The sequence below is a fragment of the Nelumbo lutea genome, chromosome 3 (genome assembly GCF_056320005.1).
Source record: "Nelumbo lutea isolate HS-2025 chromosome 3, American lotus-T2T, whole genome shotgun sequence".
Lineage (NCBI taxonomy): Eukaryota > Viridiplantae > Streptophyta > Magnoliopsida > Proteales > Nelumbonaceae > Nelumbo > Nelumbo lutea.
In genome coordinates, this window is record NC_142686.1 from 30,696,061 (window position 1) to 30,756,004 (window position 59,944).

The 59,944-nt window shown below is 38.1% G+C and overlaps 1 protein-coding gene and 1 pseudogene across 3 annotated transcripts; both read right to left on the reverse strand.

The window, feature by feature from the left end:
* Nucleotides 1–2,892: 2,892 nt before the first annotated feature.
* LOC148863995 (vacuolar iron transporter 1-like) lies at nt 2,893–8,261 on the reverse strand (annotated as a pseudogene). Its single transcript, XR_016109333.1, has 4 exons — nt 7,973–8,261; nt 5,138–5,223; nt 4,841–4,955; nt 2,893–3,507 (listed from the first exon to the last, which is right to left on the reverse strand). The product of XR_016109333.1 is annotated as a vacuolar iron transporter 1-like (transcript).
* A 3,732-nt stretch (nt 8,262–11,993) lies between these two features.
* On the reverse strand, nt 11,994–47,061 carry LOC148863996 (Zn-dependent exopeptidases superfamily protein). 2 transcript variants are annotated; one of them, XM_088976766.1, is made up of 13 exons: nt 46,796–47,061; nt 46,623–46,699; nt 46,074–46,151; nt 45,744–45,815; nt 45,553–45,626; nt 27,914–28,046; nt 27,727–27,798; nt 21,439–21,558; nt 19,870–19,941; nt 16,424–16,564; nt 13,786–13,870; nt 13,233–13,671; nt 11,994–12,596 (listed from the first exon to the last, which is right to left on the reverse strand). In XM_088976766.1, exons 1-13 carry the CDS (start codon nt 46,812–46,814, stop codon nt 12,332–12,334), a joined length of 1,647 nt encoding a protein of 548 aa, XP_088832892.1. In that variant the 5' UTR covers nt 46,815–47,061; the 3' UTR covers nt 11,994–12,331. The 2 variants fall into 2 exon arrangements, with proteins under 2 accessions (XP_088832892.1, XP_088832893.1); XM_088976767.1 differs by lacking the exons at nt 45,553–45,626; nt 45,744–45,815; nt 46,074–46,151; nt 46,623–46,699; nt 46,796–47,061 and adding an exon at nt 45,260–45,399 and having other exon boundaries at nt 27,914–28,051.
* Nucleotides 47,062–59,944: the final 12,883 nt, after the last annotated feature.

The window sequence follows — 59,944 nt, forward strand, 5'->3', positions numbered from 1 at the left end:
GTTATAATTCACCATTTGAATTAAGAAATCCAAGGGTTTTGATTTGAATTTAATCACTAGAACCCCCCCCCCCTTTTTTTTTTGCAAAAATCCTACCGTTGTTTATGATTTGTACAGTTCATGTGATTCAAATCAATTCAATGAAGAAATAACTCCATATTTTGTCTTTTTTTTTTGTTTCTATTTAATTTTGCTAATGCAGGCCTGTTTTAAAACCCTTTTTAAAAACTGATTTATTTAAGACATTGAAGACCGAATATCAAGTTTATTTAATTTCCATCAGATGTGCCTTAAATAGCAATTGTACATGGGTTATTTGACTTTCAAGTTAAAATTCATCTACATACATCCTAGCTAGGTATCGATTAAAAGGAAGGTAAATAATTTTCAGGAATGTAAATAATCTTACATTTTACGATATGATTGTGATTTTCATAACATTACTTGAAAGTAATAGGCAATAGGGCTGTTCACGGGTCGGGTTGGGTCGGTTTATTGGCGTTTTTTCAACCGACCCGACCTGGTCAGTTTACCTAGAAATGAAACCGAAATTGACCCAATACTAAGTAAAACTGACCTGGCCGGTTTGAATCACTTTGGGTCGGTTTGTGAATGATTCTCCCGGTGTGAATGGTAAAGATTCAAGTCTAAGAAGCGAAGGTTGGATGCCTAGAAATTAAAAATGATTTGATGGATTAAAGCTGAAATAAATAAATAAATATATATATATATATATATATATATATATATATATATATATATCCACAAATATATCAGATATATATAATATATCTAAGTCGATTTGGTTTCGGTTTTCACACACGAAAACCGAAATCAAACCGAACCATCGGTTTATATTTTTCTGTAATCCAAAACCGACCGGTGCTGAAGAAAAACCAACCAACTCAAATTGGATCGGACCAGGTTGATCGATTTGGGTCTTGTTATAAACAGCCCTAATAGGCAATGGCCGAAGGGATTCACCTGACCCAAATTCAAAATTTGCATATAGTGTGATCAACCAAATTTGATCCAGTTCCATGAATCAAACAATGTATATTTTTCTGCTATATGCAGCCATGGATAACATATTTAGAATGTTTCTGATTTCTGAATAATATAGGATCTGAATTAAGCAATCGTTTTCATCATCATCATTATCTAAGCCCTATCTCAACTAATTATATTTATTGAATCAAACAATCAACCTAATTATATTTGTCAAACTAGAAATTTTAGATGCCCACAATATGACAGATAACCTTTTTTTTTTATCCTTTTCTTTAATTTTATAGGTATTAGAGGGCCGACTATTTTAAAGTTTTAAATTAAAAAAAAAAAAAAAGACTTCCCTATCGATGTATCCAACATATATATAGATGCACCAATACTGATACAATACGATGCACAAATTACCAACTGTTTCTGCTTTATGATGGCTTACTCTGTATATACCATCTGAAAAACTTGGTATAATATGCTTATAACACATTAAGAGTCCTCCAAGAATTTTACTGTATCAATGATTATGTTAAAGCTGAAATTTGGAATTGAATCATCACCATATGTTGCCATTATTCCTTTCAAATAAAGTAGTCCCTAAATGATGTGGACACTATATCCAACTTGGACCCCTAATTGGATAAACCTTATTCTCTTCTGCTTACAAAACAAGAAAATCCATATTCTCTTCAAATTCCTCTTATAAGGATTGTTCATATATCCCAAATTCCTCTTATTTTTGTCTTCTTAGCCACTGAAATGTAAAACTGTCAATGGTACAGCAGTCCTGAACCCATTATTATTAATTGGTTCTTATGACAGACCCAGGACTGCCCCATTTATTAATCAAGACAATCATGTCAGACCCAATTATACCTGATTATACTTAAAATCTATATTTACCTATAATAATTGTAACTTAAATTTTTATTTTTGATAATATAAGGGTTGGGTTGCTTCAGTGGGCGACCTGAGTGATCGGGGTTCAAATCTTGAAAACAGCCTCTTATTGTGTACATCTATTCCTCCCCAGACCCCCCATTAGCGGGTGCACTTTTCCACCCTTTCTTTGTAACCTTAATAAAATTGATTATGTTGATAAAACAAGTGTTTCTAACCAAAATTATCTTATATACAATCTATGAAATTTACTCTTTTAGACATAAAATATAACAACAATTACAAGAAAACCAGAGACATTTGTGTATTATTGATGACCTAATCAGTTTGGTCTAAATGGTTTGGAATAGCAAGAACCAATCCTAACCCAATTATTAATTGGGACAAAACCACAGAACCAGAACTGACATAATCAGTTCATGTTCAGTCTATTAATTAGACCCTACCCACTGACAGCCTTACTGAAATGGGCTTCCGCAACAGTAACATATACTAGATAGGTGAAATTCTTTTTGTGAGAGAACTCTCTTAGTGGTAAACATTGCAATTTCCGACTGCTAAGCTTTTTTCATCCGCTTCATAATCTTGTCTGAAATACTGTACTTGTTGGGCATCCTTGGACTAGTTCCAGTTCATAGATCCAACTTTCAAGTAGGGAAAAAGAAAGTAACCAACTTTAGCATAGCCCATCTATCGGGGTAGTTTAGATCAACCAACTGAATTAGCTCTGTGTGCGGCTCCAATTGGAACTTGTTCAATCCTCATAATTGTGACAGATTGCAGGCCTCCACTTAGTAAGCCGTTCAATTTTCACAGTGAGTCGAGGCTGGATAAGGTTAAGCCAGTCGTAATAAACATGTGAGCTCCACACCTGTATTTCACCATGCAATCCGAATTCCAAAAGAGGTATGTACATCATGAAGAACAATGTTACCATAATGTACACTCAGTGCAAAGACTAAGAGTTAGAAGAAATTCCGCACAACTGGATGATCACAACTACAGTTTTTCAATTTCAGACTTGGATTTAATCCTTTACAGAGCCCAAAAATAAGTTACAAGGTTAATGGATAAAGGCTGGTTGAACTGTCTTCATAGCCTAATACAACAGAACCCTTTTGTGAACGGTGATGTTTATGCAGGGATCCATTACTGTAAAAGTAGACATTAGGACTGGGCATTGGATCAAGACACTTCATTTCATTCACTTATTGGTTGTTATGAAACTACATTGAATAACCAAACAATCAGACTAGTAATAGGATCCAAACATTCAGGCAGAGAGAGGGTGATAGAGACTTAGTTTTTCATGCTTGCACAACCTTAGCCATGCCAAAAGCAGCAGCAGAGGCAATGGCTCCAATCACAGCTGTCTCCAAAGCACTTCGGAAGGGCTTATTGCCTGTGAAATAGCCCTTCCCATAACCAAAGATAATCAGTGCAATTATTGTAACGACCACAGACATCACGACTGCCTTCTGTGCAACTCGAATGAACATGTAAGGGATGAGGGGGACCAGGCCACCCAATGCATAGGCAATGGCAATCGTGAGTGCACTCTCCCATGCTCTTCTTGGCTCTGGCTTCTCCAATCCAAGCTCAAACCTGCATTAATGGATTTTGTTTAGTTTGATTTTTGAAACTAACCATAGCATATGCCTTCTTAATCAAGAATTTAATTTAAGACTAGCAATGCTAATTTCCCAAAAGGGGTTGTGCTTCAGTAAGGGGTTCCTTGCATGAGGTATGCTCTTTTACTAGCCAATTAGGAACAGGGTTAGTTACAGTCCTTTAGAACACTTCTGGTGTTCCAAGGAGCACAAGATAGTTGTTTTCTTGTTCCTGGGACATCAGAAGCATTCTTTGAAGTTTTAAGAAATGGTGCCTGAGATTCCAATCTGACAATAAATAAGTGGCTCCTTATGCAAGGAACCCTTCCTAAATCAGGGTTCAAAAAATTACAAATATGTAGCTGTATTTCATTTAAATTTTCCACCAAGGTTGGATAACTTGGATTGTTCAAACTGATTAGTATCAATTACTATTTATCAAACAAATAAAGGATTCAGTAAAATATGATAGCACAAAGAATGAAAAAAAATATATCATCCACAAAAGTACTCACATTCCCATAAATCACAGAAACACCAAATAAATCATCACAGAAAAGTGATGAGGTGGAGTCCTCTCAATGCTATAGACCATATGGATAAAAGTCAACAAGATAAATTATAACCATACATGATCCCTGAATTATTTCTGTATTGCAAATAATAGTCTCCTTAAGAGTTCCATTAAGTCCAGTTTTTTGAATTAGAAATAATATATTGGATATTCTAATCAGCTTTTTCCTGTTACTAGTGTTTTGGAATGAAACCTGGTCATTGTTGGGTCCTAACCCTCCATACATGTACAAGTGTACAATACAGAAGCTCATGGTTCAAAACAGCCCCTAATTGCACTTATGACCTAAAAAATTAATTAAAAATATAGTGAATCTTCATATTTTCCAAAAATAGGTTAGATGCTGAACCATTCAAATATACAGAAAATCATAGGAATCTTTCATTGGAAAGCATATAATCCATGAATAATATGGGAGTGCTTTATTTTGTAATATCTAATAATATAAATATGATTAAATATATATATATATATATGAAACATATTTATAATAGATTAATCATACATTTACACGTAAAGAATGAAAAAAAAATTATTCCTTATTTTTTTAAAAGATCACAGATTAAACACGTTCGTTTTTAACTGATCTTTTTTTACCATACCACATATGTATGACAGAATTATTTATTGTATTTTCATTCTTTAAACTGAGTTATATGGAAAATTTTTTCTCTTATTCTACTTATGCCAAATGTTGGTCCTAGATCCAAACATATTCTGAAATGTGTTTTGTATATAAACAAAGCCAACTTACTTCATCATGAAATCAAGCCATGCTTGGGGCTTCTTCCGAAGGGCATTCACCACTGGTGCATATTCATCTGGCTCAAGTCCATAATTTGCTAGTATGTCTGCAACCTCTGTGGCTTCTGTGTGGAAAATAAATAGACAGTCATATGCCATATAACTTTTAAATTTAGTAGGAAATAATAAAGATGATACAAAAGGTCAAATGCTTTTTTATCATATCTAGCTAGACAATGAGACCACTTGATCAAAAGTTCAAATAGTTTGGGCTTATGTGGATGGAAAAAAACAAAGTCGTAAGGACCTCTATCAGGGACAGTGATGATCTCATCTTTTTCTCTCTGTAGTTCTCTGGCATAGTGATCAGCTTCAGTTTTGGCAGCAAGGAACCTGTAAGAAAAATACCCAAAAAAAACTATAGGAATGCAAAGTAAAAAAGTTCCATATTTTGCATATTTGACTTTTATCATAGAATTCCAAGAGGTTCATTTACCAAACTAATATCCACTTTCTTTCTTGAATTACCAAAGGTGGCATACTTGATGCAAAGGAGAGGCATTGGCATAGAATTAAATCAAACATAAGTAAAAATGTAATTGAAAGAAAGTAAGATAAAGATAATATATACTATTTTGGTTATGATCAATGACCCGAACTGGCATACATCCTAATGGGAGAAGATAGTAATCATCTGATTGGTGGCAATGCAAAGGTAATGAAAAATATAGTAGAATGAGTAAGCTACATAATCAGGATTTTGGAAATCTTACTATGTTCGTAAGGCTCAGTGTGGAAGGAGTACAAATACAAATATGTAGAGTTCAAAACCTTGTATTTTGTTTTATTTTGTATATATTTGCACTGTACAAATTTGTATTTGTACTCCTTCCAAACTGAGCCTAAGTAAAGATGATTAGAAAGAGAACACATTAGATCAAGAAGCAACTGTCCAAGAGAAATACATTATGTGAGCCAAAATAAATCCTATATACATCTCAAACATAAAAAAAGAACACAGAGAAAGCCCATCATTTACCAACAAAAATGAGTTTCTAAGAATGCTTTAATGATTTCCACATGGGAAGCCACTCACCACTCAATGCATGGGTTGGAATTGAAGTCACAAATATTAGGTATGTTTACTGATCAATGTTGCTCTCCCTGGAGGAACAATTGAAAAAATTACTAGGCTCTGTTTGCGGTGCAAATCTGAACCGAATACAAACTTTGCACCTCGTTCAGTTTTGCATCTATTTGTTTGTATTTATTATTTGCAGTCCTATCTGAAATTGATGCAGAATTTTTTAGCAGTACAAATTCTGCGTCTCAGAAATTGATGCAAAATTTTTACCACCTACCCATTACCTAAATTCTTTCTCATATAAAGTGAGAACCACATCATCTTCTTGGTTCCTATCCCACTGCCAGATAAATAACTCTCACCCTACCTCTATTATCTTTCATATAAGATGGGAACTACATCATTTTTCTTCCCATCTTACTTTGCAGAAGCAAAAAAGACAGTCAAATCTGAGGCCAAAGTAAACCAGAATTTACACTTAATCTATTTGCACTCCCATAGATTTACACGAGTGCAAACGAAAACAGAACCACAAACAAATTGAGCCTTAGCTTTTAAAAGTTACACAGATCAACTCAAAAGCATAAGGTCAATTTTGTTGAATTACTTCAAAATAATTTGGGTTCTACTCTAATCTGGAAATGGAGATGATCATGGGCCAGGCCAAATTGGGCCTAAGCTAGAAACTTTGAAAGAGATAAAGGGCCATAGGTCCAGCCGAGGCCCGGCATCTTGAATCACCGGGCCTCCCTCCTAGGCCTGGCTGAATCCTACTTTAACTGGAGTAACTTCATATCATGCTAAATTATACTGGTTGAGTGGCACGTGCAAGAGAGAAGAGGAAGATGAGTTCCCACTTCCCACCTTATATTTGTTGGACAGTGTATGCAGTCCCGTCACAACTTTCAATATTCACATGTTGGTCTGGACGTGAAGCCAGACAAGTAAATATTATAAATTGGGTTCTGATTTGGGCAAATTTCACTTCATTTCTGTGCTTACCGCTGGAACCCTTAACTGGGTCCTTTTAACTTAGAAGGTGACGCCAAATTGTAAATACTAGCCATGTGTCAATTGGCTGCTGGCTGGAGTCAAGGGTTCCACTACCACTTACACTCTACACTGGTTGAGAAGAAAGAACGAGTGACCAAACATGGGCTAGCTTTGCCTTTTCCTCTCCAGTCGACAAGAGCCATGTGTCATCCACGAGCCCTTCATTAAAATATTACATTTCCAAAGTAAAAGACAATGGAATTCCAACCCTTAATGTCTCACGCATGTGCCGGTCCACTATGTCTCAATTTTTCTTTTTCTTTTTTTGAATTTTGGTAAGAGTGCAAAAGGCAAAAATGTAAATTTGGTTTGATTTTGCATTATATTTGGTTGTGATTTGTGAATGACTGAATGGTGATGGATATAAACATCAATTTCAAGATTACAACTTTTTTTTTTTTAATATTGATCAATTTGATCATGGGCCGGACCAGAATTTCCGGCCTAAAATATAAAAGTATCATATACATATTTATTTGGGGCTTGCCTTGGCTGGGCCCAAGTCCAGAAACATGATAATGACATCATGCATGATTGCATGAATAGAAGATGTGGAACAGTGGAAGTGGAAGGAATCCACAGTTTCCGATGACTTGACTTTTTATTTCCTGTGAAGTGTGAATTCCACTTCGTCTCCAGCGCGTTGCACAGTTGTTGTGCATCTTTGGAATTGATTGCTATCTAGCATTCCTTTTTTGCTCCGTCATTTGAATATGGAGCTAGGGCGGTGGAATGCTAGCAGCCATCTCCGAAGAGCTGCTGCTGCTGCTTACGACCTACTCTTTTTTTGGAAGGAATGTATGATATAAAGCTTTTATCTGAATGAAGTAATTAGCTTTCACTGACAAAAAAAGTTTATGCAACTCTTCGAAACTTCGCCTTTGGGACCCATGAAAAATCTTAGTAGCAGACGAATTCGGGCATGTGTTTAAGTATTTCATGGGTCCTACAGCTTTCGCCTTTGTTTATTAGCATATTCATCGGAGAAAAGAGGAAGAAAAATACCCGCCGAGTCCCATGGAAATGGCGCCGGCGGCGACTTCAGCGAGGCCGGCGGTGAGGATGACGGAGGATGAGACATTGGCACCAGAGAGACCGGCGGCCAGCGCGAAGGGTACGGTGAGCATCGGATATGCCGATGATTGCATCTCTCACGATCTCTCCTGCCGTAGAATGCTTCTCCACATGGCGTTGTAGAAGATTCTCCGATTCTGCGCTTCTCCCCTCTGCCATGATTAAGCAATCAATGAAAAGAAAAGAAAAAACTGAGACTTCAGAACCGACGGAAGAACGAGAAAAGTCTTTACACAATAGCAGGGGCAAGATGTGTGTATTAATGATATTTATAGCGGGATTCAGGACTCATGGTGCCCGCAGTTTCTCCCATACCGAAAGGCCAAAGCAAATTGTATTATTAAATTGGGATGGGTTCGACTATGATACCAAAAAAATAACTTACCAATAAATTAGAATCATAGACGTGGGTGTTTGGCACCAGATCGTTTCACAAGCGTTTAGTTTTTGGTTTCATCGGTAAAGATGCAAGCTATTGGGTGTTTAAAGTGATTTGACTTATTGATAACTGTATGATATCTTAGAAAAAGAAGTCTGCTTTTTCAAATTTTAATGTGGCATGTCATATTATATTCAAGATTTTAAGGCGATTCAAGAAACCCCTTCTTTTCCAAATCCTAGAGCTAATCATTGCAAAAATATTTTTTTAAATAGATTATCAAATGTGATTTTATTATCGATTCTGTTTAATTACTGATGTGGCATGAACAACACATCAGCAAAAACAGAATGCTTGTGAAATGCTTCAATGCCAAACACCCACTAAGTAGGTATTTAGCATAAATACCGTTTTTCCAAAAAATGGTGTCATAGCAGTTTCACGTCTGAAATCTGTTTTTTTTTTTTTTTTGGAAAACGCCAGATGTTTGTTTAAATGTCTAGTTGTTTCTCAAAAAACATTTTCTGGACCATGTCTTGAAAATCAAAAAAGGCATAATCTTAGAAAACACCCTTTTTACCATCTTCTCATTTTTTTAGTTCAAATCAACCCCCCACAAGATTGCCCCCCACACCACATTCCCCGGTGTATTGTGAACATCTCCCAATGATGACATCATCATTTCTAGTATTACTATGTAGAGATATTCTTAAAACACGAGAGAGATGTGCTGTGGGTGGAGGGGGGGGGGGGCAATCTTGTGGGGGGCTGATTTGATCTCCATTTTTTTTTATTGTTGCTAGCAACAATATGCTGACATATCATAGAAAAACACCTATATGGCAGTAATAGCAACGGTACCAAATAAAAAAACCTGAAAAATGTTTTTTTTTTTTTTTGCAGAAAACAGCATTTCTATGCAGTCGTTTTCTAAGAAAATACCTCTTAAAAACAGCATTAATTCCAAACACTGCCTAAGTCCAACAATTTGTCGTTTATATTGTATGAAATATTTTAAAATCCCAAAATTGCTATTCCTTTTCCATTTTTCCTTTTTCCTTCTCAGATTTAGATAAACTATGCATTGAAGCAACACAGAGATCTATGCATCAACCTTTATTTTCTTCCTTAGTGCTAAATTAAACTGACATAATGGTTATACAGTTCTGCCCCCTTTACATCACTACCTCTGAAGTTCAGGGTACCTATCTCTAATCTATCTCATAAGGTATAAACTATTTTCCAGGAAAGTCCTTACTCATAAACCCCACTCCACCAACACAGGTGCAAGAGGGATTCACTCCCAAGTCTCCACTATAAACCTACAACCAGTAAGAATACTAATAGACCTTACCAACCAGCCAACCCATAACCCCTACCCAAACATAGGTGCAGGCGGGATTTGCCCTCAAGTCTCCACTACAAACCTACATCCCGTAAGAGTACTAAGAAACCTTACCAATAAGCCCATTGGCACCTTGCACGCAGTTCTTTATTTTATTATTATTTTTTGAGAAAAGCATGCAGTTCTTTATTTGAGTTAGCCAAATATGCACACATTTAGCATAACTTGCCACGTGCACTAGAGGGTCCTAGTGCCCTTTATTTAAATTTAGTAGGTGTTTGGCACAGGAGCATTTCAAGAGTTCCATTTTTTTTACTGGCATGCCATTCATGCCACATCAGCAAATAAACAAAATTGGTAAGAAAATCATACTTTAGTAGTCTATTTTTCAAAAGAAAAAAATGATTTTGCAATGATTAGTTCTGGGATTCAAGAAAGGAGGGGTTTTTTTAATTGTTAAATTGATGATTCTTGAATTGTCTTGGTGATCTTGAATCACTAAGCTGACATGAAAATAAGGTTCTAAATATCAAAATGCCCGATAGGGGCATATTGGGCAATATCGATGGTGTTTTTTTTTTTATTTTTTTTATATATTTTTTTCAAAACCGGTTCAGGGGGCGGTTTAAAGCTCCACCCCCTGAACTGGTCAGAACCCCGACATGACTTTTTTGAAAAAACTGACTTCTTTTTGGTGACATGGCACGTTCAAATTTTAAAAGTCTGACTTGTTTTTGTCGTTATAAATTTACTATAATAATAAGGATAAGCCAAATCACTTTAAACACCCTGCATTTAGATTTTTTTTTGTACTTGAAAAAAAATGAAATGAAACACTTGTAAATAGAGACCCACTTATGAAATGAAACACTGTGATACCAAACACCCAGTAAATGGGCTGCAACTAGTTTGAACGGCGGAAAGGAGCGCTTTTTTTTTTGGTAAAAGTGGGAAGATGTGAGTACGATATAATGCATATGTCCAATAATGCCTAAAATCGGGAAAATTTTGGATGTTGCATCTTGCATGGAACGTTACCCCATATTTACAGTGCAAATACATAAAAAACAATACAAAATACAAGGTTTTTGCACCCTACACATTTGTATTTATACTCCTCCCAAACTGAGCCAAAAGAGTATTGAGGATTACTCTTTTACCCCACATCACATCCATGGAACGTATCATATTCAGAAAGCTTTCAAACAGCCACAGTATATAATCTGGTCCGGTCGGTTGGGCCTGCCCAAGTTGTTCTTCTGAAATCTAAAGAAAAATGAACCTGAGAGTGTTCTTTTTTTGGATTTTGAGAGGGAGGAAAATTGGTCAATGGAATTTTGGTTCCCAATGACCAAGAATCTCATGTTCTTTTTTCAGAATGATAGTTTATTTTCCTGAGGTTAAGTGATACCCTTCTTCTAGGTGGATAAATAATTTTCCCACCTAGGGGGAAAGTTACCAACACTTGAATGGGATAAAATGCCTCTTTTAATATGGATTTTTATGGAATAAATAGTCATTGCCTTATTTACATGAGAAATAAAAAAACATGGATAAATGCACTTACCTGGGTAAATGTTTTGCAGGAAATACTTAACCAGATAACTGCATTTACATGGATAAATAGCTTACCGAAAAGGAGCGAATTGAGACCTAAAAGTATTAAAAGGCAGTCAAAATATACCAAACTTTTGAAATTGAACAGCAGCGTTCTGCTCCTGATTCGATACCGTATCAGTTATCTTCACCAGGTCTCAAATCTGAACCGTTCAGTCCAAAGACGCATCTCTCCTGCCTCCTAGAATGAACACCAATGGACTTGTGAACTCGTTACCGTAAACAAGCCGACCATCATGACCTATCGAAGGGGAGGTGGGGGCTGGTTATTATTTCAACGGTGTCGACCGAAGAAAAACCAGAATTTGACAAATCCAGGCCTAGATGTGGAGAAAAAGGTAGCTTTTCTGGGTCAATCTACAAATTTGTAAAGCCAACTTAAACTAAACATATCCAGGCCTGGATGCCATGCACCAAAAGCAGCTCTAGGTCAATCTTCATGAACTGCAAGTAAAACAGACTTAACCAGATGATAAAAAACGAAAGAATTTGCAGAAGAGCCAAGTCCGCCTCTTGAAGACAGCAGTCCAGCCTCCAAATCAGTTTACCAGCTCCTGTGATTATCATTCTACTTGCCAAACCAGTTCAGGATAACTTGCCATGGACTAGAATTTAGGGGAAATAACTTTTGCCTGGAGGTCATCTCTTAATACAGAGACGTATGGGAGATGTCTTGGCATTTTTTTTTCTCAACAGTAATCAAAGATTATCTTCTAGACCTATCTGACAATTGTAATAAAATATCTATTTCAGCTAACAATCAGATATCCAAAACCTTGAAATGCCAAAGGCACAACTCCAATAAAAAATAGTTGTGCTCTGAATTCGTGCAGTCAATATCGCACATTTTGATTTATAGACAGTAAAGCTGCTGATACCAATTCTTTTCTCCTCCCGAACTGTAAATAAGTTTGTGGGTTCCTATATTTTTCCCAAGAAATGTTTTCCCTCAGTCCCGCTTCTGGACCTTTGTTATGATGGCTTGGGTAACTAAGATAGCAAGATAAGCCAAAATTGTGACAGCCATCCCTCCAAAAAGCACCCAACGATCATAAGCTGCAGTCTGCACTTTGTATACACGCAGGCCAATTACATTCCAAAAGCTTTCTGTCCATACAGGATCCACTATCCCCATAACATCGGAGGAATTTGGTGGCAGCACATTCCAAAGTCCAGATTCAAATTTTAGCCGGGTTGAATATGCTGGAATGTACCTGAAACGACCAACGTGATGTTATGATGATAATACAAACTTGGTAGATAAATTTACCAAGCCAACACATGGATGCAATTAAATTTCAAAATATTCTCACTTTCCCCAAGACACAATCACATTGGTGCAATGCTAAGAGCATTGGGTTCAAATCTGAGTGGTCACTTTGTGCAAAAAAAAATGTCAAGGGATAGGTCCATGACCAGTCAACCTGTTCCAAAACTACTAATAGCCAGGACCAACAATGGATAATGGCCCTTTGTCCCTGAGACATCATGAGAATGATGATGCTGTCCAACCAAAGCCAAAGCACTACAAGAATTCATGGTACTCACTGGATGTAGCTGAGAGCAGTCTGCCTATGGCAAGAAGGAAAAATTTGCAAGTATAGATGCCAAGAGTTAAATTAACATTTTGATGCATTCCAATGCAATAATGCACTAGATATCAGTATAACTTCTCCAGAAAACTTGGAATTTTGGTTTTCAGTATATATTATGCATGCAGACTAGCAGGAGACTGATACTTTGGTTCTAGTTATTTTGCTGATACAACTTTTAATAATAAGTGGGACATACACTTGTATGCTATTTATTAGCTGACAGGGTATTTAGATTTCTTTAAACAGTAAAATTACCTAGTTGTAGAGATGACACAAGAACCCTTTCCATCTCGTTCCGCTTTGATGCATACTTCACCTGTTTTGCTGCAATCTCGTGAGCAAGAAAAGCCAGTGTTCTCACGTGGAGTGGAGGTTCTCTCAGCCAGGAAATTCCATAGGAACCTGGATACATCACCCACATACTCCAGATATGGTGTGGAGGAAGGCTCACCAACGAGAACACCAACATAGTGGTTTGGGCAGGTACTAATAGGTGAAATATAGTCTTTCACAAGGCCACAAGACAACCCTGGTTCACAGGTCAAAAGGCATCCTAGCAGCTCCTCAACCAAAGAGGAGTTAGCATTGATAGAACTCAAATCTGAGATACTTGGTTCTTTATCACTTGAAAGAATGTAGAGAGTACGGGCAACAAGAGATGCCACAGATATTATTGCCGAGGAGTTGACATTTGCTGCATTTAAATAAAATGTGTTGAACAAGAAAAATAACTATTTAGGAGAAAACTGCAAGTGTAACATGTAAAAACGAATTTAACATATGCTTAATGGGGAAAAAATAGACATACATATATCATCGAGGTGGCTGTGGTAGAACTTGTTGACAAAGGCAGTATCAAAGTCTTCCAAGACAACCCCAGAAGTGGAAGCATTCTGTGGAGAGAGAAACATTAAACTTTGTATTCATAATTTATTTGGTTCAAGGTCTAACAACATACTCTATGGAAACCTGCCCCTTCAAATTAGTGAGCAAACCCAACTTACATATTCTAGCAAGAACCGATTCAGTCATAATCGGATTCAATGGGATCAAAGATCGACTAGTTGACCAACCGACTGCATCACTAACTAGTCAGTTGATATCTTAAACTATGTTGAAGTTCGGCCTGCCCTAGAAGTCTGTTTTGTTTGTTAGCTGAAAAGTAAAGTAAACAGCAAGAAGGAAGAGAGGAAAGAAGAAGGAAGAAAGAGGAAGGAGAAGAGAAAAGGTCTGGTTCGAAAATAGGAAAAAAGTCAACCCTTGTTTCGGCCAGACCTGTTATTATATTATTAATGTAATTGGAAAAGACATAAGTGCCCTTATTTAAGTAAGAGGCACTCGAACTAACATAATAGTACACATCAGCACTCTCAACAGGTACAAAGACCGAAATACCCCTTCACAAACAAACTATTTGAGTATGTTTGCATTTTGTTATATTCATGCTGTTGCTTTAAATGTCTGTGATGGAACATGATTAGATGATGGCATATAAAATAGAAAAGGCATAAAATAAAAGAAGGCAGTGGAGGTTCTTTTAAGTTTTCCCCCAATCAGTGGTGTGTTGATAAGGACCAAGGAGTTAACACAAAAAAGGGCACATTGACAAGTTAAGGTCACTTTAGAAAATAAAATGCTGTGATTCCTTATCCCAGCCTATCCAGCCTAACTTTTCCTTGTTTGCAAAACAAAGTCAATAAACTAAATGTTCAATGTCATCCTTTTTATGAATAGTTGTAGTCTATGTTGACTTATCTACGAGACTGCTTCAATATCTTACAATTAGAACATATCTTTTTTCGTCAACTGGTTGGCACCTAGGTACCACCAACTAGAGAGGCCAAAACAACTAGTTAGCACTTCACTGCATTGATTTCACTGATTTAATTAAAGCATCTGTCACAAATGCAATCTAAATATCCCCCAAATCCAATTGAGACAATTCCTCCTATTGTTACAATGTTAGCGAACTCAGTATGGCAAACAAAATCATTGTTCTCCTATTTCAGGGTATTATTGATGTAATTTAGTTTCTGCCCTTCTGGAATTAAAAGCAACATGAAGGCATTCATATGAAAAGTAGAAAAGCAGATGAGTTAAATGATTTTTCAATTTTCTTTTTTATCTTATATTTAACAACATGTATATGGCTCATCCATTCATTTGGTACAGTAGGGTATTACAGTGTATAGAAAAATATGGCAAGTTGCCCTTATAACATGGACTGCTTATTATATCTTTTTACTATACATGTGATGAAACAATTTAGTTAAAATACTGATAAAAAAACAATTTAGTTAAAATTGATTCATTACTCAGACACAGCAGAAATTTCTTTAATAAAGTACAAAAGACCACTTGTATTTAAAACTCTTGGAGAAATGCCTTTATGTCATGATTCATGCTCTCCTATGGACTATGGTTCTGTAAGTTCTTTGTCTAGTGAGTCATACTTTAATAATCCCAAATAAAACAAGGGACAACTCTCCTATTGCGTTTTGAGGCCTTGCATGCACCAACCTATTTCCATGCAAAGTAAACTTCATATTCTTGTCTGTGTTAAAAACAGAACCTCAGTTACAAGCCAAAAGGAATGGATCAGTGCAACATTTGACATGACAATGTCCCCTTCAAAAGGAAATCCATGACAAACAAATAGCATGTTTAAAAGAATAATTAATAGAAGCTTTTCACTAAGCTTGAAAAATCAAACCAAACTGAGCTGAAGAGAAAGATATGTTGGACCAAAATACATCAGGACCAAGATCTGTTATAACCAGAGAATCCAACTGCTAAATGCAACATGAATAATACCTATTTGAAATTATAAATAGCAATTCAAATTTCAAATGTTTGCCTTCATTTCTCTCCCTACTTTTTTAGGCCATTTTATGAGTTTAGCACAGGGCTGTCCCAAATTTCATTTTGCTGTCCATTCTGATTTTTAAAACAACAGTTTTTCTTTAAGTCCTGTTTCAGTAAATAAAACTCCAAAAAGGAGCAATCATGTCATTCTGAAAGAGGCTTCTGTCAGCTTGGTAACAGAGACAAGAGGTGATAATCTACTCAACTGAATAAAATGTGAGCATATACTTCTGTAAATGATTTACGAAGAAATGCATGAATTTACCTAGAGGATCATTTCCCCTGGGCAGTCAAGGCAAATATGGTACTTTGAGAAGGTTTTCACTCACATGAATGGGCATATGCCCCATGATTAAAGCACCCCCTAACATTTTGGTCCCTTATTAGATAGCACCCATTCCTCAGAATCATCAAAGCTTATCGAAATTGAATGTGATATCTCAATAAAGTAACAAACCAGCATGGCAGCATTTTTTTTTTTATGAGCAGTATAGATAATTTGAAGTCTTTCATTATGCTACTGGATGAAAATATAGATTTTCAAAGGGAAAGGTATAGAATTTTAAGTGCACCGTTCTAACCTTTCTCAGGAATGCCATCAATGACGATGGAGGTATCCCAGGATTTGAACTATTTGCTGTTGTGATCTTAATGCTCTCTGATCCAAGTGAATCTCCAGCACGCCTAAAAGCACTCAGTGCTTCGTTTACTGCAGGTGAACTCTACAATGAGAACCACTTGAATATTAGACAAAATAGACAGTTATATCAACACTTATTATGGATACAAAGTATTGTTTAGATATTATAAAACCATTCACCTTCAATCATGTCAAAAAATTTATAAAGTTCTATTATTCTAAACACAACCACAATTGAAACCTAAAAACTGGGAGAGGAATGACATAATGCTCATTTTCTTGTTTCATCACACTTATTAATTATCCTCAATGTAGCTCAGTGTTTTTAGATGCTGAGGTGTGAAGTGAGATGTTTTCCTTACCTAAGCCTAAGGTCTGCTGCATGATCTTCAAAGGCCTGGAGTGCCAGCCTCGCAACTAACAAGCATGCATACTATTAACAAATAAATAAATAAATGAAGTCTTTTTTATTGTATAATTTCATCAAAGTAATATCCTCCTATACTTGATTTAAATATAGATAACTTTTTTTGATAAATAAGTTAAATATAGATAACTTCATTTATGTAATTTACACTTTTCTATTACATAATAATTATTTCACTTATTTTTAATATATTTTGGACTCCACATAATTTAAATGTGAGTAAATGAATAGTATTCAATTATAATTTATGTTTCATAAAATTCCAATTTTGACTCTTCAGCTCCTGCATCAATCATCCAAGCCTTATTCCAATTATATGGGGTCAGCTTCATGAGTCCTGTTTCGTCATTCCATTCTGTTTAATTCCACCTCCACTGTTAATTATGAGCGCTTAAATCATTTCTTACTACTTCAACCCATGTCTCCCTTATGGCCTACCCCTAGCCATTATAGCCCCTTCAACTAGCAACAAATCACTTCTTATAGGGGTTCTCAACAAAAACCGAAAAACTGAAAAACCGAACCGAACCTAGGAAACCCAACTGAAAAATCCGGTTAACTGAACTGACCAGTATATGTTAAGTCCTTAAGTTTGCAGGACTGGGAGCAGGTTATTAAGATAATCCCAGACACAGCTTAAAAAAATAATAATAAAGAAGAAAAAGGGCTTTCTTATAAGCCCAGTCAGTCCTATTGGTGGGCTGAAACATTTTAATAAAGAAAGGGGCCTACAGTCTAGTTTAGTGAACAACAGGCCCCAAGTTAATTGGGCTTGTTTGTAATGTAATAAGCATTTAATGGGCCTACAGTAGAGCCCATTTAATGGAACAGCAGGCCCTAAAAGAATAAATCCATATTAATTAATTTCTTGTGAGGTATCCCACTTATTTATAAGGGGATGCCACTTGTCCTATTCTAACAAGAGAGTTATTTTCCCCCCTCTAACCACTTTAAGTGGGGGGGGACACATGTCATCCTAGGGGAGAGAGTTTTCTTCTCCCTCCTTAACCCACTTTAAGTGGGGGGGACACTTGTCACCTTAGGAAGGAAGAGTTTTTTTTCCCTCAACCCATTTTAAGTGGGGTGACACTTGGCATTCTAAGAAGAGAGGAGTGAGGAGTTACTTAACCACCTCCCTCCTCTATATAAACCCCTCTCCTACAAGGAGAAGGGGCTAATGCCTTTTTATTGGCTAATTCTATTCAGTTGATAGAATTTACAGCAACAAGAGACAAACCAAAGGAGAAAGAAGAGAAGATTGTGGTGTGGAAAGAAAAGGAAGAAGAAGAGAAAGAAGAAGGTAGGGATTGCAGTATTCCTCCTCCACCTCTTCATTATAATGCTCCTACAAACTTCCTCTATTAGACTTGTGTCTTTCCCTATACTCCTTTCACACACTTTCCTTCTTTGTTGTTATTATTTTCTTTTTTTTTTTTTTCTTCTCCTTGTCTCATTTTAATCATATGTGAGGGAGACAACCATCTACAGCCTTGTTCATGAAACTTGGTTGATTATGGTTCCCCACAACCTATTAACCTATGTGTGAGGGGAAAAACCATCTACAACCTTGTTCATGAAACTTGGTTAATTATGGTTCCTCACACCATGATAAATGTGCATAACCACAATTTAAAGGCCATTTGTAGCCTTATTGATGAAATATGACTTTTTATGATACCTATTTACTTGTTATGTATAAAAAGTTTATTTATTTATTTGCTGGTTTTCTCTCAAACAAAGAGGGAATATATACCAGAATTTTCAAAGGAAAATTTTGTAAAAAAATGATACTTAGTTTAGTCTCTATTCATTGGTACTTCTGAATCAGAATCAAAAGGTTTTCTCTGCCCCTAGTAGAGATGTAATTAAGGGAATATCTACGTGATTTCCTGAATGGGGCTTACCCAAATAACAAGAAAAAAACACAGTTATTAGTCTAATTGGGTGAATCATGTTATGTGAGAAATTATACTAAAAAAAATTCCACTAACAGTATATATATTTGTATATTATATAAACTTATATGTATTATATATAAAAATATAAATATATTATATTTTTAATTATCTATCTATAATATATTCAATAATTATATATTATATGTATTTATAGTATTTATATTGTATATTTATATATTTTTATAATATATATTGAAAATATAAAAAACCAAGAAACCAAAGAACCGAACTGGTCAAAAACAAACCAATCAACCTGTTAACCAATTAGTTTTGGTTCAGTTTCAGTTCATGGTTTTTCAAAAACCAGTGGTACCGGTTCAGTTTCAAAAAATATCTCATGGTTCAGTTAATGAATTGTGAGCACCCCTACTTATGGATGTTGTTGATGGTCTTCCATGCATGTAACCAAACCATCCAAGTCTACTTTCTCTCATTTTATCACCTATTGGAGCTACTCCTAAGTTCCTTCAACTGACTTCATTCCTAAGCCTATCCTTCCTAGTATTTCCACTCATCTCTGTACAGCATAGCCAGTCTTACAACTGTTATATAGATTTTTCCTTTTAATGTAAGTGATATTCACCTATCACACAAGAATCTGGATGCACCCCTCTATTTTGCCCAGCCTGCTCTAATTCTATGGGTGATATCCTCCTCAATCTCCCCCATGTAATGAATTATCTAAGGTACCAAAACAGGTCATATTGGGTTATCTTTTGTTCTGCAGTCCTAAATGTACCCTGATTTTGCCCATCCTGCTCTAATTCTACTAGCAAGGTCACACCAAGCTTAAATGTCTCACAGGAGAAAAAAGATGTGCTTGTCAATGAAGAAAAAAGTTATAATGTTTAAAAAATTACTCATCAGTACACAATAATGAATCAAAAAAGTAAGACTATAATATCCAGAACTGATTTCAACAATAATGACAATGTTGCAGCAGGAATGAAGCTATTGTATAGAGAAAGGACATGGCTTTCTAAGAAAAAACCAGTTTCTCACCCCTGTTGCATGAGTGAAAAAGGATTTGACTCCTTGACTGAAACCTTTGCCCACAGATCCAATTTCCAAGACCTAATCAATGTTATCCAGCATGCTGTTGTCAGTATATAACATAATTTTCATTATGGAATAGAACAATTTCTACATAAGTTGGTATATGACAGAATCAACGTAATGGACAAGTAATTTAGTGCATTTTTTATACTCTTTGATAGTCAAACAAAGTTATGACCCAAGTGTCAAGGCACTAGGAGTTTAGACACGTGATATAACATTTTACTTCTAGGTGATGCCATATGACATGGCACTGTGCAAAAGCCACGCAATGCGTGATATTAGTGAAATGCATCTAGCCTCACCATCTTGCCTCTAAAGAATGCAGGATAAGGTGAAAAGTAAATATTCAACTCCCTTTGCATGGATAAGGCATTTCATTAATAGTAAATCAAAAAATGTAAATCACTGTAGCTAGGAGTAGCTTTAAACTAGCCAGCAACCAAAACCTACTACTAATAGTTTTCAAGTCATCATCTAGATGACAATCTTTAGTGGGGTATTTGGGGTGTCTATGCTGAACACTTTGACATTCATTTAAAGTAAGCTAGGAGTAGCTCCAATAGGTGATAAAATGAGAGAAGGTAGACTTAAATGGTTTGGTTACATGCACATATCACCTACAGCACCCATAAGAAAAGGTATCAGTAAAATGTTATGTTTAATTGATCAAAAAAAAATGTTATGTCTATGTTCTCTCACTCCAAGCATCATCCTCACATTGGATGGATAATAAATACTCCTAATTATGCATTTAGTTTGGCATGTGCTGCTGAATTTGGACCATGCCCTGCATCTAATTTTCATCAATGTCTTCAACTGGATACTTGAATTCATCCAAACTGTTCTTTTTTTGTCAATCCAAGGGCTTGTTAATGTTTGTACTCTTCAGATTGCTCAATAGTATAGCACTAAAACCATTTAGCAAGTCCACTTAATGGAAAAGGTGTGTGTTTGAAGTACGAAAAGAAGATTTAGCTTCTTGCATGCATATACATATACATATACATACAAACATACATGTGTGCATGTACAAAAGTTGTGGTTAGATGGTTAGCTATATTGTTTTCATACAAAAGACTGAGGATTAAGTCTTGTAAACTATATTTTTGTAAATAAAATATACATATTATCTCAAGCTATGTATTAACAATAAAAAGCACAACCAGTAATATGGCACACCGGGAATGTGCTATTGCTTCTATTGAGGGTTATAGGTTCTTAAAAGCACTGTTTGTAGCTAAGATACAGCAATGAACAGGGCAGGTTGTTGAAAACCATCTGAATGGCTAAAAAACAGATGGTTTTCAATGATTTGTTGGATCAAAGACAGGACATCTGATTCTTCTTAAGTTAGAAAACCAAAGGCTTAAAAAAACTAGAAATGTCACTGGATCCTGGTTTGGAATGTCCAACTGCCCAGCGTAATCCAAGTCCGACATTGCTAAGATGTAAATCTTCAAATATACATATAACCTTATCAAAAGGGCAACTTCACCAATAAAAGAAGCTTACCATCTCGATTAATGTGCTGTTAAGTCCATTAACTGCATCTGTTTGCATGTCTAATTCAGCTAGAAATCTCCGGCTACCAAGGTAACCCCAGGCTTCTCCAGTGAAAACCAGAAAAACAAGCTGTAAAAAAGAAATCAGTGTCAGTAGCAGAACAACCAAATTAATGCAAGATAAAAAAAAAATAAAAAAACTACAAGCTATGCCACAATCATAAAATACTAGATCCAGAACCAGGACATATATCCTTACATTTTTAGCAACAAAGAAGCAAGCATAATGTCATCTTACACCACCATGCACCACATCATCTTATGCATCACACTAACAAAGCCTATGTGTATGAACCATGCACATTTGTATCTGAACTGAAACACATTTGTATTTGCACTCCTCCCAAACAGAGCATTAATCTCTTTTTCTTTCCCAATTGCATTACTTCAAGTAGCTAATGTGATGTCAAACATCTTGCATTCCTAATTCTATGAGTGAACCAGAATGGAGTTGAACCCCATTTTTGTTAATGTTGTGCATCCATTCTTCTTAATACAAGACATACTTAAAAGATAAGGAACTAGGTTCAAAATTATAAAACCTCTTGACAATAAATCCGATTGAAATATGAGGAAGTAGAGAAGAGAAGGAAAGAAGAGAGAAAGGAGAAGGAAGAAAGGAAGAAAAAGTTTGGAGCAATAGAACAGTGCTGGTGGAGCCAGCTTTTATTATATTATATAGGCCAGCAGAAATAAGAAGGGAAAAGACCCTTGTGCCCCTGCTGTAAGTGAGTACAATAACAGAAACAAAAAATGCTTTAACTAGCCAAACAGGCCCTAACACAAATAACTAAATTATTTCAACACTCCCCCTCAAGTTGGAGCATAGATGTCAATCATGCCCAACTTGTCACACAAATCACTGTGTCGCACATGATGAAGACCTTTGGTGAAGATATCGGCAAGTTGTTCTTCTAACCTGACATATGGAGTACACACTTCTCCATTTACAAGTTTCTCTCTAATAAAATGCTTGTCCACTTTAATGTGTTCCGTCCTATCATGCATAACTGGAATAGCAGCAATATTGATGGCAGCTTTATTGTCACAGTAGAGTGACATAGGATTGCTCACTGCAAAATCCAGTTCACCTAATAGATTTCTTATTCACATGATTTCAGCAACCCCATGAGACATTGCTCTATATTCTGCTTCAGCACTAGATCTAGCCACCACACTTTGTTTTTTACTTCTCCATGTGACCAGGTTTCCTCCTACAAAGGCACAATACCCACTGGTAGACTTTCGGTCATCGACTGCTCCTGCCCAATCAGCATCAGTATATACTTCCACCTTTAAGTGACCATGTTTCTTGAACAACAAACCAGCTCTGGGAAACTTCTTGAGGTATCTAAGGATCCTCTCTGCAGCTCCAAAGTGAGTTGTCCTAGGCTTGTACATGAACTGACTAAGGACACCCACTGCATAAGTAATATCAGGCCTGGTCATAGACAAAACAAGAGTCTCCCTACGAGTCTCTAGAACTTCTTCACATCTTTCAAAAACTCTCCCTGACTGTCTCCCAGCTAATGATTAGATTCAATTGGTGAGTCAATTGGTTTACCCCCAACTTGCTTGTATCTTCTAGTAGATCTAGTACATATTTCCGTTGGGAAATAAAGATGCCCTTGTGAGAGCGGACAACTTCAATTCCAAGGAAATAACGTAAAGGGCCTAGATCTTTCACCTCAAATTGAGTGGCTAAGAATTTTTTTAGTCTCCGTATTTCAGCCTCCCAATCTCCTGTGATCACTATGTCATCCACATACACAATAAGAGCTGCAATTTTCCCTTCACCTCTTTTCACAAATAGAGTGTGATCTGACTAGCATTGTTTGAACCCCATCTGTTGAACTGTTAAATGGAACTTACTAAACCAAGCCCGAGGTGATTATTTCAACCCATAAAAGGATTTGTTTAACCTGCACACATTTTGTTCACTGCCTTTGGCACAGAAACTTGGAGGTTGGGTCATGTACACTTCCTCTTCCAAGTCACCATTCAAGAAAGCATTTTTGATGTCTAAATGGTGAAGTTCCCAGTCAAGATTTGCTGCCAATGAAAGGACCCTGATAGAGTTCATCTTGGCTACTGGAGCAAAAGTCTCGGAATAGTCCACTCCATATACCTGTGTAAAACCTCTTGCTACCAGTCTAGCCTTGTGCCTTTCAATAGTTCCATCAGCCTTGTGTTTCATTGTGAACACCCACTTGCAACCCACTGGTTCCTTCCCTTCAGGAAGGCCCACCAACTCCCAAGTATCATTTTTGTGTAATGTATCAATTTCTTCCTGCATTGCATCTGTCCATTCAGGTTTAGATAAAGCTTCTGCCACATTCTTAGGAATGGGGACACTGTCCACAGAAGAGAAGAATGCACGGAATGAAGGTTAAACGTGATCATAGGACACAAAATTAGAGATAGGATGATTAGTGGTACAAGATCTAACACCCTTTCTCTTAGCAATAGGAATATCAAGATCATTGATGACAGGTGAATCAACATTGAGAGGAACAGGCATATCAATAGGAGCAAAAGTACCTAGCTGATGAGACGGATCTGCCTCTAGTGAATCCGATGATGCTGGTTGCATAGTGTTAGGTTCCACGGCTCTTGAACTCTGTTGGCTTTTATGGCGACGATGAAAAACCCGGAATGGAGGAGGATTGGGTAAAGGAGGTAGTTGAGTTTGAGCCGCATGTTTCTCTTCAACCTTACTCTCCCCCTGAGGAGAAACCGAGAAGAAAGGTCGATTCTCAAAGAATGATACATCAATGGAGACATGGTACTTGCGAGAGGTAGGATCATAGAAGCGATACCTCTTTTCGGATAACAGGTAACCAAGGAAAACACAAGGAATAGCCCGAGGATCAAGCTTACCTCAAGTAGGGGACAAGTTATGGATAAAGCAACGACACCCAAAAACATGCATCGGAATGGTGGACAACGGAGTTGTAGGAAACAAAAGCTGATGTGGCCTTATACTCTAGTAACCAAGATAGCATACGGTTGATGATGTATGTAGCACACAAAACTGCACCCATCCAAAAACGTTTTGGCACATTCATATGAATTAATAAGCCACGAGCTACTTCGAGAAGGTGACGGTTCTTTCGTTTAGCAACACCATTTTGTTGGGATGTCCTGGCACAAGAGATTCGCTGAAGGGACCCACTCGAAGCAAAAAACTTCGTGAGATCACTATGGAAGTATTCCTTCACATTGTCCAACTAGAAGATATGGATTTCAATTTGGAACTAAGTGAACACCATGCGTTGAAAGTCTTTCATAATTTTTGGCACTTCATCTCAAGATCACATAAGGTAAACCCAAGTGTATCTAGAGTAATCATCAATCAAGGTAATGAAGTACTTATATCCAGCCTTAGTGGGTAGAGTAACAGGGCCCCAAACATTAGAATAAACAATATGAAGTGGAAATTCAGATCATTTATTTCTCAAAGGTAAAGAACTTCTATAATGTTTACTCAATTGACATGTCTGACACTGTAATTGACTCACTGACAAGGACTCAAACAACTTTGGGAACATAACTTTGAATGACTCGAAAGAAAGATGACCTAGACAACTATGCCATAAATAGGCTTGACTCTCACTTGACAAACTCATGGACACTGTAGCCACAAGACCAGCTTTATTCTCCAACACGTAGAGACCATCCACCATGCTTCCTATACCAATCGTCTTCCCCGAGGCCAAATCCTGAAACACACATGAAGATGAAAAAAAAAGTGATTGAACAGTTCAATGAGTGAGTTATACTACTAATGGACAGCAAATTTATAGGTAATTTTGGAACATGCAGTACATTAGAAAGGGTAAGGCCGATTGGGAGAGGTATGGTACCTTGGCCAGCTATGGTAGAGAAAGAACCATCAGCTAGTCTCACCTTATCTCTCCCAGAGAGAATGTTATATGTCTTAAATAAATTTGACTTACCGGTCATGTGATTTGAGGCTCCGGAGTCAATAACCCAAGGAGAATCAGTGGTATGAGAGGACACATGGAAGGCAGTGGCAGTGTTACCTGATGTAGACGCGAAAGAGGTAGGGGGAGTAGGACCAGAATCCATCTGGCGGAGAGTCCTACCATACAATTCCAAATGGTCACGAATGGAGTTGATAATTTCTTCCTTAGGGTCAGAACTGGGATGCCTCTCCTGAGTTACCAATGGACTAGTCTCTATCGACGCCATATTAGCTAAGTTATACTTTTTCTGATTTTGCTGGCTTGGTTTCTTGCCCTGATCAGGTGTTGACTTCTTACCCAAATCCTGTGCCCATTTAGGTTTTCCATGGAGATCCCAACATGTATCTCTCGTGTGTCGTGCCTTCTGGCAGTGAGTGCACCAAAGTTTACTCTTATCATATGTTCTCTTCTGAGAGTCACCTTTCTTAAAAGCACCTCCGACATTTGTATTTGAATTTCCCCGGACAGCTAGGGCAACTGACTCCCCCTCTACACAATTCATCACACTTCTTCTACTCTCTTCTGACTGCACTAAGGCATACACCTCCTGAACTGATGGCAAGTCTTTACTACCCAAGATCTGCACCCTGATGGACTCATATGAAGGATTCAGCCCTAAGAGGAAGGCGAAGACCCATTGTTGAGATACAAGTGACTTATACGCCTTTGCATCTTCATCACACTTCCAATTCACATTCTGGTAGTGATCAAGTTCTTTCCATATCGATGTCAAATCAGAATAGTACATCGAGAGACTCCTCTCCCCCTGCTTGCAAGTAGAGGATTCAGCTTGCAGTTGATATATCTTGGCATAGTGTTTCTGCTCTGAATAGGTGGACTTTGCTTATTCCCATATCTCACAAGCAATTTCAGCCCACATAAAAGTCTTCCTTACCTGTGGTAGCATGGAAACCAAGAGCCATGACATCACCATACTATTCTCTTGGTTCCACCTACCATATTCAGCACTTTCGTACTTTGGTTCCTTCACTCTCCCATTGATGTATCCTATTTTCCCCCTACCAGTGATGTAGAGTTTTATTCCCCTAGACCACTCAAGGTAGTTCAGACCATCAAAGGGAATAACAGCCACGGGGAAACTCATATCCATTCCCCCACTCACTCCATTGTAGCTCCCTGGAATCTCTGAAGTAACAGAATTCTCAGACTACATGGTAAGCACAAGTTTTTTTATCTAAACTCTCAACTTAGGATCCCTCCTTATATCGACAAAAGCTCCACACACAACAATTCTGTTCTGGACTTAATCTGAGCACAAAAACAAACAGCACCAACTTCCAAAGAAGAACTATGACGAGACTGATTTTCACCACAACATTAATCAATAACGTGTAAGTTCCACCACAGCATTAATCAATAAGAGAGATCCTAACACACATGAAATCAGACTAACAAGCAGAGAAAACAGGTCATCTACGACCTACAATCACCTTTTCATAGGTACTGGATCACACGATCCAACAAATAAAAGATATAACCCTCACAAAAGTCTGTCGACATTCAGTGGTTTGGATTCATTTGCTCTCCACTTGGTACACGACCAAGGAAATAAATAAAAGAAGAAAGAAAACTTTAGGGTTGTACCAGTTGCAGATCTGATTTGATCAGCCCAGATTCAGTCCTCTGTTCCGCCCAGATTCAGCAACTTGAAGAGAAAAAACTTGGTCGCCCAAATTCAACAGCCTTGCTCTGATACCATCTTGACAATAAATCCGATTGAAATATGAGGAAGTAGAGAAGAGAATGAAAGAAGAGAGAAAGGAGAAGGAAGAAAGGAAGACGAAAAAGTTTGGAGCAATAGAACAGTGTTGGCGGCGCCAGCTTTTATTATATTATATAGGGCGGCAGAAAAAAGAAGGGAAAAGACCCTTGTGCCCCTGTTGTAAGTGAGTACAATAACAAAAATAACAGAAACAAAAAACGCTTTAACTATCCAAACAGGCCCTAACACAAATAACTACATTATTTCAACAAAACCAATTTTTTATGTATGGATTAAGAATTTTAAGACCTTTGTTTGGACTTTTTTGGGCTTGCCTCATGGGGCTTAGTTGAGGGTTGAGGGTCTAGGGGTGGAGCTCCAGGGAAAAAAATATATCCATAACAATAACCACATGAACAAAATATCCATATCAACAGAATATTTACCAAGTACAAAAATAGACTACAGAATAAGCTAAGCATGTCACAAACTAGCTTTCAGGAAAAGTAATTTAAGCTTTTTATACCTGCTTCTTAATCTTGTCTATACCATCGATATGAGAAAGAGCATCAACTGCTGCTACCAATGAAATCATCCCCTGGACATTTGTTCAAGATATTGCATGTTGATCACATTAAAATTAGAAAATATTCATAGCAAAATAACTGAATCCAACAATGATGAATTTCTATTTTTAGTAGACTTTGTCTTACAGATAAAGGAGAATCAGCACCAAGACTCTTGTCACGGAAAAATGATGCAGAATCCATGGATGCCACTGCTAGTAAGATGGGCTTGGGCTGTTCTGAGGATGAAATATTAATCGGTGGAAGAGAAGACCAGACACTGCCCTTCACATTTCAGAACCACGAATAAAGGTTAAGGTGTGAAAATCATCTGGATTATCCTTCTCATAAAGTCCCAGATCAATAATGTATCCCAACTATATCCAAAAAGCTCAAACTATTCTATGGAAAGAAAATTCAAATTTCTATATTATTAAAAGATAAGACACTGACCAGAACAAAACAGCCTATAGCATATAAAGTTAATTTCCACTTATCTCCCACAAGCATTGTATAATCCTTGTAGGATTAGAACATAGGCAATCACATACTAGAATTTTGATGTTGTTTAGTTAATGAAATTTGAAGCATTCAACAAGGTGCTCTCCCTAGAGAAAGAACCACCTAAATGCAAACAATGGCCCAATAAATGAAAACCTAAGCAGCAAAAGGTAAAAGCCATGTTTCCTTGCAGCAATGTTTCATCAACTTTAACTTGAATGTACAGTATCTCCTCCCCCACCTACCAAGACAACCTAAGATTTTATAAAGGGAGGAGATCCAATGGTTTGTTCTTTTAGCAAAGGCTGAACAACCAAGGAATCTTCCATGCGGCAAATTTGTTTGGAGACAAAATTGGACCCGCATATCCTCTCCCTATTATCTATTAACAAGAAAAAATTGAGACCAAAAACCTTTGCCACTTAGCGCCCCCCCCCCCCCAACAAAAAACAAAAAAAACAAGACAAAACAAAACTCTTCCACATAGCAGAAATATAGTAGGTCATGTAGGAGAGTCCCCTGCCTGGTCAATCAGGGAATTTGGTTTAGTTGGTTGTTTTTTGTATGTTTGGGCTTGGAAGTTTTCTTGGGTTTATTAATTGGAGACTTTTTTGTGTAGTGCTTGGTTATTGTTTGGGTGCTCTTTTTGTTGTGAAGGTGGTTAGGACAGGTTTTGCTTTTCCCTTCTCCTTCTCTCGGGTGACTTCTTGTCACTTTCCTTGTATTTCTTTTTTTTTATCAGTAAATATGTATTTTATTAAAATTCAGATTGTAAGCAGTTTATACAACTTGATGATGGGTCTGCTGATCCCTTTTAATCACTCTATTCACCCCTCATTACAGTGTAGCCCAAAATAATTGCTGTCTCAATGCCCCTTGCTTTGCTAATCCATCAGCTAGCCCATTTGCACTTCTTCGGACCCATTTAAATTCAGCCTCAACCTCCTTTGCAATCTTATCCACTTCCCTAATCACATGTTTAAACGTCCATGGGTGTGGATGCAATTTGTTGCCCATGAAATTACTACTTTTAAGTCCCCTTCCACTTCAACATGTCAGCATCCAAGTTGTTTGGCTAGCTTTAACCCCTATAGTAATGCCAATAGTTCAACCTTCAGCGAGTTTCCGTTGCCAATCAACATACCCAATATCCTCCTATCAGAGTTTCTTAATACTCCTCCTATTCCTGAGATGCCTGGATTTCCATATGAGCACCCATCAAAATTCAGCTTTACTTTATTGCCTTCAAGTGGTTTCCACTCCAGCCTTACTTTATCTCTTACTCTCAAAGATTGTGCTACTCCGGACCATGTTCTTAGAATATCTACGACTGAAAAGACTTGAAAGCAGTCTGAGGGTTTTACCCAATGGGCTACTTTCACCTTGATACTATCAATCACTTCCTCTATTGTTCTACTTTTTTCCAAGAAAATTCTGTTGTTCCTCTCTTCCCATGTTACCCAACAAATTTCTGCCTTTGTTGCTTTCCACATTACCATCCCTCTTTTCTTTCTCTGTCTCAAGAAATCATGGTTGAAGAGTCCTGCCACATCTTAAGGGGGAACCCACCTGCAGCCAAAGAGAATACAAAAGAATTCCCAAATTCGATGCACAAAAGAACAAGATATCATTAAATGAGAAAGGGTCTCACCACTTTCCTTACACAGTGAACACACATGAGGAGAAAGGCAAATATATGGCCTTCTTTTCTGCAGCATATCACAAGTGTTTACCTTACCAAGGAATACTTCCCAGCAGAAAGCTTGGATCTTCGGGGGAATAGGCTTGCACAAAATTTCTTTCACAGGGAAAATCCCACCTAGAGGGTTGGGGGAAGCAAGTACTTTGAAGAAAGAGAAGCAAGAAAAGAGGACGTCTGGAGAGCCTACCCAGATTCTAGAGTCTTCCAACGAAGGGTCCAAGTGGATCTTCCCTAAGAGTTCTAGCAAACGGATTAAGGATTCACACTCATTCTCCCTTAGTCCCCTTCTAAAGCCCAAATTCCAGTTCACACCAGTTGGACACGGTGATCCCAACATGGATATAGCTTCCCCCTTAAGGTTAGATAGCGCAAAGGGATCAGGGAATTGGTCTTTTAGTGGGGTTTCCCCTACCCATAGATCTTCCCATAACAGAATTATATTACCTTGTCCCACATCGAACTGGATGGAATTGAGGAAAGTAGGATAGATTTCATGAATCGCTTTCCAAGGAGAAGCTAAAGACCTGTGAGGGGAAACTTTTGCATCCTAGCCATTTCCAACCACCCCGTGAATGCTCTCAATCACTTTGTGCCACAACCTGTCGCCCTCAAAGGGAAACCTCCAAAGCCACTTACCTAGTAGAGATGTGTTCCTCAAAAGGATGTTCCCAATTCCCAAACCCCCTTGTTCCCTGGGTTTACTAACCTACTCCCACTTGATCAAGTGATCCTTCCCTTCCTATCTTGGGTCCCATAGGAAATCTCTCATATACTTCTCTAAGCACCCTGCTACCTTAGAAGGGATTCTAAAAGTTGAAAGGAAATAGGTGAGGAGGTTTGCCAGAGTGGCTCTAATTAGGGTTATTCTTCCACCCAAAGAAATGTAATTCCTCTTCCAAAGGGCTAACTTCCTATCAAACCTTTCTAACACTGGTTTCCAAAAATCAGCTGACTTGGGATTTCCTCCTAAGGGTAAACCTAGGTAACTAATAGGCCAGCTTCTGATCTAACACCCTAAGATTTCCCAAAATCTTATTAGTTCTCCTTCCTCCAAATTGACCCATACAATTCCACTTTTGGTCCAATTTATCCTCAGCCCTATTACTCCCACAAAATTATTCAGCAGCACCCTCAAATTTTCCACCAACTCCTCATTGTTTCCTTCACAAAAAAATATAGTGTCATCTGCAAATTGGAGATGGGTAACAATCACTCGGTTTCTACCTACCCTCCACCCTCTTATGAGGCCTTGACATCAGCTTTTGCAAATTGTTTCCTTGTATTTCTTTTTTCTTTCAATAAATTTGTATTTTATTATGAAAAAAATAAGGGACCTTTCCCTTTCATAGATAGCCAACTCATATAATCTAACAATAAAAATTGTGGGAACCAATTTGGTTCTACCATTTATAACTAATAGCCATTAAGTAATGTATGAATTCATATACTTGCATAGTACATACAGTTAATAATATAATATTTTTATCTAACACAAACCTTAAATAAATTATTAAAATATAAAGGACAAAGATAATTTTGATCATCCTTTTAGGCTCTGATTGTTTGCAGTGTAAATCCAAACTGGGTTCCAAATTTGCACCCTGTTTGGATTCACATGTATTATTCATAACAAAAAATTGCACTCCTTGGGGTAAAATTTGCACTTTTAGCCTTATTTGCACTCATTGTCAATGCAAATTCTTCATCCCAAAAAATGATGAAAGCCTTGCTTCACATTCCCTCAACCTTCATTTACTCCCATATAAAGTGTGGACCACATCATTTTATTTCCTATTTTACTCCTCTCATATGAACAAAACAATGTAAAATGTGAGGCAAAAGGGGACCAGAATTTGCACTTTCCCATTTACATTGCTATGCAATGCAAACAATTGGAGCCTTATGAAAAATAAAAATCAGTTTCTTGAAAATTGATATTAGAATTCTGCTTGCAGTGCAAATCATAACAGGATACAAATTTTGCACTTGGTTCAGTTTTGTATCCATTTGCTTGTAACTATGATTTGCACTTTATCTGATACAAAATCCATACTTTTTGTCTCATTTGCACTCACTGGGAGTGCAAGGTTTGCATCTCAAAAACTGATGCAAAAATTTACACCACATTCCTACCTCAATCCTCTGACCTCTCTTATATAAAGTAGGGCTGCATCACCTTGCTTCCTACCTCACTCCCAAACAAACAGCCCTCCTACTTCTGTTCTCTTTCATATAAAGTGAAGACTATTCCATTTTACTTCTCACAAATAAAAAAGACAGTCGAATCTGAAGCAAAAGAAAACCAGAATTTACACTTAGCCTATTTGCACTCCTATACGTTTATACCAGTGCACATGAAACTCACAGTGCAAATAAGCTGAGCCTAGAGAATAAAAGAAGTCTTTTGAGAAGAGGTATCATTAACAAAGGATGACTTAATGGATGTTTTTGAGGAGTTTTTTTATCAATAACAGAAAAGACTTTATATTTAATTAAAAATAAAAGGATGCAAGGAAAGAAACATCTTCCAGATCCCGTCGAGCCAAATCCCAAATATATTAATGGGGGAGTAAATGCCACTTTTGTTGCCCTAATCCCTAAAAAAGATGGGCAGCCCATCCCAAGGACTTTTAGACCCATCAGCCTAATAGGGGGGCTTTGCAAAATCATTTCCAAGGTTCTTTCTCTTAGGATTGAAAAAGGTGCTAGCCTCTGTAATTAATATCAAGGGGTGTTTGTGACTTTGTACAAGACAAATAATTGATTAAATCCTTATAACAAATGAGTGTGCCCAAGAAATGAGAAAATCAGGGAGAAAAGGTTGGGTTTGCAAGCTGGGAGTTCCTGGAGGAGGTCTTAGAAAAGAGTGGTTTCACTGAGAGATAGAGGAAGTGGATTTGAGATTGTTTAGGATGTTCTCCTTACAGTATTTTAGTGAATGGCTTGGCTAAATATTTCTTTCCTGTGAGGATAGGCCCTAGACAGGGTAACCCCATTTCACCCTTCTTATTCACAAATTACATTAGTAGCATATGTGCTCAGTTGCCACATGGCCCACATTTCCAGAGCAGATAATAGGGGTCTCACTAAAGGCTTCAGAATAGGGCGTGAATAGGTAGTAGTTTCTCACTTGCAATTCGCTGATGACATCATTATATTCTTTGAGGATGCTAGAGAGAATATGATAAGGAATGTGAAGCTTTTAATCCAGTGCTTTTAGAGAATGCCAAACTTGAAGGTCAATTTAGGGAAAAAGGCTTCCAAGTGGGGGGTTAAATTGAGTAGAGATGAAGAATTACGTTACACTGAAGCCTAGGGTTGTTCAATTACTTTGTGGCTTATTACCTATCTAGAATTACATCTGGGAGGGAACCCCAGGTCCCTTAACTTTTGGAACACTATGGTGGACAAATTAATAAGAAGCTTGCCTCATGGAAAAGAAACTGCATTTCTTTGGGAAGAAGGATAACTCTATCAAGGCCGCATTGACAAATCTTCCAATGCACTATGGTGGACAAATTAATAAGAAGCTGGCCTCATGGAAAAGAAACTGCATTTCTTTGGGTGGAAGGATAACTCTATCAAGGCTGCATTGACAAATCTCCCAATGCACTTCCTATCAGTATTCAAAATACTTGTACAAGTAGCAAAGAGATTAAGAAAGGTGATAAGAGACTTTGTTTGGGACTCAAGTGACAACAAGAAGTGCCATCTTGTTAAATAGGAGATAATGTTAGGGATGAAGAAGGATGGGGGCTTGGGTTTGGGCAAAATTTTGAGGAACATGTCATTGTTGGGAAAATAGCTGTGTTAGTTTCCTCTAGAAGCAAACAAGTTGTGGCATTTTGTCACCAAAAGCATTACGGATTGAATCCTAATGGGGGGGGGGGGGGGGGGATATCACTTTCAAAGATAAATTCCCTAATTTTTACAGCTTGTCTCATCATCATCCAAGCCTTATCCCAACTATAAGGCTACATGAATCCTGTTTCACCTTTCCGTTCTGTTTAACGCCATGTCCATTGTTAAATTATTGGTGCTTCATTCATTTCTTACTACCCATGTCCTTTTTGGTCTACCCCTAGCCCTTCTAATCCCTTCATCCCTTCTTTTATTTTGAGTTACATTACCTCTTACTAATGGGGGGAGGGGGTAATATTGTCAACTCATGTATTATTGTTGCCCTAATATAAATTGTAATCTGAAGAGCTATACTCAAAGTAGCAAGGAAGAGAAGAGAACCACAAAACTGAAGAGAATGTCGAACTGTACTATCCAGTCGACCAGTCCTTTATTTATAGATGAATATAGTACAAGGTACAAGAAATTACTGGGATGCCCCTGATTAGTGATGGGACACCCAGATGACTTAAATCATTAAACAGGATTAGGCCCATTAACACAAGCCTAGTTACAAGATAAGTTAAAACATAAGAATGGGCTAATAAGAACTCTTATCAGCCGAACATCACTCTAACATTCTAACACTCCCCCTCAAGCTAAGCATGAATATCAATCATGTTTAGCTTGCCAAGTATGTCCCTGAACTTCGTTGATGCCAGCCCTTTAGTTAATACATCTGCAATCTGCATCTCTGATGGAGTATAAGGCACATAAAGTTCTCCTGAAATAATTCTCTCTCTGACAAAGTGTCGATCAATTTCAATATGTTTTGTCATGTCATGCTGCACAGGATTGTTGACAATGTTGATAGCAGCTTTATTATCACAATACAGCTTGAGAGGACCCTCAGTCTTGATACCAAGCTCATTAAGGAGAGTCCTGAGCCATAAGAGTTCAGCAACCCCGTGTGCCATAGCCCGGTATTCTGCTTCTGCACTTGATCTAGCCACAACATTCTGCTTCTTATTACGCCATGTGACTAGGTTTCCTCCCAAGAATGTACAGTAACCTGAGGTTGATTTTCTGTCTCCAACGGACCCAGCCCAATCAGCATCAGTGTAGGCTTCAATTTCAAGTTTGTTGTTTTTTCTGAATAGAATTCCTTTCCCTGGGCAAGTCTTCAAGTATCTGAGGATTCTTTCCACTGCTCTCATATGAGGGGTCTTTGGTGAGTGCATGAATTGACTGACAACATGCACTGCATAGGCAATGTCTGGCCGAGTAAGGGATAAGTATATCAGTTTTCCTACCAACTTTTGGTACCTTTCCTTATCACAGTATTCCTCACCCATTGATTCTTGTAATCCATGGCTTGGTTCTATTGGAGTGTCTGCTGGCCTGCACCCCATCATGCCTGTTTCCTCTAGGAGATCTAGCACATACTTTCTTTGACATATGTAGATTCCTTCTCTTGATCTAGCAACTTCAATTCCAAGAAAGCATCTCAGATTTCCCAGGTCTTTGATCTCAAATTCTGATGCTAAGAACTCCTTCAGCCTCTTCATCTCTTTCACATCATTTCCAGTAATCACCATATCATCCACATACACAATGAGTGTTGTAAGTTTGTCATCTTGTCTCTTTGTAAACAATGTATGATCTGCACTACTCTGAGTGTACCCTACTTTCTTCATGGCCAAACAAAGTCTCTCAAACCATGCCCGGGGAGATTGCTTCAAACCATATAATGCTTTCCTTAGTTTACATACCTTCTTTCCAACATCATATCCAGGTGGGGGTTCCATGAATACCTCTTCAAGAAGGTCACCATTTAGGAAGGCATTCTTCACATCCAGCTGATGAAGTTCCCAAGAGAATTTTGCTGCTAGTGACAGTAGAACCCTGATTGTGTTGAGCTTTGCTACTAGGGCAAAGGTTTCCTTGTAGTCAATTCCTTCCTTTTGTGTAAATCCCTTTGCCACAAGTCTGGCCTTGTACCTCTCAATTGACCCATCTTCCCTGTGCTTTACTGTGAATACCCACTTGCACCCAACAGTGCCTTTCCCTTCTGGCAGGTCCACCAATTCCCATGCCCTTGCTTTCATTAGGGCTTTCATCTCCTCATTCATGGCTTCTTTCCACCTTGGATCAGATGCCGCCTCTGAATACCTGGAAGGGACACATACAGAGGAAAGAGCAGACACAAAGGAATGATAGGTAGGGGATAAGTGTGAGTAAGAAACATAATCGGATATGGGATGCCGAGTGGTACAAGAACGAACAGGCTTACGGAGAGCAATAGGAAAATCCAAATCTGAATTGAGTGAGTCAAAATTACCTTGGATTGCAGAGACAGATTGATCTGAGTTCAACTGGTTGCAATCATGAGGTTGAGGGGCCTTCTTCCTTCTACTGTATGTAAGTATCTCTTTCTCTTGTTTACTGGAACCTTCAGAAGCATCAGCCGAATCTGGAGAAGCAACTGGCACAGTGGAAGTCTCACTAGGTTGACCCGGAATGTTACAGCTAGTAGTAGTGGAAGGTGATGAAATGGGAACAAAAAAGAAGGGAGAATGAGAATCCTCTTCCAACCCACTACTCTCCCCCTGAAGAGGATTCTGAGAAGACTGGAAATATGGTTGAGACTCAAAAAAGACTAAATCCCTAGTGACATATTTTTTCTTGGAGACTGGATCATAACACTTATACCCCTTCTGCGTAGGAGAGTACCCCAAAAATATTCCCTTTGTAGCCTTAGGATCCAGCTTGGTCTTCTTTGGATCTTTCACATGTATGAAGCATGTACAACCAAAAACCCGCGGGGGAAGAGGAAATTCTGGAAGAGTGGGACACAAAACAGAGAAAGGGGTCTTCATACCCAGTACCTTAGATGGCATCCGATTTATCAGGTATGATGCAGCGAGAACAGCTTGAGACCAATATTGCTTGGGCACATTGTGCTGGAAAAGAAGGGCTCGGGCTGTCTCCAATAGATGCCTGTTCTTGCGCTCAGCAACCCCATTTTGCTGAGGGGTGTAAGCACATGATGATTGATGTAACATGCCTGCATCTTCCATGAATGAGTTCAGGGATCTTTCAAAGTATTCAGCTGCATTGTCTGAACGGAATTGCTTGATCTTTTTATCAAATTGTGTTTCAACCATCTTGCAAAACATCATAGTTATCCGAGGAACTTCTTCACGTCCTTTCAACAGATAAATCCAAGTGCACCGAGAATAATGGTCAATAAAACTGATAAAGTAACGGAAGCCATCAATGGAAACAATGGGTGAAGGACCCCAAACATCAGAAAGAACCAAATCAAAAGGGGCTTGAATTTCATTACTAGAAATTGGATACATTGATCTACATTGTTTTGACATTTGACACACATCACAAATTAAACTCTGACTCAGAATGCCCTTACATAATTCGGGAAACAACATTGCTAAGGAAGAAAAGGACAAATGACCTAGCCTAGCATGCCACAAGTGCAGCCTAGCTATTGACTCCACACTTTCCGGACTAGTAGTAGAAGCTTGCAAGGCTGAGCTGACATCTTCATCAAAATAGTAGAGGCCCCCATACTCATGACCACTCCCAATCGTTCTCCTCGTCAATCTGTCCTGGAAGACACAATGAGAAGGAAAGAAAGTTATACTGCAGTTCAAGTTTTTTGTAAGCTTTGAGACAGACAACAGATTTGAGGTAAGACTAGGAACATGTAGGACTGATTTAAGAGAGAGATCCTTGCTTAGGTCAACCACCCCCTTTCCAGAGATGGTGGAGAGGGACCCATCAGCTACTCTCATCTTATCCTGGCCAGACAACAAATGATATGTGGAGAATAAGGACATATGTGTCATATGGTCAGTGGCTCCGGAATCAATCACCCAAGAGGTAGAATTAATGGAACTAGATGCACTAAATGCAGAGGTTGTACCTGATTTGGCAAGAGAGGTGGAAGCTAAAGAATTGTTCTTCAGACGAGCTAATGCCCGACTGAGAACCTCTACCTCACTAGCTGTGAAGCCCAAAATACTTGGTCCAAAGGAGTCGGCAGCCTGCCTTGCGGTGGAAGATGACACTGTCTGAATACTCTGTGAGTTGTCACTACTGTTGTTGGTGGCAAGATTCCCACTTGTTGTGTGGTCCTTATATTGCCTTTTGTCCTTTCTCAGAGCAGTTGGCTTCAGATGAGGGTACAGGACCCAACATTTCTCCTTTGTGTGTTTCTCACCACCACAATGTGTACACTTGAGGGACTTCTTGTCTGAAAATCTATTCCCCTTAGTGGAGACTAAGGTTGAATGTTCTCCAGGTAGTTCTGTTGACCGTGTCTGGGAGTCAACTTGCATCTCCTTTCTCCTTACTTCTTCATTCCTCACCAGGTAGTAGACATGGTGAAGCTCAGGTAATTCATCTCTCCCTAGAATCTGTGACCTTATACCTTCATATACAGGGTCAAGACCCGCCAGAAACTTGAAGGCTCTGCCCTCCTCAATCTGCTTATCATGCCTCCCCTTATCATTAGCATTTCCCCAATCCAAAATCAAATGGTGGTCAAGCTCTTCCCAGAGGCCTTCCAGTGTTGCAAAGTAGGTTGCCACGGACATGTCTCCTTGCCTTAGGGCTGCAATGTCTTGGTTCAGCCTGTAGATTCTAGCATTGTTCTTTTTCTGGCCATATGTCTTAGATACTTTCTCCCAAATTTTAGCAGCTGTGGGGAAGTGATGAACAGTTCTGGCCACCCTAAGAGTCATAGAGGCCAGCAACCAAGACATGACTGTGGCATTTTCCTTGCGCCACACGGTGTATTCAGGACTGCCAATTTCTGGTTGTTTCATGTCTCCATCCAAATAGCCTGTGAGCTCACGAGAGGTAATGAACAGCATTGCTGAGACAGACCACTCTCTGAAGTTATACTCATCTAGCAGCACACTTGTAATCTGCAAGCTGTGCAGATTAGGGTTTTCCAGGTTTGAGGACCTTGTAACAGGTCTGTTATCTCTAGAGGAAACTTCACCGAATAGTGAGGACATCTTGACTTCAGTCCAAAAGTTGTTCACAGTGCTGTAGGTGGTTCTGTTTAGGACTGGCCGAAGTGGTCACAGTGTTCATAGTGCTGGTAGAAGTGTTCACAGTTCGGGTACTGTGCAGTGCTGTTTAGGACTGGTCGAAGTAACTGAACCAGTTCACAGTGCTAGTAACTGAAGTTACTTCAGTTAGGGCTTGTTCTGCAACCTGAAGTAACTGTGCAGTGCAGTAACTGAAGTTCACAAAGTAGGACTGATAACCGACCTGAAGAGAATCTGTAACTGAAGTTACCACAGTTCTGCCCAAGTCTTGCTGGGGCACGAAGCTGCAACTGTAGAGAAGGCTAAGTCTTTACCACTTGTTCTGCGCAAGTCTTGCTGGAGCACGAAGCTGCAACTGTAGAGGAAGCTCTCCCCCTTTCGGCTAGTGCTAGGACTGCTGAAATCAGTCCTCAACTAGGTTTGTCCTATACAGACCTCTCTTAGTAGCCCAATAGCTACTATTTGCTGGAGATAATCTAATAGGACATCTACTTCTGGGTCTTACTTCCCTTGAGTCCTACAACCAAGAGAAACCCTAGGTTCGAACTTGCTTTACTCTCTTACACTCCTAGGTCTTCACTGCAGCAACCCAGAAAAGGAAGAGAGAAGATGAAAAGACAGCAAGAGAAAAGAGTGTGCCTGCTGAAACCAGGAAGGAGCTAATGCTTTGATACCATGTAATCTGAAGAGCTATACTCAAAGTAGCAAGGAAGAGAAGAGAACCACAGAACTGAAGAGAATGTCGAACTGTACTATCCAGTCGACCAGTCCTTTATTTATAGATGAATATAGTACAAGGTACAAGAAATTACTGGGATGCCCCTGATTAGTGATGGGACACCCAGATGACTTAAATCATTAAACAGGATTAGGCCCATTAACACAAGCCCAGTTACAAGATAAGTTAAACATAAGAATGGGCTAATAAGAACTCTTATCAGCCGAACATCACTCTAACATTCTAACATAAATAACAATTTGATGGGCTGGATTGAGTGTGCCTCCCTTCATCAAGAATCTGAATAAAAACATGGTATCAGAGCTGTAATCTGCTCTTATTCTGCTCGTCTACCCTCTTATTCACCTCCTCTTTCTTCTTAAACTTCCTTTTTTTTTTAATTATTGTTGGAGCAACGAGAGCGCTGCTGCTGATGTGGTTAACTGAAGCTGTTTCTAGGGTTTTTTCCTTAAAAAAAAACTCCAAGGAGGCTCAAAATAGTTGCTGGTATGCCCAGGTAGGACAAGAAACTGTGGAATAGTTGTATGGACTACTAGAGAGACCTAGTTAACAGGTCTAGCCACTGGACTCTACGGAGTATCGGTCCAGGAGATTCTTGTTCTAGCCGCTGAATGTAAGTAGCATCAATATAGGAGATTTGTGTGCTCTCTAGCCCAGTTTTTTTTGGAGTTTCAGCAAAAGGAAGTGCTGTTTGACCTGTTCTACTCATTTAAATAACAGTTTTGTGCGAGTCCGGGATGTCTTCCAACACAAGTGAAGTCGCATCTAGAGGTTCCAGGACTGTAGACATTATTGATCTTGGAAATCCGATGGTACAGATTACTAATGTGAAACTAGATGAATACAACTATAAGGAATGGGTCATTTCAGCAAGATGGTCCGTGGTGAGCCATGGACTGCAAGGTTACATTGATGGGAAGATTAAAGAGCCCAAGGAAAATGAACCTAGTTATAGAAATTGGTGTAGGGAAAATGTAACTGTAATGTCATGATTGCTAACCTCAATGACTCCTAAAATTGCGAGGACTGTTCAGCACTATACCACAACCCATAAGATTTGGGAAAAACTGTATAACACTTATGGTCAAAAGCAGAACATAGCAAGAATCTACACGCTGAATCAAGATATTTCTAGTTTGACTCAAGGAAACATGATTGTTGCAACTTATTTTACTACACTAGAAGGTTTGTAGGAAAAACTTGATCACCATTTAATCCTTGAGTGGGACAGCACCAAAGACAAAGAAAGGCATGACAGGCAAATTTAAGGAAGAACTTTCAAGTTTCTTGCTGGTTTAGACCACTCATATGAAAATATTAGGGCACAAATATTAGGGAGAAATGAACTTCCAAATCTGCATCATGTGTTTTATCTAATTAGGAATGAGGAGGTGAGGAGGAAAGAAATAGGAATTCATGTTCCTCTTCAGCCTAGTGAGCAGTCTGTTCTTGTTTTCAGCAGCTCTAAGGGTGGAAAGGGGGTGGATAAGAAGAACTTGAAGTGTTCTCATTGTGGGGGAGAGAGGCCTACTAAGGATACTTTTTGGATTATTCATCCACAATTGAAACCAGCGACTTTGAGGAAGGACAAAGAAGCCAAACAAGGGTCCCAACTACAGTTCAGGTTATGTAGCCAGCCCAAATGTTGCAAATGGTGTTTCTAAGGGTAACAGTACCCGCTCTTCCAATGTGGAACAAACCTCCACTTCACCAAATAGCTTTCCAAAATTTACAACCAAAGAAGTAGATATCCTCAACCGAGCTATGGCTCGGTTAAAACAATCACCCATTGCTTCTCCTCATTTACAAAAACAGGTATAATATCTGCCCTTAGTGTTATTCAGTCCTCTTCATCAAACATTTGGGTTATTGATTCAAGAGCTTCTGAACACATGACAAATTCATCCTTATTACTCAATTGAAAATTACACCGACAGTAATTCAGATAATGCAAGAAAAGAAGAAAAGAGAGAAAGAAAGAAAAAGAAAAGAAGTTTCAGCAATAGGTTGTGGAAGAATAAAAGAAGGGAAGAGAGAAAAGAAGAATTCAAACCTCTCTCTCTAGCCCCCTTTCATCACTTTTATTAATAATTCTAAGTCTGAGTACAATTACTTGGATGCCCTTAATGAGGTGGCCAGCACTAAAGAAATAATTAAAGAAAATAAAAAAAAGGCCCATAAGGCCCATAACTTTTAAACACTACTTAAAAGAAATAAAGAACACTAGGGCCCATTCAGCCCATTCTCACTACACTTTCTTTTACTGGAAACGGTAACTTCATTAATATAACTTAAAAATAGCTTTCCAGATTTAAGTACAGTTGTCAACCCCTAAGTAGGTGTTGAGCCCCCCAGTAATCTTTCTTACAAAACTGCCCAGAACATACTCTCCCTCACAATCCCTTGTTTGACCTTATCATCTTTCTTTCAAACTTGTGTCTTTTGGAACTGGGAATGTGGACATAACAAGTGCAACCAAAGACCCTCAAAGGAAATAGAGAAAATCTCAACATCAGGAAAGAGGACTCCAAAGGGAGATTTTAGTCCCAAGACTCAAGAAGGCATGTGGTTAATAAGGTAGGTAGTTGTTAAAACTGCATCACCCCAAAACTTCACAGGAACATGGGTAGCAAAAAGAGTGCTCCTTGCAACTTCCATAATGTGTCTGTTTTTCCTCTCCGCTACTCCATTTTGTTGTGGAGTGCAGACATAAGAACTCCGATGAATAACCCCAAACTTCTCAAGGTAGGAGGTAAGGTCATTATCAAAATATTCCTTAGCATTGTCTAACCGGAATATTTTGACGCGGGTATTAAACTGAGTATGTGTTCATAGAACTGTTGCACAAGTTTAGGCACTTCAGCTCGAGGACACATAAGGTAAATCCAAGTATATTGTGAAAAATATCAATAAACAAGATGAAATATTTATACCCACCCATACATAGTAAATGGTAAAACCCCCACACATCAGAGTGAACAATATTAAAAAAGAATAATTGATCTTTTATTGCTTGAAGGATAAGTGCTCTTACAATGCTTTGAGAACTCACAAGACTCACAATGAAAACTCGATAGACTAATTCCTTTAAATAACTCGAAAATGACAAATGACCTAAACGATTATGACATAACATAATACGACTAGTGGACTCTGAAACAAATGCAGTTCTCTTAGGTTGTACTTGGCTCTGCTCAGGCATGTCTAACAGATAGATTCCATTCGCCTCATGGCCACTCCCAATCACCTTCTGAGATTCCATGTCTTGAATAACAAAATATGAAGGAAAAAATGTCACACTACAATTCAGGGATTTAGTCAAATTACTAACTGAAAGCAAATTGGTATTATGTTTAAGTACATGAAGAACAGATGATAAGGTCAAGGCATTAGAGGTCTTAATGTCTCCCTTTCCCGTGATAAATTGGTAAGAGGTGAATAACTATGAAACACTGGTCATATGGTCAGAAGCACCATAATCAATTATCCAAGAGGTTTTTTGAGTACCTGATATAGAAGCATGATGTGCAGTGGCACGAATACCTGAGTGAGCAAATGTAGAGGAAGGAACAGTCTCTGAAGGAGCTATAGCAGTGGATTCCAAGTGACTGATGATTCAGCCATACTTCTCATATTCAGCCCCAGTAGCTACAAGTTGTTCTCCCACTAACTTCTCTCCACCCTGTCCTTGTTCACCTTGTGAAGAGGTGGCTACATTTGCATTTCCACCTTTTCCAGTTTCAACCCTTTTTCCACCATTTCTTTCTTGAATCTGGTAGGAACAAACTCTGGATGTAGCTTCCAACATGTGTCTTTAGTGTGTTTAGGCTTCCTGCAATATTCACAAATAACATCTTTCTTCCTAGTGCTAACATTTGGTTTCATCCCCACATTAGCATAGTGATCAACCTGTGGCTCAACAGACTGAACCCAAACTCTGGATGTAGTTTCCAACATGTGTCTTTAGTGTGTTTAGGCTTCTTGCAGTATTCACAGATAACATCTTTCTTCCCAGTGCTAACCTTTGGTTTCATCCCCACATTAGCATAGTGATCAACCTGTGGCTCAACAGACTGAACATGTCCTATACTCTCCTCACTGCTCACCATTAGCATATGCCTAAGACAAAGTCACCTCATCCTTTGCTAAAACATTCTGCCTCATAATATCATACTCTAAGTTGAGTCCGGCGAGAAACTCAAAAGACCCGATTTCTCTCCACCAAACCCCTATATGTTTTTGCATCCTTTGTGCAATCCCAAACAACAGTCTCCATCAAATCAATCTCTTTCCAAAGAGAAGTAGACTACTAAGATTATTCACATCATGCTTCAATTTGTAGGCCCGAGCAACATTAAGCTTTTGGGAACAGGTCACTGTGACACTATCCCACACTTCTTTTGTAGTTTCTATCCACAGATAATGTTGACTAATGTGTGGTTGCATAGAATTCACTAACCAACCCACTACTGTGTAGTTTTCCTACATCCACCTTTCATAGGTAGGATCATCCTCCTCCGGTTTCTTCTTGCTCCTGGTAATATAACCCCATTTTCCTCTACTACACACATGTATCTTAATAGATTGAGACCAAGTTAAATAATCGGTCTCATCTAGCTTCATAGTAGTCACAACCCCAAAAAGATTCTCCACTGACCCCCCTATGGTTGCCTAGGCGCCTTGAAAACTATGATGGTGGTTGGGCCAAGGGCTCTGTCTCCAGACCCCCAAACCAAGCTCCTTGAGACAATGAATGATAAATGATGAATGATGAATGAATCAATGAATGAACAACATTAGCAAATAGGGGTTCTACTCCACTCCAAAAACCACCTATTTGCAAATGATGTTCATTCATTCACCCTAATAAAAGATAACCTTTTTTCAAAAAAAAATCACCCTAATAAAAGATATTTTTAAAAGATAATTAAAAGTATAAAATTCTTTTTTTAGGGATTAAGAATTTTAAGACCCTAACATGAATTTCTTTGGGCTTGCCTCAAGGGGCTTGGTACAAAGGCAATTTATAGAATTAGGAATAAAATATGTAACATCATATTAACTATTTGAAATAATGAAATTGAGAAAGAAATAAAGAAATTAAAGGTTTGACATGCATATGTTTTGTATGATATTTTTTATTTTATTTTGCATTTTTTCACTTTGAATGTGTTTTATATGTTATGTTTATGTATTTAATTTGAGCTAATAGGCTTTTTTAAAACATTTAGTTTAAAATTGAAGTTTGATTTTTTAATTAATACTATTTTTAATATTTTATTAATTCATTTTGAACTTTTTTATTTTGCACCTTGTGCTTCAAACACAAAAAGGCCTTTGCGCTTTTTTGTGCCTTGTGCTTTTAAAACCTTCTCGGCTTATGATAGTCAGCATACTTTGATCACAAGTATTTGTTTGTAATAAAAATAATAAATAATATGAAAGCTACACAAATCTTTTGTTCTATGCAACTTTGTGGAGGCATTCATTGTATAGCATTTCTAAGTACAAGGTTCATACTTGTATGTGATATCAGATTTTTGGCAATTAATAACAGTACTTTAACTTGTTAAAAATAAAACTAAAAAAAATGTATATATAAAATAGAAAGAAATATTAAAGTAATTTACTTTCTCATATTCACGATCACCCTGCCCCAATAAGGGTAGGTTAAGCTGCATCTGATTAGGCAAAATAAAACATCCTCAATTCATAGTAAAATTATGCATTATAAGGTAATTCCTTGCCACTTTGCCAGTCAAGTTTGCTTTGCACCTTGGTAAAAAGAGCAAAAAGAAAAATCAAGAGAAACCAGAGCTTAGCATCTCAAAATAATTTACTGGTTCTCAACATTTAAAGGTCAAAAATCAAAATCTGTAGGTACAAACAAAATAATGCAAAACAGAAAAACCAAAAAACTCACCTGTATCCACCTAAGGGCAAACAAGACTGTTCTTTCAGACAAGATTCTGAATCATGAGTTCCAGCTTTTGTCGTCTAATCAAGGTCAGGTGTATCAAAGATTATTAACATGAACTTGTGAAGATAGTTTCAGGAAATGATCATTAAGCATTTTGAAGGTATCTAAAAAGGACTTAGAAGAACCTTCTCTACCTGCATCACCAAATCAAATTCAGCCACATCTGTTGTGTGTGCTTTATTATTCTTCTCCTTTTTATTGACAATCTGCATATAGGACAGCTAGCATAGCATTATATTTATAAAACAAGTCATAATTCATCTAGAAGACAAATCGACAACATAAAGTTGAATCAAAAATAAGAATGCAAACTTCATTTACTAGAAATACATTTTGAAAACAAGAAGCTCTCCAATTATAGAATTAATCAGAATATTACTACGTTGGAAAATTAATTGCAGGATCATGAAAACAAGATAACAAAATATAACTTAAGAATTAAAAAACTTCAAAAGACATTATACCTCCTGCAGAAGTAGTGTACTCTCTGGGGAGAGCAAGAATACAGGAAAGTTGTAGCTGTTCCGCAAAATACCAAATCCCTGCAAAGATGAACACGTTATGACACTTTCACTTATCTATCAGAATGTGGCTGATTCATCAGGATTTGGCACAAGGAGGGGGATATGACTAATTTCACAAAAATCTGATACTCCCATTCAAAAAAAAAACACCTTGATGCATAATTGCTTCTATTGTATAGCTAATCATGGGTCAACTACAACCCTTTTGGATAATCCATAGCCCAAAACATATTTACAGTTGCTCTTAATAATCCAATTACCAATCAATGCTTTCCACATTTATACCATTCAAAACAGAGCACTTAATTTGAATTGTTAAGATAATTCAAATGCTGTTATTTTTGGGAAATGGTCCATTTAAGCAAATAAGTTCATCACTCCAATAATATGGATCAAAAGTGCAAGTATAGATTATCATAAGAAGCACACCATATGGTTTAGCCATTTATATAAGACTCTCATCAAAGATTAAACTGATTAATAACTTACAGCAGGATTCCACTCATAATTGAGGCTCTGGTAAGGAGAAAATTCAGCTTGTGGAAATTTGTCCACTGGTGAGAATCCTACAAGGGAGACAAAATTTGCAGTGTTAACAAAGTTTACTGTAGAATTTTTCCTCCAATTGATACAGATGATAAGTAGAAAGTTACACTGATTACCTTTTGGCTTATTTTGCATTCCAGTTCCTGATTCAATCAGAACACCTCCTACTCTCTTAGCAAAGTTTTGGTCATTTGATACCCTGAAAGAGTAAATGCTATCTTCTTCAGTCACCAATAAGAACGATTATGTCATTTTGTCAATCCAGTGAAATGTATATCCAACATCATGCATCATGACACAACCATACAACTGGAATCCATTTGCAAGTATGCATGTAGTAGAAATCTGCTGAATTCAAAAATATGAATAGAAAAGGTAGTTTCTTGAAGAGAGAAGGAAGAGAGAAGGAGAAGAAGAGATCTTGAAAAGAAAAGAGCAATAATCTGGCCGCCCCCTTCACTTATTATTTATACTAAAAATAATAGAGCAGTACAAAGACAACTATGCCCTTATAAGGCAGCAAAACATTAAACAGCATATATAAGACTAAAAAACATAATAAAATTTGGACTCACATAACTACTGTGGTCCCCACCTCCTATCTAACAACTAACATAAAACATCTACTCAGAAAAACAACATAAAACTGATTAATCTTCAACACTCCCCCTCAAGTTGGGAGTAAATGTCACACATTCCCAACTTGCGTAGATAATGTTCAAGCTTTTTCTTTGCCACCCCTTTAGTGAGAACATCAGTCAGCTGCAACTCTGAAGAGACATAAGGCAAACAAACTTCTCTGGCTGTTACCTTTTCTCTTATAAAGTGTCTATCAACTTTAATGTGTTTTGTCCTATCATGCTGAATTGGATTATGGGCAATATTGATTGCAGTCTGATCGTCACAGTACAGCATCATAGGTTACTCTGCTTTCACCCCAATCTCACTCAAAAGAGATCTAACCCAAAGAAGTTCTAAGACACCATGAGCCATGGATCTATACTCACTTGACCTCGCCACAACCGCTTGCTTCTTACTCTTCCAGGAGATCAAGTTTCCACCTACAAAGGTATACACTCCTGATGTAGACCTCCTGTCATCTAAGCATCTTGCCCAGTCTACATCTGTATAGGATTCTAGCTTCAGATTGTCATGCCTCTGTCAGGGTGCTTTTTCAGATATGCAAGTATTCTCTAATAGCTTCTTAGTGTTGAACCCGAGATGCATGCATGTACTGACTCACAACAATGACAACATAAGAAATATTTGGTCGTGTCATGCACAAATATAGCAGTCAGCCCACCATTCTTTGATATCTCCCCACATCTTTCACCAACTCACCATCCACCATTAATTATGTGATTTGGATCAATATGAATGTTTGTTGGTTTGGTCCCCATCTTCCTAGTCTCCCGTAGTAGGTCAAATACATACTTTCTCTATGAGATGAAGATCCCATGCTTGGATTTTGCAACTTCAATCCCCAAGAAGTATTTAAGCTCACCAAGATCTTTGATCTCAAATTCTTGTTACCATGATTTTTTGAGATCATCAATCTCCTCCAGATCATTTCCTGTAACCACCATATCATCCATACACAATCAGAATTGACACCAGAGCATCTCTCTCCTCTTTACAAAGAGGGTGTGATCAGACTGGGTTTGTGTGTATCCAAAATCGATAAGTGCCCCTCTGAACCTATCAAACCAAGCCCTAGGTGATTGTTTCAGTCCATACAGATATTTTCTGAGTTTGCATACCTTTCCTTTACCAACATTTTCATAAAAGCCTGTTGGAATGTCCATATATACCTCCTGTAAATCACCATTGAGGAAAACATTTTTAACAGCTAGAGATAAAAGAATACGAACTGAACTCATCTTAGCTACCGGTGCAAAGGTTTCCAGATAATCAACATCATAGGTCTGAGTATACCCTTTTGCTACCAACCTTGCCTTGTACCTCTCTATCTTGCCATCGGCCCTATACTTCATTGTGAATACCCATCTACATCCAATTGTCTCCTTGTATAGAGGAAGATCAATTATTTCCCAAGTTTGGTTTTTAACCAAGGCTTCCATCTCTTCTTGCATGGTTGTTTTCCACTCAGGTTTGGAGAGAGCCTCAATAACATTCCTGGGTATAGAGACAGAATCCAGGGAAAAAGGAAAGCACGGTAGGAGGGTGATAAGGCATTGTAGGAAAGATGGTGTGAAATGCAATGGGTTGTACACTTTCTCTTCCCTTTACAAAGTGCAATGGGAATATCAAACTCAATGGGATCAGCTGCAACAATGGTGTTAGGTACATTAGAAAACATAACAGGCTCAGGCTCAAGAGGAATACTTGGAATTGTATCTGTTGAATCTGGAGTTTCAGAAGGACTGATAGAGAGTGGTATGGGTTGAAGATGTGTGGAGTCAACCATCGTTTGTCGGCGCTGATATTTCTGTGAGGCTGCCCGTGGTGGCTCAAGTAATGAAATTGATGGAGGTGCTGGTTGAACTGATGATGGAGGTGCTAGCTGAACCGATGATGGAACTGATGGAGGCACTAAAGAAACATGAAGAGGAACAGATTGTAAGTTCTCCTCCCTAAAACTCTCCCCCTGAGGAGAACCACTCGAGAAAAAGGTGGATTCAAAAAGGGTAACATCCATAGTGACAAATCTGCTCCTTGACACTGGGTCATAACAGCAATACCCCTTTTGGTTCTGAGCATACGCAAGAAAAACACATTTCTTGGCCTTATGATCCAATTTCTTGCGGTGGGGGCAAAAAATGTGAACAAAGGAAACACAGCCAAAAACCCTCAAAGGTAAGTGAAATATCTCCCCATCTGGAAAAAGAAGACTGAATGGCACCTTAAAAGACTGTCTACAATGCTTTCCTAACTGACAACTCACACTCCAAAGTAGATAACTGAATAGATTCAAACAACTTTGGGAAAAGAAATTTCAAAGAACTAAAAGAAAGATGTCAAAGCAATTATGCCAAAGCATAATCTGGTTTATTGACTTTGACCCACTACTACTGCTGCTGCTAACATGGTGGCCCCGGTGTCTCGGAATCTCATCCAAAAGGTAGACTCCATTCACTTCACGACCACTCCCAGTCGTCTTCTTTGACTCTAGATCCTGCAAAACACAATTACTAGGAAGAAAAGTCACGGAACAATTCAAATTTTTTGTCAAAGAGCTAATAGATAGTAGGTTGGTATGAAGTCTAGCGACATGTAAAACAGAAGATAAAGTTATATCATTGGTCACTCTAACTATCCCTTTCTCAGCAATGGGAATATGTGAACCATCTGTTGTAGAGACTTTGTCTCTACCAGAGCACAACTAATAGGAACTAAAAAGAGTAGGGGCATTAGTCATGTTTTCAGATGCTCCTAAGTCTATAATCCAAGGAGATCCCTCCTTACCTAAAGTGGATGCAAGATTTGCAATTGCATATGAACTACCTGTATGTGCAAAAGAAGTGGTGTAGTTGGCTCCTACATTTTGTTGTCCATCTGGAGGCCAGAGCAAGGTGAATCTTTCTTACTCATAAGCTGTCCAAACCTCTCCAATTTTGTTCTCACTGCTGCTACTGCAATGGATTCCCAACCAGTTTGGGAAAGAGGAGCCGAAAAGTCTCCTGTAGTGGCCACGTTTGCATTTCCCTTGTTCCTTATCCGAGCAGGCATAAGATTTGGATGAAACTTCCAACAAGTGTCCTTGGTATGCTTAGGCTTCTTACAATAATCACACACCAAGTCCTTCTTGTCTTCCCTTTTAGTCTCACTACTCCCCCTGTCTCCATTCGGCTTAGGTTTGGTTGTACTAACCATAGCCGACTGGTTAATCCCAGGTTGTCTCAACATTACATTCCTCCTACTCTCCTCTCCAGAGACAAAGGCATAGGCTTGAGAGAGTGTCACACCCTCCCTAGAAAGAATATGTTGCCTAGCAATGTCAAATTCAGGGTTCAGCCCTGCTAAGAACTCAAAAACCCTATTCCTCTCTACTAGTCTGTGATAGGTTGCTGCATCATTTACACTTTCCCATACCATAGTTTCTAAGTGATCTATTTCTTGCCAAAGGGTTGTTAGCACAAAGAAATACACAACAAGGGGGTTTTGTCCTTGTTTCATACTCATCACCTGATTCCTTAACTAATAGGCTCTGGCTTCATTTTGCTTCTGAGAGTAGGTTTCAGTCACTCCATCCCAAATCTCCATAACAATATTAGCCCATAGGAAATTTTTTGCAATATGAGGTAACATAGAATTACACAACCAGGACATTACCATGTAGTTCTCCTGCACCCATCAGGAAGAGTCTGTATCAGGTTTCTTCTCCTCCCCAGTGATGTACCCTAATTTTTCACGGGCACCAATAACCATCTTAGCTGATTGTACCCACTCCAAATAAATTGTACCATCAAGTTTTACTATAGTAATGATCCCAGACCCAAAAATATCACTACTACCTCCAACACCCAGTCCCACAATACCGGTGGACTTTATCTTGGTATTCCAACTCTCCATCTTACTTCAAACAGTTCAATAGTAATAAAAAATAGATTGGAGACCTTCCAAAAACAATTTAATATCACACACACAAAAACTAATCCTTCTAGAAGAAGAAAACCCTATCCGAAGAGAAATCACTCTCCTCCCCACACCTCCCAACAGAAAGAAGAGTGAATCGATCACTCCAGGAGGCTCAGAAAATTCTAGAAACTTAACCGCCCTCTTCAAAAAATCAAAAGAAAATTAACAATACCTGGGCACCCAAGATCAGATCAAAAACAAAGAGTCCAACTTTTCTGGGACTCTTCCCTGTACTCCAGTTCCTCCTAATTTTGATGTCGAACAGTAGATCACCTTCCTGGTGACTAGATCCCTCCAAAAAATCAAAGAGCTTGGCAATCTATAGCAGATCGAACAGCCCCTTATTACTTCATGCAGTCGATCGATCTAGGGCTGCATGAGAATGCTTCAAGAAACCCTAGCCGATGCTCTGATACCAAGTAGAAATCTGTTGAATTCAAAAATATGAATAGAAAAGGTAGTTTCTTGAAGAGAGAAGGAAGAGAGAAGGAGAAGAGAAGAAGAGAAGAGAGAAGGAAGAGAGAAGAGATCTTGAAAAGAAAAGAGAGCAATAATCTAGCTGCCCCCTTCACTTATTATTTATACTAAAAATAATAGAGCAGTACAAAGACAACTATGCCCTTATAGGGCGGCAAAACATAAAACAACATATATAAGACTCAAAAACATAATATAATTTGGACTCACATAACTACTGTGATCCCCACCTCCTATCTAACAACTAACATAAAACATCTACTCAGAAAAACAGTATAAAACTGATCAATTTTCAACACATGCAAGAATGCAAAACACATACTAGAAAAAGGAAATTCATTAACAAGACCACTTTGGCATATGCCATATGGATTAGGGTAGAAAATTGGGAAAGGTAGAGAGGGTGTTGTGGTTGGATTGGAGTTACATGAAGACATGTCATCACTCGGTTTTTATAAATGGCATGGTTAAGGATTTCTTCCCAACTAGCAAAGGACTAAGACAAGGGGACCCCCTCTTACCTTTCTTATTTACCTTGGTAACGGATGCATTCAGTAGGATGTTAACAAGAGCAAATAGGATGGACATCTTTAGAGGGTGAGTATTGGAAGGCATGGCATAACAATAACACATCTACAGTTTGTAGATGATACAATCATTTTTGTGAGGGTGGGAATCCCCATAAGGCTAGGAATCTAAAGCAGGTAGTGAAATTGTTTAAATCTCTCTTGAAGTTGAAAATTAGCTTTGAGAAGTGATGTGGCTCGAAAAAACTTAAATGAGGAATCGTTGACGGTTGTGGTTTCATTAGGTTCCCCTACTTTAGATTGGCCAATGAATTATTTTATTTTTTCATCAATAACAAAGCATTTTATTAAAGAAGATTAAGCAAGGTACTCTGTTATGATAAAAAAAAAAAAGATTAAGCAAGGTACAACAGAAAGCTATGGGGAGAGGTAAACTCTCTTAACCCTCCCCAAGGGACAAAAAACAGTTTACAAAACTGCCCTGAACATGTATTCCCTTCCCACCCCTTGCTTAGCAAGTGCATCAGCAAATGAGTTGGCAACCATTCTATAACCACCTTAGAGTCTCTTCCAACAATAAACAATTGTAGATTCAATTCCTTAGCCTTCCTTATCCCTTCCAATACTGCCAAGATTTCAGCTCTAAGAGAATCCCCCACTCCAATGGGACTGGAATACAGTGCAATAACTTTCCTTTCCTCGTCTCTAAAGGTTCCCCCAATACCAGAAGGTCCTGGATTACCTTCACTTCTCCCATCAAAGTTCAATTTGATAAATCCAAGGGCTAGTGTAGACCAAAGGGGGCTGGTTTTCATTTGGATTGGAGCTGAATTAGCCACTTCCAATTTCTAATCAATACCTCTGTAGATATATCTTTAAACAGCATCAATTATTACCTCTTTACTTATTTCATTTTCAATAAAAATTTGTGAGTTCCTTTCTTCCCAAATCATCCACCAAATAACAGCCCGTACACATCTCCACATTACTCTGCCCTCTTCTTTGACCACCTAACAAAGGAAGAAGCAAACAATCCTTGTACGTAGGGGGAGTCCACCTGCAACCAAACAAAGAAAAGAACCACTGCCAAATAGCAGAAACAAAAGTGCAGGAGATTAATAAGTAATAACAGCTCTCACCATTGGCCTTACAAAGATACACCAACTAGGGGACAAACACCAAGTAGGTCTTTTCCTTTGAAGCAAATCATAAGTATTGTAACTTTCCATAAAAGCTTCCCAGCAAAAGGCTCCAATCCTAGGAGAATTGGTTTACCCTAAATCTCAGGAGAAGGGAAGGTTTGGTCATTGCTAATAGAAGATTGGACTAAAGCTTTGATGGAGGCACAAGAGAAGATACAATACTTATGATTTGCTTCAAAGGAAAAGACCTACTATCTTCCTTTAAGGGATCCAAAACCACCCCACCCAAAGTCTGGAGAAAAGCCATCAGAAGCCAATGAAATATTTATGTATGCCTCTAGGAGACGACCCATGGGAAAGCAAGCAGGTTTTGGAGTTCAATTGTAAAACATTGTGCTAAGAGGCTGGCTGTATGGAAGAAAAACTATATTTTTTAGGGGGAAGAATTACTTTGATAAAATCTACCCTAACAAACCTGCCAGCATACTACCTATCAACCTTTAGGATACCATAGAGGGAGGTGTTCAAGGTAGAGAAAATAATGAGGGACTACTTATGGGAGACTGGGAAGGAAGGAAGGATCAATTGATTAAATGGAAAGTTGTATGCAAGAGAAAGGAGCAGGGGGGATTGGGATTAGGTAATTTAGGAAAAAAGAATATAGCTTTGCTAGTAAGTGGTTGTGGAGATGGCCTCTAAAGAGGGAGAGACTCTAGTACAAGGTGGTGAAAAGTATCCATGGGCGAGCTAGCACTGGTTGGGATGCTGGTGTATCTCAGGATTCTCAGTGGGCTGCTTTGGCTTCTCTTTGGAAAGCCATACATGGTATTCTCCCCTAGTTGTTAAGCCTCACAAGGTATGATGCATATACTGAAGACAAGGTTTTGTTCTAGGAAGATCTTTGGGTTGGTAACTCCACTCTCAAAGACCTCTTTCCCTCTTTGTACTCTCTTTATTCAAGAATGAACCTATCCAAAACTTTTGCTTCCCTCTCTCCTTCAAATGGAGTTAGTTGGGATTTGGGCTTAAGAAGAGATCTAAGAAGGGACTATGAGTTTGATCAGGTTGCCTTGCTTTTAAAACTTCTTAACTCTTTTCTTTTGGATCCTTCTTTGCCAAATAGTCGAGTTTGGACTCTTCACCCTAAGGTCCTTTTCTCTTGTGCTTCTTTTTTCTCTTCCTTGTCCTTGGATTCCTCTTCCCTAGCCTTCCCTTTTAAAGAAGTTTGGTCCAAGCCTATCCCACCCAAGGTTGGATCTCTTTGTTGGGAAGTCTTTCATAGAAAATTAAACACGTTGGACAACCTCCAAAAAAGAAGACCTTTCCTTAGTATTTCCTCGGGTTGGTGTATTAGAGCTCTTACCATCTGCTAATCTCTTGCCCTGTTGTTGCAAGCTTATGGGAAAGGTTGTTTGTTCTATTTGGTTGCAAGTAGAACTTTCCCTGGACTACCAGTAGCCTATTCAACTCTACAACCTTCAGATGGCCAAAGAGATGGGATATAATCCTGTGAAGATGTGTGGACAATATGGGAGAAGAGAAATAATAGAATCTTTAATGATAAAAAAATGAATGAGGATATTTGGGACTGCATTGTAAGTAGGGCTATAGATTTGGATAAAACATGGGATCTATTTTCCCTCTTCTCCTTTGATGATATTTGACAGAACTGGGGAGTTGTAACAAAAAGTTCAGAAATCAAGATAAGGCCTATCTTAGCTTTGGTACCTCCTGAAAAAGGTTTCATTAAGCTCAACTTTGATGGTAGTAACCCAGGAATCCAGGGTCAAATAGGAGGTGTTTTAAGTAATGCAGGAGGCCATATAATTGCTCTATTCTCAAGCCCTGTAGGTGAGGGGGACTCTATCCAAGCTGAGTTTCAAGTTGTTCTGCAAGGGGCACAATTTTCTAGAGAGCCAATTATTGATAGATTACTAATTGAGGGGACTCAAAGCTGATAACTAGGTGGCTAAAGAATCCAGACACTATTATTGGACCTATAGGGAAACAGTGAAAAGGTTTAAATGGTTAACTCAAATATGACTGTATGAATTCAGTGGGAAAGGAGATCGGCTAATGGGATAGATGATTGCTTAGCTAAGGAAGGGATGCATAAGAATCATCTATTTTAGGCTCAATTAAAATCTATTTTTGTAATTGAGGCTGCCCCTCATGCCTCTCTGTGGGAAGCTCTTTCCATAAGATGTCATTGTTGAAGTTTTTAATAAAATCATTTACTTATCAAAAAAAATGGTAGAGAGACTGGTAATCTCAGCAAGTGTAGCAGCTGTACAACTATGGCATATCCATTTCAAAAGGCATAATGAGACTTTATGATGTGGAAACCAACAATCCAGTTCAAATGAAATCTGAGAAAATGAATCTAAATGTATTCTAAATAGGAACCTCTCCTTTGGAAAAATAAGATGCACCATGTAATTTAAATAAAAGGCAACTACAGATAACATTGCTCTTTCAACTACCTTGTTTTTCCAGGTTTAAGTCGCCTTTTACAATTGATTGATAAACAAATACTTCAAATTTCAAATATGCTATTCTTGGGTTTAATGCCTAGTGCTCTCAACACCAGATAATGTGTGCCGGATCCAAAACCATACACAAATGCAAACAGTAGAAGCCTCTTGAGACAACCCCAGATTATTGGTTTTACTCATAGGAATAGCGTTTTTTTCTTTGATCTAATGGCAACTTCATTTAAGGATTCAATATTATTCCCTGATATGTTAAATGCATTATCACTCCTTTGCACCAGAAACTCATCTAGATCTAATGATTACCAAAGAAGGTTGAGCTTTGAGCTTAGAGCGCAGAGTATAAAAGAGATGTATCAACATACATGGCTGTCTTAAGGTCAAGAACTCACTAAGAATAGCATTTTTTCCTAGTGAGAGAGCTTTGTATGAGACTTCAATTTCTTTCTACGTTTATTTCATTTAAATATAGATGTGTAGGACTATTTCCTTGGATGATATAAATCATGCAAAGTGCAGAAAGCTCAGTTTGGTACAAATGGAAGAATGAGATCCAGGTCCTATGTCATTGAGCTGGTCAAAGATCCAAATGTGCAACTCAGGCATGATAGCATTTTTATGACCAATAGCTGGTGGCAAGACATGGTACCGCTGGCACAAAACTCAAGATGAAACACTACCTATGGTCAAAATCTGTCACTTGACAAGGAAGTTATGTGAGGTGAGAACTAAAAAGTTTAGAAATACATAAAGAAATTCAACAGAGTAGATACAAGAATTGGGATGGTGGAATAACATGAAACTCTAACTGCATATCACAGATCAATCTCACTAAAAAAATCAAAAAAAAAAAAAGCTTATATAGCAAGCAGCCTGAACTTTCCAAACAGAACTCCACAAGGAGGAGATAGGCAGAAGTTCCGTCAATAGGGAGAGAAAGAGAACAACCACGATAGCTCATTTGCAAAAGATTCTTGCCATATTCACAATTCACAGTGAACATACTAGTGTAGTACATACAACATGAACCATATCAACGCAACTCGTACACAAACAGCGAAAGAATTAACCATATAACCTTTTTTTTGCTAGAAAAAAAAACCCTTAAAAATTAAATTAATAAACCAAATGAAAATCTGGTCAGTGTATATAAGGAGCAGAACTTTGAAATTTAAACTAACGTCCTCTCGTATTTCATTTACACTAATTCAATGACTAACTTTGGAAAATATGGTGCAAAGTAACATATTGATGGTGAACTTTCAAATGAACGGAGAAATGATTATTCCTACCCTTGAGCACAAGTCCTTAAATGACTTGAACGATTTTATGGTTACCAACTGAACTAAGCTTTAAGCGATCGGAGAACAAATAAAAGCTAGTTTTGGATCGATTTGAAGATGTTTTTCTTCCGGATGGTCGATTATACCATCTCGATAGTAGAAGCCGTTATCCAAAACCGATCAGCTTAGATATAATTGAAGCACCTTTCAGAAACCTTCAACAATGACAGATAGTGCAGGATTCCATCAAAGGGAAAGCCCGAGAAATTCATGAATAAACTCACCAGCGAGAGAGAGTTGAAGTTGAGCAACGAAGCACAAAAGAACGCAAACAAAATTTCTGGCCATGGCGAAGATGCAGAAATTGGTGAGAAGCTTTAAACCCTAGGCCATGGTCGTCGGAGCTCTACCCCACTCTCTCCCCCAACGTCGCTCTCCAGTCTCCAAGACCCCAAGTCTCTCCAACTGAAGCTTAGATGATCTGCGCTCTTTTGACTCACATGTGGTGAATTAGCAATGTTAATTAACTTTAATTTCATGATCTGTGATTCTGCCTGCGTAAAAGCCTTAAATTCTTCGTCTGGATACGGCCCACAATAAATGGGCTTGGGCTTAAAAGTCCATCAAAGAACAAGACAAAAAGAAACTGGAATAAGTGAATAACAACGTCTGTTTTATTTTGCTAGGCAATGATTTATTACCAGCCGTTTGATCATTCAAATCCGTCACCCTTAACCCCATTTGATCAGAAGGAGGAGGACCAAGTGAAAAAATAAAAGGAATAAACTTTTGAAATTGAGGCAACATTATAAATATTTAAACTGATAAGGCCCCGTTTGTTTGTATTACTTTTGCTTCGTATTTGACTGTGTTTTGTCTGTTTGTAGGGAGTAGAATGAAGTTCTCACCGAATGGCTGAAAGAAATTTATATCTTTATGTTTCCGAGGAATAAGGTAAGGCAGCAAATTGAAGTGATCCACCCCCTACTTTATTACATAAATGTAGACTTGGCAAAAAGTTGACCCAATCCGTAAATTCGACTTAATCCAATCCGAAAAAAATAGTCTTAACGTCTCATATTTAGCTACTTGGATTTGAAAATGACCAGACCTGATCCAATTCAATCTGGAAAAAAATTGAATCAGTTAGGTTGAGTCACGGGTCAACCACTGACCCAATTATTAGGTCTATTTGGGACTAATTGTGTATTCATAGAAGCTTTCTCACTTTCATCTTTACTATTTAGTTTTTACTCTTTATCGTTTATTCTTTGAATTATTGATTGTACAAGTTTTTTTATTTTATGTTTGAAATTTTTAAGGTTAATTTCTTTAATTTTGATATTTTTCATGTATTTTTATTTATTTTATAAAATTTCTTTTATTTTTAGGGATGACTTAAATTAACTAATTAGTCAACCCTAACCCGAACATAAAATATTTCAGGGATTGATCCAATTCAATCCGGAAATTCAACCCTGTGTATCTTAACCTGGCTCATCCAACCCAATTGCTAGGTCTAGATTAAGTTGGGATAAAGTAGGGGTGATCATTTTCAACCTGGCCTGGGCCCAATATTTCAGGCCTGGTCCAAGCCGGCGAGCCCATACGTGTTTACATGCATTTTTTATACATATTCCATGTTACGTTTTATATTTCACATACAAATATTATAATATAACACCTATAATATGTATTATATAATCTTTTGTATTATATAATGTATAAAATCATTGCTCTTTCACTTAAAAATTAATAAACCCCTTTCAAAATGAGATAAATAAATTGTTGATCATTCAGCTTTAAAAGGGTATGAGGAGGTTGGGGTGGCTACAAAAGAAAGAACGAGACAAATTTCATTTTTCAGCATGTGAAGTAGCATGATGTTGCATCGTTGTCTATGTAACACACGGTGAAAGATGAGGCTTAAGGGTGATGAAAGGTAGGGAGATGGAGATGTGTGAAAATCACCAAATCAAACCCTCCATGCGCCATGTTGAACAACATGCCAGTGCTATGTCATCTCCAAAACAAAAAAAATCACTTCTTATTAGGGTTTAGATCGATATTCTCAATGCACGATTGAGGTGTGCAATCGGCCCATGTGGGGGTACTCTGGGGAATCCATGCAAATTCTCATTATATATCAACCATAGAAGGAAATGTCTATTTGTTGTCTTTTTCTGGTACATTTGACATGATTTACAAGGTGAGGTGTTTTATGCCCATTTCACCTGAATTAGTATTCAACAAACGTAATTTTTTTATGGTTGGTTTAAATGAATCCGGATCTACTGCCCACACTAATTCTGTTCACGTCTACCCATATACCATCGTAGTTACACATGAAGAATATCTCATTCTCTTATATAGTATTTATGCAGGGAGAGGTGTTTCCAATTCACAGGGATAATGTATTGTGGATAGACGTGGGCAGGAGATCCAGAGTCAGTTCTGAATTGCCTATGCAGTGCTAATACAATCTATATATAGCATCACAATGCTAGTATGCTACAGTGTTGAAACTAGAGATGTAAATTGTGTGGCCCGGCCCAATTTTAAGTCGGTCCGATCCAGCTCAACCCAATGGTCATAGGCCATGTCACAGCTCGACACGTTTGTATAGGTCGTGCCAGGCTTGAGGCTTCAGGTCCATGGGTCGTGCTGCCTATGGCCCGTGGCACAGCCCATATATATAATATATAAATTAAAATTATATAATAATATAAAGTATATAATATATTA

What these genes read in the sequence shown, in the direction of transcription:
- LOC148863996 (XM_088976766.1), bottom strand. An exon ending in GTACACTACTTCTGCAGGAG is followed by an intron (nt 45,816 to 46,073) that starts GTATAATGTCTT and finishes TCCTATATGCAG; the next exon opens with ATTGTCAATAAAAAGGAGAA. An exon ending in CAGCCACCTCGATGATATAT is followed by an intron (nt 13,672 to 13,785) that starts GTATGTCTATTT and finishes ATTTAAATGCAG; the next exon opens with CAAATGTCAACTCCTCGGCA.